We start from the raw sequence: 72089 nt of genomic DNA on the forward strand, positions 1-72089 counted from the left end.
TTCTTGTATACACAAGATTCATCTGGATTCTTGATGAAACCAAACTTGCTGATGGCTTCATCAAATCGCAGATTCCAACTCCTGCTAGCTTGCTTTAGTCCATAAATGGACTTCTTAAGCTTGCATACCTTTCCAGCGTTTCTTGGATCAACAAACCTTCTGGCTGTGTCATGTACACAGTTTCTTCCAAAATCCCATTTAGGAAGGCAGTTTTGACATCCATTTGCCATATTTCATAATCGTAATATGCAGCAATCGCTAGGATAATCCGGACAGACTTTAGCATTGTATTTGGTGAAAAGGTTTCATCATAGTCAATCCCATGGATTTGTCTATAACCTTTCGCCATCAGTCTAGCCTTGTAAATCGATACATTTCCATCTTTGTCTGTCTTCAGTTTGAATATCCATTTGCAACCAATGGGTGTGTAACCCTCGGGAAAATTCACCAAGTCCCAGACTTGATTTTCAGACATGGAGTCCATCTCGGATCTCATGGCCTCTTGTCGTTTAGCAGAGTCAGGGCTCGTCATAGCTTGTTTGTACGTCGTTGGCTCATCACCATCCATAACTAGGATGTCCTTATCGTCGGTTAAGACAATACCAAGGTATCTGTCTGGTTGAGATCTTTGTCGTTGCGACCTACGAAGGGTAATGGGTTGAGCATTAACATTGTCTGTTTGATTCTGACCAATCTTCTCAGTTGCTTCCAAAGCACTTAGATTGTCAGTTTTATCGGGTTGACATTGTTTCTCGTCCTCTCGAACTTCATTGAGTTTGATTTTCCTCCCACTTGTCATTTTGGAAAGGCGTTCCTTCTCCAAAAAGACACCATCACGAGCAACAAACACTTTATTCTCGGATTTATTGTAGAAGTAATACCCTTTGGTTTCTTTTGGGTATCCCACAAAGAAACACTTATCCGATTTGGGGTGAAGTTTGTCGGAAATTAATCGTTTGACATATGCTTCGCATCCCCAAATCTTAAGAAAAGACAACCTAGGAGGTTTCTTAGTCCATAATTCATATGGAGTCTTTTCAACAGCTTTTGACGTACGTAGCTCGATTCAGTGTTAGTGTCGCGGTTTGTAGCGCATGTCCCCAGAAAGAGATAGGAAGTTCACTAAGACCCATCATTGACCGAACCATGTCTAACAAGGTTCGATTCCTCCGTTCGGATACTCTGTTCCATTGAGGAGTTCCAGGAGGTGTCAACTCTGAAAGAATACCATTATCTTTCAAGTGATCGTTGAATTCATGGCTCAAATATTCGCCACCTCGATCCGATCGAAGTGCTTTAATTTTCTTGCCAAGTTGATTCTCAACTTCTTTCTGAAATTCTTTGAATTTCTCAAAGGATTCAGATTTATTTGACATTAGGTAGACATAGCCATATCTACTAAAATCGTCGGTGAAAGTGATGAAATATCGGTAACCTTGTCTTGCGGGTGTACTCATTAGTCCACATACATCTATATGTATTAGACCTAATAAGTCACTAGCCCTTTCTCCCAATTTGGAGAACGACTGTTTTACATCTTGCCTAATAGACATCCTTCACAATTTTCAAACGGCTCCAAGTCGAATGAGTCAAGAACACCTTCTTGTAGAAGTTTCTTGATGCGTTTGATGTTAATATGGCCAAGACGACAATGCCACAAGTAGGTTTGATTCGACTCGATGGTCTTAGCCCTTTTGGCGGTATCATCAATGTTATAAACTTGTTTGTCAAGAGAAAGCACATAAAGACCATTTTCTGAATATGCTTTACCATATAAAACATTATCGAAATAAAATGAACAACTATTGTTCTTAATTCAAAATTCAAAACCCTTGGCGTCCAACGCCGAAATTGAAATAATGTTTTTGGTAACTCTAGGAACATGATAGCAATTTTCAAGTTCTAAAATAAGCCCAGAGGGGCAAAGACAAACTGAGAGTTCCAACAGAGACGGCAGACATCCTTGCTCCATTTTCAACCCGAATCTCGACCTTTCCCTTCTCTAGCCTCCTATTTATCCTTAGTCCCTGAGCATTGGAACAAAGGTGTGAGCCACATCCGGTATCTAATACCCATGATGTTTTGCTAGCAAAGTTTAAGTCTATAACAAAGATACCCGATGAAGAAGCAACGGTGTCGTTCTTCTTATCTTCCTTGAATTTGAGGCAGTCCCGCTTCCAATGTCCCTCTTTTTACAGTAGAAACATTCGGAGTTGGATTTGGAAGTGGCTACCTTTTTGTCCTTGCTGCCCTTGGCAGTGTTTGACTTAGGCGGAAAATTTTTCTTTTTCCCTTTAAAGCTCTTCTTCTTGCCCGGCCGCTTGAATAGCTTACCCTTTTTCACCATGAGCATATCATGCTTTCCCTCATCCTTGAGGGTTTGCTCAGCTTGCTTCAACATGCCATGAAGCTCGGTGAGAGTTTTCTCCATGCTATGCATATCATAGTTCATCTTGAACTGATCATAGCCTTTGTGAAGCGAGTGGAGAATGATGTCAATTGCCATCTCGGTTGAATACCTAGCATCAAGCCTTTCCATGTTCTCAAATAATCCAATCATTTTAAGAACATGTGGGCTGACTGACTCTCCTTTCTTGAGCTTGCTCTCAAGGATTTGCCTATGGGTTTCGAACTTTTCAGTTCGGGCCTACTCTTGAAACATGTTTAGAATCTCAGAAATGATCTCAAAAGTCGTCTCCTTTTCAAAGAAGGTCTTTTGAAGGTCCGGAGACATAGTGGCAAACATGATGCATTTGACATCCCGATTAGCACTTTGCCATCGGTTAAGGGTAGTCTGGGTGACCTCCTCATTCGAAGCGTCGGGCATTTCCTCATCAAGAACGTATTCCTTTTGCTCTTGCATGAGAACAATGCGCAAATTTCTTTACCAATCAAGAAAATTTGGCCCGCTCAATTTCTCCTTGTCGAGAATTGAGCGTAAAGAGAATTGGTTGTTGTTTGAGTTACTTGCAGACATTGTTCTAAAATTGAAAGAAATTGAAATGAAAAACCATTCATATAATCAATAAGTTTGAAATTTAAAAGCGTTCATGCATATTTTCAATCTTATTGAGCATTTTATCCACGCATAGTAATTTGTCCCTTTTAGGCGAGAATAAAATGATTCTAAGATCCTAAAGATCAAGAAATGATTAAGCATGCTTTGGCTTGTCTTAATATTTAATATCTTAAGGTAAGCAATCCAATTGCTAATAGCTCTAAGCTACTCTCAGTTTGATAAAATGTCGCATCTAATGCACTCTTGACATTTTATCTCTTTTGCCACGACATCTAAGGACTCCTTACTGATATCGTTGAGCTTAACCAAGACAACTTGTATACCTAGTATACCTTACGTTCCTAGGGAAGTAGTGATGCCTCGCTTTGGCGTAGCCCATCACATACGCGCATTAGTTCGGTAAGTGTTGTTCTTGGAACGACAAATTTTTAGCTCAATATTTTAAGGGACCTAGGGTTTCTATGTTGGTTGATTTAAGTGAACTTAACTAATCGTCGCAACATATGAAATCCTAGACATGCATCTAACATTCATATACATATATAACAATAATATATATATATAAGGCATAAATTTGATGCATTTGGCAACTAGCATGACCCCTTGAAATCTTCAAATCTTCAAGGGTCTTCATCTTGGCTCGTCTTCATCGAAATGCCGTCTTGAGACATCTTTGCCAAAATAAAAATAACTAGCTTTTACGACTAAGATTAATCTAAAGTACAAAAATACTTAACGGTTCGCAGACCGTATTTAGATTTACAAAAATACGTAACGGAACGCAGTCCGTATTTTCTATCCTAGTCGGGTCCCACTAGTTGCCATTTTCTCAAAACCTGTTTTGAAAGAAATCTTTCATTCACCCATTCACTATTTGTGAATGGCCCATGCACATTACGAGATACATAATTAAACACGCAAAACTAGTAACTAACTTAGGTGGTTAATCCGATTAACGCGACTAATTAAAACTAGTCAAAGTTGTTTAATCCATTATTTCTAAGGTGAAAATTTGCTCATGTAATTAACTAAGCTTCCACTAAATTCCGCATCCATACTTAATTAATCCGATTAATTAAGTCGGCTTAACCCATAATTTGTCAAAATTTTGCAAAAGCCGAAAAATCGAGGTTTAACCTTGTTAAAATAATTACATAAATATTTTAAAACGGCAAAATTTTCGCAAAATGCATAGCTCGAAAATTAAGCAAAATATCCCACACACCGTCTAGGGGCTTGCGCACCATGGCTGCTAGGCAGCCCATGGCCTGTGTGTGTGGTGCTGGCTGCTAACAAGCATGCCTAGGGCAGCCTGCTCTGCTAGCTAGCACCAGTAGCACGCTACGCATGCTAGCTGCTTGCTGGCGCAGGCAGCAGTGGGCTGGCTGGCTGGGGCTAGCTGCCTCGCTGCCCAGCAGCAGCACAAGCACGCCAGCAGCCTAAGGCATCACGCAATAGCCTCCTCGCCACACAACAATGCACAACAGCACGCTTCGAGGCTTACCCCTGTGCGCACCATAGGCAGCCCGGCTAGCCTTAGCTTGGTGATGCTTGGGGTTTTTGCCTTGATTTGCGTGCATTTTTCTCGGGATTTTAATCCCGATTTATGTGCGACGTAAAATTAATCTAAATTTATTTTAGAATAATTTAGGGAAAAAATAAAATAAGTCCAACTTAATTAAATTCAATTTTAATGGTGCACAAGCTTAAATCATCCAAAATTTCTTTTGAAAAAATTTAGGTCTTCCTTTATGCTTAAAATTGAAAAGAGTTATGTCCATAATTAATTTAACCAATAAGCAAATTAATAATGGATTTGACAAATGGGAGTTGGATAAATAAATTAATCATCTAATGATAAAATTTTCCAACTTTCATACTTGTGTAGAATAACAAGATTACTTCTATGAAGATTAATCAATTTTTACTCACAAGCATTTGAACTTCAAGGATTTTAATCAACCAAAAATGAAAAAATCCAAACTTAGTTCAATCATGGAATTTAGGGTTAAAGTTCCAATCATTTAAACATTTAAAGATTAGATCTTTAACATACTTAGGAACTTAAAATTACACAGTCACATTAAAATTCACACATTAATGCAATTTATTTGCATAATTGTGAAAAAACAAGTTTGTGTGAAAAAGAGCATATCAACTCAAGCACTAATTATAACTCCATAATTATGCTTAAGGATATTTTTAAAAGGGCAGTAGATTAGGGATGCAATAATGCATTTAATCTATCCTTGAAATGCTTGCATTAATCAAGGCTTAAAAGGTTTAAAACTTTCGTTGAAAACGAAAAAACCCCAAAAAAATGGGTTTCTGGTTTGAATTTGGCTTCTGGACAGTTCTTAAAGAGAGTTGAATCTGATTCATAATGTCGATTCCACCCAAAAAACACTATTTTTGAGCAAAAATCTGGGTTCGACAGCCAAAACGAGAAAAAATACGATTTTTAAAATTAATTAAAACGAGCTTCTAATCCAATTAGAAAAGCAAAACCAGAAAATAAATCTTCTTTAAAACACCTTAATTAATAATAATTGCAAAAATTAAAAGGAGCATGGCTCCGATACCGCTGTAGGGTTTCGTAGTGACCCTCACTACGCGGAATGAAACCCCCCAAGACCCGCCCCCATAATTAATGCAACTAATACAAGCAAAACATAATTAAGAGTAAGGATAAGAAATATACCCTCGACGCGTGCTTCGCTCTTACAACGAGCTCTTACTTCAACCTCGATAATGCGAGGCCTCTAACGGGATCGTACCCTCGAACCCGACCCGATCGTCCTAAGCCTCGAAGGTTAGTCAAGGCCCGGACAAAATATAAACTTGGAGTTTTACGAATTTCAAGGTATACTCAACAATGGAGTTTCCTTTACTTTTCTACTCAAGTGTATTCTTTCCCAAATACCCAAGCCTTGGTATTTATAGGGAAATGAACCCTTGATTTTCATTCCCAACCATTGTGGGAGAATGAATAAAATTGATAATTAATTTAATTCTAAATTAAATGAATAATCAAATCTATCACAATGCAACAAGTGTCAAGGGGAGAGAGAGAGTCAAGTGAGGACCAATAGTAAGTGGGGGGGACCATTGCCTTGCTCCCCAAGGCTTTGCCCAAGGGTTGGTCCCCACCTCCTCAAAAAACCGGCACCAAGGGGTTGTTGGGCTGGCAGCCAGCTAGCAGTGCCAGCATAGGCTTGGTGTGAGACAACCCTCATTAATATATGGCTGAGTATACAAACTTTGCGCACATTCCTGACTTATCAGCAACTAATAATCTTCCTTCATTGCTACTCATCTCTCGCTATTCTCCATTTTCTCACTCCTAAAATAAACTCTATTATCAAACAATCAAGCTACCTCAAAAATGGCGATACTTTTCTATCTTCACAAACCTTTTTAGTTCGCGTTCCCGGTGTCTCTGACAACATTTGGCGGAAAACCATCACTTCCGCTGATGCCGGTAGAGGAAAATGGTGGTCTCCAGTGTTTCATCGAGGTTGATGACAAAGGAAACGCCAACATTTTATCATAAAATGTTATCAAAATTTTCTCTACTATCATACTATATGATACTTCCTCCATTTCTTAGTGTTAGTCCCATTTAGAATCTTTTGACTATTTAAAATTAGAGAGAATCTTCTAAATTTCTCTTTATATATAAGAACAAATATAATCATATGAGATCTAGTTTTATTCGTCTCGATCAGTACATTATTAATATCTAATTCTTATAATTTTAGCTGTTGTGAGATTAAAGATATTTACATTCAAATATATGCATCGATATATACTCCTTTCGTGTTTAGATAAATGAAACGTTGTGACTTTCTGCACTATTCATCTGATTCATTTTGACTAATGTTTGCTATTAATACATAAGAATAAATATAGTATTGTGGGTACTTGTTGAAATCGTCTCAATGAATAATTTATTAATATTTAATTGCTATAATTTTTACTTTTTGATAATTAAAGATATTATTAATCAAAGTGTTGCACTGACATACGTGCACAAAGGAAATTAAATGTTTTATTTATTTAAACACAGAGAGAGTAATATTCGTGGTTGTGAAATTTGCAATTTAAAAATGTCCTTATTTCTTACCAGTGCTCAAGTTGTACAATCTAAATCTCAATCACTTTCTCTTATAGCGAGGGAAATTCGGGCTTCTATTGGATAATCTTGTGGTAGATCTATGTAGTACTTGATAACTCACGTTACTAGTTTCGTCCCTTTCTTTCTTCTTAGATTTTTTTTTTTATTTTTTGTATTTTATTCTTTTTATTTTTGTAATGTTATTGTTAAATTTGGATTGATTTATTATGAAAACTTTGTTTTTGGTAATTGTTTGAATGATATGATTAATTGTATGGATGGTATCTTTAAGTGTTTAAGCTAGATGATATGATTAATTGTCTGGATGACATGGTTAATTATCTGATGATATGATTAATTGTTTGGATGTATTTTTCATTGTTTGGATGATATTAATTATATTAAAAAAATAATTGTTTTGGTTGGATATGTAATATCATTTATTGTCTATATGATATGATTAATTGTCCAAATGATATCTTTAAGTGGCTAGGTTGAATGATATGATTAGTTGGCTGGATGACATGATTAATTGTCTATATGATATGATTTATCGTCTGAATGATATTTAAGTGTTTGGATGATATGATTGATAATTGTTTAGATACTATGATTAATTGGCTAGATAACATGGTTAATTGTTTAGATAATATAATTTATTATTTTGTAAGGTTGGTTTTTCCTTATTTTGAGCTTGTCTCACGAAGCCATTGGTAAGGCAAGTCTCACCCAATAATTTCCCTTAGCTTATAACAATTAGGATAATATCTTTCAAAACAAGAGTTGTGTTAATACTTCTACTGAGATGAGATCAAGAATTTAAATATTTGCAATAGGATATTCGCAATTTGCATTTTCAATTTATTTAGGACATAAATGAATTGTACTTAGATAATGTCACTCATCTTATTTGTGATTTTTCTATAATTTTGTTATTGATTACTAATTAGTTTGATATCATATAACTAATAAATAAAGCAGAATCTCGCAGCCAGAACACGAGACATCGACACTTGGAATTTCAATTTATTGTCAAATGTTGCGTCACGTCGGCGACAAATAGGTATTATTGTGACACATATGCATGATGCTAAGTAAGGGAATTTTAAATAGATTTCTTAAGATAAAAATGATGTAAAAAGTTTTATTATTGATATACTTTTAATATTTCTTATATACAAAATTAATCATACCTTTTAATAAATATCTTATAACTCGGTTCTACTTCCATCATAAAATTCTTAATAAAAAATTCTTTAAATAAGAACCTTTTATAATATATTTAATTTATTTAAAAAATAATAAAGAAACAGTAAAAATAATTTTAGTTTGGTAAAAGTAGTTTCAGTTCAGTATAATTTAAGTTCAATAAAAAATAATTTCAATTTTATAATAATATAGATATCTATTTACAAATAAAACTACAAAAATTACACTATTAACTAATAAATAAAGTCGAATCCCGTAGCCAGACCATGAGACATCAATTCTTGGCATTCGCATTTCAATTTTTGCCAAGTATCGAGCCATATAAGCGACAATTATGCATAAATATGCCACATTAGATGTCATGTAAGCGATATCGGATAGATTTGTTTAGGGAAAAAAGTTATTTTAGAGTTTAAATTTCGATAAACTTTCATCTTTCACATACATTTAACACGATATAATTTTCAATGCATATATTATAAAATTGTAATTTTTGCATCATAAAATTCGTTTTAAAAAATGCTTTAAAACAAGATCCATTTATGGTATATGTTAACTAATTATAAATATATATATATATATATATATATATATATATATATAAATTATTTTCTAAATTTCCAGATTAATATACAATATTATTAACTATATACATTCCTATAATCGTAATGATTTTTAAATCTTGAAAATAATACAATACTAATACTATTATATAGTGTCATAGAAAATTTCAATTAACAGGTGATCATTAATTATTATTGAATTAAATATCAGATTTCTTGAGTTGTAAAATGAAACAACATAAATTGTATACTTCCTCTGTTCCTCATATGTTGCAACATGGGGATGGGACAAGGATTTAAGAAGAGCGGAGAGATAGAGAGGAATTAAGATAGAGACCCATGTGATGAGAAGAGAAAAATAGTGAAAATATGTGCAAATATGAAAATGTTGCAATATTTGTAAAACTTCCTAAAATGGTAATTGTTGTAAGATTTGTGAAACCGATGAATTATTTACCAATAAAACTACCAAAAGATATAATACGATATAAATCAATGTATTGTTTTTTTAAATATCCTACATTATTAAAAGAAATTATACGCCATTTATAGAGTATTCCGTATGTGATACAGTTTAACATACAATCCAAAAAGTTTATTCTAAAATTTTATTATCAACTACACAGGGCATCGCCCGGGCACAAAACTTATTTATCTATATATATTAAAACTCAATGGGAAAACATGAGTCCGCCACGTGTCACTAATACTAGGAAGATGATGTGGCGTCATGTCATACTTTTAAAGATTACTTGTGAGTTGTGACCGGATATTTGACTATTTGAGTATTTGAGCCCTATTATTTCTGTTTAATTGATATTGATTATTATTTCTAATTTTCTGTTTAATTGATATTGATTATTGAATTTATTATCGTGATGCATTTTTTTTTTTCATTTTTCTATGTGTAATCTATTTGTATCCATAATTTGACCTTATGTACTGAATATTTAATTATTATATTTTTATTCCTTTGTTAATTACGAATCCAAACTTCTGAAGTTTCGAACCCACACTTCGGAAATCCTGGAGACACCACTATGCGATTGTCTTTCTAAAATTCTGCTATTCATATTCTTAATAATGTGAGAATAATTTAATTGAGTCAAAACCTTAAATGTTTGGATCAAACTATGAATATAGACCTTTTCTCTGCCCTTGCTTAGCAAAGGCCCTAATTTTGTGTTATTTGCAGTGAACTTATGTTGGCGTAATCGCCATTTTATGTAGATTGTTTGCACTCCTCGATTTGTTAATCTTACTAGTCAAAGTGATTATTGCCTGTGATTCGTTACCCGAAATCCTACATTGCAATTTAACTTGATTGTGGTTGAATGAGGTCATAAGGGTTTCAAAATACTGATTAGGGTTGTTTGATGATGGTTGTATTGGAGAGCATTTAGCAAATTTGGAGCAAGTGAATCGTCTAGTTATGATAAAATGGAGAACTTAGAGCATCAGTTAATTGTCATTTCGAGTCTTTATATTTCCTTGTCGCACATATCATTATGTAGTGGCAGATCCAATGTGGGTTCAAGGGGGTTCATTGAACGCAATGATTTTTTTTGAAAAAAATTGAAAAGTGTTGGAGGTAGTTTTTTAGGGGTGGGGATTTAGGTTGGTTTCACGGTGTGAGGATGGAAGGAGGGAAGTTTCAGCCTTTGGGGAGGGTTAGAACTGCGGGTAGGGGAAATTTCGGGGGCTTATCTTGGGAGGGGAGCCATTTCCAATGGTGGCTGGGTAGGGGGGCATTTTGGGTTGGTGTTTGGGCCAAGGGGCTGCCAGAGGTGGTGGGGTTTGGCAGTGTGCTGCTAGAGTGGTTGGGGATTTTTTTTTTCAATTTTCTCTTAATTTAATTTTTTAAATTTTTTTTTATTCTTTCGACCAATCATGTATTGCCACGTATCCTAGGTAACTTGTTATATCAGGTTGATGACCGGTTGGGACCAATGAAAGCAAACACCCCTTAAAGTTGGGATTATTCAATAATAATTCAAAGTTGGGATTATTAAAAGCAAATAGGTTAAAGTTGGGATTATTAAAACAAATTTTTCCTAGGTATTAATATAAAGTTTATATAATAAAAATTTTAAAATAATTTTATTAGTATTTAATTATATAAAAATTAAGTCAAATTAGTGCATTGACATGTGTGCAAAGTCGGATGTATCAGATTTTTTGGACCGAGGGGGTAATAAGTAATAACTAATCTTTTCTCAAACTTAAATGTGAATGAAGGAAATTTTGACTTTTACCACAAAAAAAAAAAAAATGAAATCATGAAATTATTTTTTACCACCAAAACTTCTCAAAGTTTTATTTTACCACCAAAAAAAATTCTAAAAATTGCTTTTTACCACTTGCCATCAAAAAAATATTAAATCTAACGAAATTTTTAAAATTCTTTGATTTTCGTGCCCAAAAACTTGTTTTCTAGAGGTGTTGGGGGTCATTTTGGGCTTTCGGAACCGTTTTGAGGTCAAAATTAGCAAAAAATTATTGTAAATGCCTCGTTTTGCCTACTAAAAAATACCTCGATTTGCGTGAAACACGCAAAATAAGGCATTTACGATAATTTTTTTTTGTCAATTCTAACCTCAAATCTTTGGCAAAGGACCAAAATGACCCCTTAAACGTCTAGAGAACATGTTTTTGGCACGAAAATCGAAAAATTGTATTTTGAACCATTAGATTTAACGATTTTCTCGATGGCAGGTGGTGAAAAATAATTTTTAGAAATTTTTTTTGTGGTAAAATAAAACTTTGAGAAGTTTTGGTGGTAAAAAACAATTTTTTGATTTTTTTTTTTTTTTGTAAAAATTAAAAAATCCGAGAATGGATTTTTTTTTATTTTATTTTTTGAAAAAAGTCCAAAAGGACACAAAATTTCATTAATTAAAGTCATACGACATCTACAATTGATAAATAACGATAATGAAAACAAATTTAACAAAATTAAACAAGAATTAATCGGAGAAGTGCTAAGAATCCAAATACATAGATATAACAATTCGGCATGTTCTCAATTGTTGTCTCATACAACTTTTTGATGGATCCGTCGACGCTTTAATATTTTGTGAGGAAGAAATTTCTTGTGATAATTTTGTAACCCGAATTTGAGCAATAATCAATCGTACCCCATAAAACTGGAGACTTATCAAATGCAAATAACACCTTGCCTTTCGAAGGAGATAAACCTTTTCTTTCGAGTGAGACATTATTATTAACTAAGAATTAAAAAAACTTAAAAGAAACAACGATTGGGGCTTTCCTATGGTGAAATCCGATGAAGCCCCTTCAAAAATTACAATGGAGGCTAAAATTTAGGAGAGATAAAGGAGGCTATCCGAGAATGGATTATGAGAATTTTTTTTTTTTTTTTTTTTTTTGAAACATGATACGAGTATTATTTAGTTGTACTAAGTTGACATTATATGTGTAATGTACTAATGTGTACCATTAAATATCCTCCATTATTTGCATTTTTCACTTTTACGCTGCACCCCCAACCCCACCGTTGAAGCGTACTCTGAATTCTCCATTGAAGCGGTTTTTGAGCTTTCTCTCCTCCACTGAAAACAACTTCTGAGGTATGAAAATTTTCTTCTCTTAAATCATCGAATCTTAATTTACAATTTAGGGTTTTATTTCACAAAATCGTTGATTTAAATTGTCAGCATACTCAATTTAGGGTTCTTTTGAGGTGGATTATTAAATTGTTGGTTATAATTACTGAAGTTATGAATAATAATAGCTACCGATTTTGTTTGTAGAATTTTTCTATGCGCAATTTGCGATGCTATTGGGAAGAATTTTATGCGATTTTTTGGAGCCTAATTTGATAATTGAACCAAATTCGATTGTTAATGTGTCGCAGGTTTTTGATTATATGCCTTTAATGTTTGGACGGAATTATGAAAATGGACCTTTATTCCCGAACCCAGGGTGGTCGTCCCTCGTGCTCTGGCTAAGGGACGGGGCCTATTTCTCGCCTCTGTAGATTTATTGGGTGCTGAGTAAAGATTCCAAATTCTTGTTTTTCATATGTTGCAGGTTGTTTGGAAGAAATGCCTCTATCGAAGCAGTATCGGTGTATGCATTCAGCAAGCTGTGCTTGTACGAAAGGACATATAACAGAAGATGTGATCCTCCTTGTTTTCCAGCAGTTAAATTGGAACCCTAAATTGATTGCAGCGTTCTCTTGTGCTTGTAAATGGTTTGATGATTTTGCAAAGAGAGTGTTGTGGAAGGAGTTTTGTAAGACAAGAGCGCCTAAGATGATGATCGATCTGCATTCTAGTGGTAGTCATAGTGTTGATGGGAGCTGGAGGGCGCTTGGGAAATTGCTTATCTATTGTTCAGGTTGTAGCAAAGGTGGCTTGTTCAATGACATTCATATACCTGGTCATTTTGTATACAGAACCCGGTTCTCTCGAACATCAGGAAAGAGTTTTCTTTTGCCACAGTGCAGATCGGATGTGTTATATGTCTCTGATCCCTGTGAACATCTTGACCAAGGGGAAGATGGGGATATTGGATTTTTTCGGGGTATGTTTAAGTCCTTTTCTATGTCCAAAGTTCGCAAGTTGCTTATCAAGAGAAAAGCACAACTACACCCAACAGAAGCATGCCCTTATTGTAAAGCAAAATTGTGGAGTATGCAAGAAGCGAAAATGATACCGCAGAGTGCCAGTTGCAGGTTGGGAGCTTACGAAGATGCAATCGAGTATTATGTTTGTCTTAATGGTCACATGCTAGGGGTCTGCACTCTTTTACCTTTGTCTGAATCTGAGGACGCATCTGAATTGGAGTGATTGTCAAATGATATACAGGTACTCTTCAAATTTTTGATCCGTGTTTGCCTATTAGATATAATAACCCCTGTCTGAAATATGATAACGCCCATGACTTTCTGTTAATATTAAGGAGTGTTATTATTGAATAGGGTTTAACCCAACATATGCTAATATGGTGGGAAAGAGGAAATTGGTTGAATTAGTATTCAATTATTGACCAAAGAGGGTTATAGAAACATAGAATATGGGTTGATCATAGAAAGGAGGACAATTAGTTGGGATAGGCAGAGTGTGTTGAATTCAATAACAGTATTTTTCCCATGCTAGGACCTTCTGTTGAATTTAAGATTTTTATAAGCTTGTGGATGAGTCATCTGAAATTACTAACTCATATGGTTTTGTTTTTTCAATTGAACTTTAATTAAACTTATTTATTGTGAAATGAACTTAAATTGTTTGGTCTTATTCACATAAAAAAAAAAATTCAAGGTGAAGAGCAAGCTTAGTTTTAAAAGGCGCAAGGCGTACCGAGGCGCAAACGGTATCTGGAGCCTAGGCGCGCGCCTCTTGTATATGAGGCGCAGATTTGTTTTAATTATTATTTTTATTCTTTCTGAAATAAAATTGCATAGTTATATACTTTTTGTACAATATTAATTAAAATATTTTCTTTCCAAAAAAAAAAACCAATAATATCCTATGAAAAATATATAAAATAAAAATTTTAAATAAAAATTAGAAAATGGGTACAGGGTTCACATGACTTACAGTAATGTGGAAAGTAAAAAAAATAAAAAGGAAAAAACAGGTTTAAAAAAAGGTAAACGGAGAATTTAAAAAAAAAAAACAAAAACAGACATGGAAACTCAACTGGCGACGAACGCTGGCAAATCAGGTGCCGGAAACCACCAGAAGATGCTCGCCGGAAGTTTCTGTCATGCCGGCAATCAACAATTTACCAATTGCTTCAACACCAGCAAATTAGGGGTTTTAAAAAATTAGGGTTCTATAGAATTAGGGCTTTTCAATTGGGTGTTAAATCGAAGTAAATTCATGCAATTTATTGAGGGCTTTTGCTCGAAATGGCTTCCTAAAGACTGGGTAAGGTTTTATTTTGTTAATAAATATGATTTATCGTTATTATTTGACTCAGATCTACTATTTTCTCGCTTTTGAACATGAGGTGGCCGAGGCGGTGCGCCTTGCGCCTTGATGGAGGCGACGTGCTTTCTGGCGCCTAAGTTTTTCTAATAAAATAACATAAAAATGTTAAAAAAAAATTGTTGACGAAATCGAACTCGGCGACCTATAGATATAACAAGAAGCGTTTCTACCGTTGGGTTGCTGAATGCATTATAAGTTTTAAGTGCGTTGATTTATTATTTATCTACTTCCTATATTAGAAAAACTTACCGAATCTTTTCGGATCCAGACTGAAACTATATTGGATTCGCCACTGATTCTTAGAACACATGTTGGGAAGCTCTTTTAACTTGATTTCCTTTGTTTGTTTCACTAAATTAGACCGTTAGAAACTATGCAATGCACATGTCATTATTACAAGTAAGGCTATGTTTAGTTCACCTTATTCAAGCACTGTATTACGAGTACTTATTTTAGATTAAAAAAAAAAAGTTAAGATCTACTTTATCGTTTAATGTGCGATTTTTCGTCGCTTTAATTTTGTAATGTAAAAAAATAATGAAAATTACATATTTTAAAAGTACACATTAATGCAAATTTAATAAGACCCCATTTGATATATTTTTCTTATGGATTAGTGTACATATAAGGTTAAAATTTAGTCAAATTGGGCAATTAGATCGGATTAGAAAAAATAAGTGAAGATTATATCAGAAAAAAGAAAAAATAAGATGAACTATACATTGCCTAAATTATTAGGGCGGATTTATTGTATGGACAACCATTCTAATTCTTGTTGTAGTAATTTTGATTAAAAATTGAATTTTTACAATAATTTAATAATAAAAGTAGTACTAATAATGGTTTTACAAGAATAAAAACAATGTCCCAAATATTAAAATGAAGTATATTGAAAACTTGTAAAAATAAAAAGTTGAAATTATGAATGATTAAATAACAAAAAATAAAAAAGAACCCATACAATCTTGCAAATAAGATTTTAGTAATTTTAGTTGAGTTTTTATGTTAAATAAATGAATATCATAATATTAATAGACTTTGTGAAAGACTACTCTTTTCGTCCTAGATCTATGTTTACACCTATGTTACATGGACTTGGGAACGGGTGTTGGAGTCCGTGTCCGGCAAGTTCCAACATTTTAGGACACTGGGACTCTATCCGATATTTGGACACGGGTACGGGGACACAAAATAAATTATATATTACAAAAGCTTTAAATTTTTCATTACGTTCACCCCTATTTTTACTTGATAACGTTCTTTCCAGTAAATTCTCCTAATAAATGGCAATCTTCTTGTTTCCATCTTCTCTATATCAATGGTGGTTTTCGAACAAGATGTGTTTTTCTTTCATGTTTCTCCTCTTTTTTCCTCTCTACTCTTAATGGTAGTGTCTAAGTGCACATTGAAGGGTCGGACACGTGTCCCGTGTCGGTGTCCATGTCGTGTCGACACGGACACTTCGTGATTTTAGCCGTGTTCGATTAACATAGGTTTACACTTATCATGGCACATAGTTTTACTTGATAACATGTTGTCTATTGTTATTCTATTGGAAAAGTAGATATGAAAGGATAATAAGGTATTATTTTAGCAAAAAAGTAGATTCGATAGATTATAGTGAGATTTTTTTTTTTGAAGTAAATGTGAGGAGAGTGAGTCCTAACTTTTTAGTGTTGGAAAGAGAGATATGTCAAAATAATTAAGGAAGTGTAAAATCTAAATTGAGACAAATGAAAAGGAAAAGTGTAAAATTTAATGTGGACGAAGGGAGTAGTGATTTTTTGTTTCCCGAGATTTGGTGGAAATTGGTTCGTTAAGGATAAGAGGAATGCCCCATTCATGTCTACTTGAGTAATATGTAGATTAGGGAGTATTAGTCCATCAAGGCATCAACTTTCCTTCCAATCATTTTATCATTGTTTGAAAGATGGGTTCTATGTATTAAAAGCACTAAGGTTAAGGATGTTAACTAGTCGAGCCGAGCTTGTAGGAACCAATCTTAATAAGGAATACATGTGATCTCGAGCTTAATCAAGCTTTCAATTTGCTCCTTTTAGCTTAGCTCATGCTAGTTTAAATTCACACTCAACTTGATCTAGATCAAAATTAAACTAGCTTTTGATAAGCAAGCCTATTTACATACAAGCAAGGTGGAGTTTAAGGAGCATATATCTACACATACGTGCTCTTAATATAAATTTTTTAAAATTTTAATTGTTAGTTGTATTAATAAGTTTGCTTAGTAGTACTATATCTCCTAAAGTAAAATAATAAGATACAATTTTGGATTTTGGGAATGTATAGAAAAGTAAAAGTAGAATTTTATTGATTTTTAAACCCTAATTTTAGGACGTGTTATGAATAATATGTGTTCTAAATATGGTAGTGGTATTTGCTACATCCTCTGTTCTTTTAACATTATAACATGAAGGCAATGTACTATATTTTAGGAAACCGCATGATGATGAGAGAGCAAATAAGGATTTTTTAAAGAACATGAGAAGTAAATATTTTGGTCATAAACTACGTACTTCCTCTATTTCATATTATTTGCAGCTTTGGAATATTTTAAATCTCACAAATAATACCCCAAAGTTGCAAATAATATGAAACCGAGGTAGTATTAAAATACCATTTTGGAATTTTTATCTTTTATTTTTTTTTTGTTTTTGAAACTACTCTAAAAACGCCAAAAATTTGGTTAGCGCTATCTATTAACGGTTTCCGTTTAAAATTATCGTTTGTAGGCCCCTCTATTTTAATTTATGTTTAATTTCTTCATGTTTGTATTTTATAATTGTATATCCTTGCTCACGATAATTCAAAGAAGATTTTAAATAAAATGACTTCAAATTTCAATGACTTACAATTACAATCTTAGGTTCATTAATCCTAGGCATTCGGATTAGTATATTTAGAAATTTGTTTATCAAATTTGGAGGATTAGGGTTTTAATTTTGGGAATTAGGGTTCTTGAGCATGGTTCGAAAATGCGGTTTCGGTCGCGATCGCGGAAACGGTCACGGTGATTCGGTAACGGAATTGATGCGTTGATCGCGGACCGCATCGCGGTTGTCGCACAAGAATTTTATTTTAAATTTAAGTTTTGATGTTTTTTTCTCATAATTTTAAAAAATCTTACTTATGCTTATTTCGTAATTGTATAGTTGTATGCTCTTTAATACTTCAACTAGTACTTAATTGAAAAAGGGGGGGTTATTAAAAAAAAAAGGTTAATTGAAAAGTTGGAAATAAGGGGTGGGGAATGGGGAGTGGTCACGTGAGATATGCAAAAAAAAAAGAAGAAGAGGGGAATAGAAAAGAAGGTGGGGTCATCTGGTTAGGTAGAAATTTCTAAGTATAAATTAAAGTGGTAACTTTCGGCTGTCATAAAGTCATACCAAACTACCCCATTAATTGCTTTTTTTTTTTCCCTTACAAAAACCTTTTTATTCAAACTGTGGATACCGAGAAACTAATCGATTTTCATGGAGAAGCATAAACCCTCGCCGAACATGTGGTCAAAACGCTTAAATTTTGGATTTTTTTCTTCAAATTTTGCCGGTAATGCTTGATGCGGCCGAGTTTCTTTGAAAAACGGCCGTATCCGTCGTAATCGCGGGGTTGTGAAAAGCGGCGTGCGGAATCGGTAAATATCATAACGACAACTTGGAAATCCGTTACGTCTCGCCGATTCGCGGCGTTACGACCGAGTTTTCGAACTATGTTCTTGAGTAGATATATACCTTTAGGGTTGAATCAATTTATAGGAATTTAAAACCAATTTAGGATTTAATGTTGTAATTGAGGTTTTATTATTATGGGAATTATGAGATCGAACTATGGTATGAAGCTTTAATCGAATTTGGTTTTATTAATTTGTGGAATAAGGCTCCGTTTGTTTTAATAGAAAACAAATTTTTGGGAAAATGATTTTCCATTGAAAATAATTCTAAGCAAAACAACAATTGTAAAAATAGTTTTCCTTTGTTTTCTTATGAGAAAATTCATATAGGAAGGGGAAAATAGGAGTGGAAGGGAGAGCATGGATGAGAGGAGAGGTAAGGGATGTAAGGAGTTAGGAGTAGGGAGGAAAATGTGGCATTCCTTTCTTTTAGAAGGAATTCATTTTCTTCTCTTGGAGAACTACTTTGGGAAAATTGTTTTCCATTATTTTTTAACCCAACAATGGAAAATGAGAAACGGAGCCTTAGGGTTCATTAATTTGGGTGATTTGGTTTTGTAAAAATAGAAACTAGGGCTTATAAAGTTGGGTAAATAGGGTTAATTAATTTGGGAATGAAAGTTTAACTATTAACATAGGGTATTAAGGGCATAATATAATTTTGCTTTTAGTAATTAGACGTAAAACCAAAAGTGGGGCCTATAAATGGATATTTTAGATACCCAAACTATTTGGATTTTTAAGGTAGTTTTTTTTTTTTTTTTTAATTTAAAAAAAAAAAAAACTTTTAAAAGGTAGTTATTTCTAAAAGTAGTTTTTATTTGGCAAGTCTTATATATCCTACCCTAAAAATCAAATTTCAGTAAGCTCGAACTGAAACAAGTTTAAATGAGTTTTAAAATGAATACAATAACCTTATAAACTAAAATAAATCAAGCGCAAAGTTTTCATAGCTTAATTGTTTATTACTACCTCCATTTAAGGGTGTTCGTGGTGCGGTTTGGATCCTAAACCGCACCAAACCACAAAATTGCGGTTTATATTTTTTTCAAACCGCACTTCCAACCAAACTGCATTGCAAAATGCGGTTTGGTGCGGTGCGATTTGTGATGTAACCGTAGTTTTTGAAAATTTTAATAATTTTTTTTGTAAAACAAGACCTTTATTTTATTTTAATATTATTAATTTATAATTTAAATATTAAACTCTTATTTTAACCTTTAATTAGCTAATAGTCAAAGATTAGCTCATATATTTAACTTCTTTCATATTTTTTTTAATAAAAATATACTATAAAATCCGTAAAATACATTAAAGTGCGGTTTGCGGTGCGGTTTGGTCTAAATTTTTATAGGAACTGCACCAAACTGCAAACCACGATTTGGTTATATTCAAAAACCGCACCGCAATTTTTAAATCGCAAACCGCACCAAACACCCTACCTCCATTTCATATTATGTGCAACATTTACGAAAATTGAATGCTACTCATTATGTGCAACAATTTTTTTTCTCTATTTAACACTCACAAACAAATTTTGCCTAGAATTCCATGTCCAAGTCTTTGTTGCATATAATATGATATGGAGGTAGTATAATTTATGTTCAAACTTGGTTGTGCACTCATCAAGCTTTGACCGAGCTTTATCGACGTTGTTCATGATCACTATCCTATGAATGAACACTAGCGAATTGTTTGCTGAGCCTATATGTTGTCCGAGCTTGAATTGTTTATCAAAATGTATTGTCGAATTTGTTTGTTTACTAAATAACAAGCTTTAATCAATCCATGTTGTATAAAATCATAAATTGACACCTGACCATAAGGTTCACCTTAGGCACCCAACTTTCTTTTTTAGATGCACAAGGATCCTTGTCACCTTAGTGCCCCTTTAGTTTTTTGTATATTGAATATATTGCTTGGAAACAAATGTGTATATACACACGAGCATAAAAAAAAAGCCATATGAAAAACTAAGGGACATAAATATGGGCCATATGACAAGTTGATTGTAAGACATTTTGTTTAGGAAAAGAAGCTCTTTAAAATTTACTTCTTCTGCTCTTTTTTAGCTCTTTTGACACATTTCTTTTTCCATTTTTGTTAAAAAAAAAACAAATAAAAAAAAAGGGTTTTTCTAAGCTATACCCCTAAGGTAGTCGAGTTTCTAAGTTGTACCCATGCTTTTTCAAGTTTCTAAGTCGTGTCCTTCAACTGTTTGTCAATACTAAAATGTACCCTTATTAGTTGTTTAAAAGTTAATTGAGATTGTGATTTCGTGGCTTCAGTTTTTGTTATTAAGGTTGCGGTAACGAAGATTTCTTTCTCCTATCATTTCCTTACCTTTTATCATCTTTTTATTAAATTTATAGTTAACTTTAGGTGACGTGGAAGTCCCAAAGAGGGTACCATTCATTAATGATAGTGAGTTAAGGGGCACAACTTAGAAATTTGAAAAAGCATGGGTACAGCTTAGAAACTCGACTACCTTAGGGGCATAGCTTAGAAAAACCCAAAAAAAAAAGAAAATCAATCGTTAATACCTTTAAAGTAATAGCCATTTTATTAGATCAAATCTCATTTTGACTAATCTAAATTGTTGATTGGGATGATTTTTTTGTTCAAAAAAAATAAAATAAGTGGGAATAAAATAAATTAAAATTAAAATAATATAGCATGTTCTTTCAATTTCTCCTTCGATACTTTGATTTGCAAAATACTCAATTTGTTAGGATCATATCATGCAAAATGAATAGCATGAAGTCAAGCTCAATCAAAAACTAGTACACAACAATACTCTCTAAATTTTCATGTTCCAGTTTTATTCGTTTTTGACTATATACGTCAATAATTAATCTTGATCAAAACAAACAAAGAATTAAAAAGTTTGCTGACATCTAAAACATAATTAAACAGCCAATTAATGTGGAAGAAGTGAAATCAAGAACTTAATAACATCGACATCATGAAATATTATAAGAATAATACTTTAATAATTCAAACTAATCATGAATTATCAGTGTTAGAGAGTCATAGTAGTAGGAGAAAATAACAAAAAAGTTACTGAAAAAATCCAAAAGGCAATTCAAGTACACCCAAATATTAGCCCTAATTGTTTTTATAAACAATTTGAACAAGAAGGATTCCGGAGGAGAGAGGAACGAAGCAAAGTACTGAAGGAGAAATCCAAAGAACATGTTTTGTTTGTTTTAATTGATTTTTTTTTTTTCATTCGTCAATTTATTTAAAGCTAAAATGCCTATTGTTTAGATTAGTCAAAATAAATGAATGGCTTAGATTTGATCTAATAACTAAAAAAATTTGATATTTTGGAAAATACATATTGAGATGAGTTTGACAAGAACCCACATAAATATCCCCCCCCCCCTATATTTTGACCGTTGGTGCTTTCTACAATCATACATATCACGTGGGTACTTATTAGAGTCGTCTTAATATATAGTCTGCACATATTTACTTTTTATAGTTATCGTTTTTGATGATTAAAACTATCATTGGTTAAAGTTTCATATTAAAAAAAAAAAAAAAAAAAGGTATCACAAAAAGCTAGTTAAAGTAAAATTTGTGAATAGTGACAAAAGTCCAAATGTGTCAACTAAAACTAAACGGGAGAAGTATAGTTTTTTTGTTTCTAATGTTCAGTACTTTGGAGTGGTTGGATTATTTCCCAAATATTTCTTTTGTTATATTTACGTTCAAAACACCATTTTAGCATGCACTCTAAGAGAAATATTAGACTAGGTGAACGGACAAACTAATTGAAATAATTTATAATCGATAAGAAAAGTGTTAAGTTGTTATAGTTTAAAGTTTTATAGCTTGATAGGTTTGTTTACCTTTTCTAATCACTTCCTCAACTAACATGCCAATATGGTTAGGAAGTATATTCCAATCCTAACTTTGGTAGTATGTTGGACCATATTCCATATTCGATGATAGATTATGTAATAAATTATTTTTCCAATTTAAAGATAATGTAACATCTTAGAAGACCTTATGTGATTCAAGGTGTAAAGTATCATCGTTAGCATACAAATTGAGTTTAGAAGACCTTATGTACATGAATTTTGTACAAAATTAGTGATTAAAGGGATTTAAGATGTCACACATGAATTCATGATTTAAAAGAGATTTCACATAGGTACCTTGCTTAATCAGTGAAACCACTTTGTGGCATGGTGCAACATATATTGAAAATCCCAACTTTGTATAAATGAGGATTATTTTTTGTAAATGACGCAAAGTACCGATTTTTAGAGGCCATTTTTACTACAATTTATATGGTTATCTCTTGGTAGATTGATCACTTGTTGGTAAGAGAGGAAGAAATTGATGGGAGAATAGTTTGGGCATGTGATTTTAGAGAGTATAAACTGGATATTGAGGTGTCTTTTTTCCATTTTTAGTTAGATATAGTATTAAGGCAAACTGTTTTACAAGGAACACAAAATACAAATTATATATAAATGTCAGGTTTATTAATTTGGAAATAAAATTGTCTACTAATCTGGAAAAAAAACTTAAATCATGGTGTTAAATTTGACAAAGACATCCTCAAGCGTGTTCTCCATTTGTGTTGCATACATGTGTGATTTTTTTCGATTGAAAATTATGAAACCAGATTTGGAATGGGTTTGAGAATCTGTCGAGGAAAATTCTAAGCTTGACGATGCAGTGACTTGGTTATGAGTGTGCCTATTTTTGATTGGGACATTTAATTTGGACAAGGGTGCTTTCCTTTGCTATGCATGTATATATGAGAGTTGATAGTCCCTTGTTTTGTTAATACTGAAGTATCTATAGCCAAGTGGATTGTCAAGTTATCTCATAAACTTATTTGACTTAATTATCTACTATTTGAATTATCTAAACTTATCATTAGTTGTGATTTGTACTTTCTAACCCATGTTTCTACCCTTTTTTGCTTGTGAGATAATCTAATTAGCTTTTATGTAAACTTGGTATGGTAGTAGTCGTTAGGGTCTTGGTATGGTAAGCTATGGAGTCACATAAACTATCTTACTCTTTTATTATTAATAGCTTTGATGAATGAAAATCTAGCATATCCCATTTAAATTGATATTAGTAGTCCCAACTATAGTCATTCTTCTTTTACAGTTCTGCATTTATTTTAGCATTAGAAACGGTCCCACTGTATGTATGGGGTCTGATAAGAATGGTCTTCTATTGCAGGTAAGCTTGTTATCTGACAATCATGTGGATTTTATTAATCCTCACTCCATTATATTTTCTCTGTAAAACTCATCCACCAGGCAGGAGGTGGCCACCAGATCACCAATATACCACATCATCTTCTCTTCTCATTGAACACAACAATTACCGCATTATCCCCTTCTACTGTCGCCACCAAATATCAACCCCCACCATGTTCAAGTGCACCCACCATTATATCATCAATGAAGACCTTTCTTTTTCAAGCTCTTTAGTGGTGGGTTGGGCTTTGGGAGTTTTGTTAGGGTGATGATAGGCAATGGTTTCAGTGTTTAGGTGTTAAATAAGAAGAGAGTGGTGCCCAAAATGGTGGGTTGTGCTGGGACAATGATTTTATTAATGGGTGTTAATTGTTAAGAGAGAGGTGTTTGTGCTGTGGAAGAGGGACAACGATAATGGGTGTTGATTGCCAAAGAGGTGAGAGGAGATGAGGAAACATAGTGGGAAAAAAAGGAAAGAAAAGTTAATTTTCTTGGTAATTGAAAGTTTGGGCTTTTTATAGAATGTTGTTTGTAGTTAGGACAAACATCAATATATATTTTCCCATTTTGAAAACGTTCAGAAACTCTTAGGATACATCTTTGTTATATGACTAACTAGTTCTTCACATCATGAATTCTTTTATTTTCCGAATGACCAATTTTATCTTATAATCTCTCTCAATAAACCTATAGCCTGAGACCTTGTTCTATTTGTATTTTGTTGGCAGAAGAAATTGAATTATTGTTTCTATTTTTTCCAGAATATTGAATTTACCTCTATTTAGGGACTATGATGTCTGTAGGAGATGAGCAATGATATTCGTCCAGCCAAAATAATACATTATTACAAAGTCTCAATCGATCAGTTGCTACAGTTAAATTTTGATCTCCTGTTGATTTGCTATTCTCCAACCATTTTTTATTGTTAGCAATTGTTTCGGAAGTCCCTGCTGACTGAAAATGTTACATCTCATAGTCTTGTGATTTGAGTTTTGCCCTTTGTTTTATTTAAAGCTAGACTTGCTGTTAAATGCAAAATGACTTATTTGGAATTTGCTTTAATTGTATTGGAAGCCAAGTATTCAGCTCTGTTTCCTCAAAAAAAAAAAAAAAAAAAAAGTATTCAGCTTTGTTTTCAGTATTTATGCTGACTGATGGGCCTGTGTGGCCTTGCCTATTTTTTGAACTAGATGAACTATGGCGGTGAATATTTGCGTTGCTCGACTCTCAAATTTGTTGGAGACTTGGAAGAAGCTTGGTTCCATTTTAATGCTGGGTCTAAAATTAGCCAACTGAAGAATATTTCTAAACATCTGGGATCTGTGTATCACTCAAAACTCTGGGGACAAGCTGACAGTCGTGGAAGGAACGTAGTTCCAGGTATCTTCACTGGTTGATTTTACTGACATAAAAAAAAAAGTTCTTCGGGAGAATAGTGTATTAAATTTGTTTGTACATTGTATAATTCATAATTTATCTCAGATGCATCTGCATCATTTCTTGTTCAGTTATTTCATATTCATAGCTGCATGAATATCATTCTAAATAATTATTTTCATGTTCAGTTCGTTGCACTTTTAGCTTATGTTTGTGTTGATCCATTTTTGAAGTAATGCAAACAAAATAACGAACAATCACAGTGCAAGTAACATTATAAGTGTTAACTGCGTAGCACAAAAAGTGATTAACATGAGATTAATGGTGATACTCCATAGTCTTCGGACTATAGAGAGATGCTCTATGACGGAGGAATGCTCCCTAAGTACTTTATACAAACAGGTTATACAACACTCTTAAATTAGCTAATTTAGGGCTTGTTTGGCATCGTTTTTGGTTTTTAGTTTTCTGTTTTTTTTGAAAACAAAAAACCAAAAACAGGAAACAAGAAAAAGGTGTTTTCACTTTTTTGTTGTCAGTTTTTAAAATTATCATAATTTTAATAAGTTTGATTAAATTTTTGATTTATTATACAATATACTTCCTCCGTTCTTTTAATATTGCATCACTTGCCTTTTAGGAAAGTCTCACAAATATTGCATCACTTTCATTTTAGGACAAAAAATATCTATGTTCACATTGCAAATATCCAATATACCCTTACTTTTTCACACTTACTTTTCATTTTATTTTTACATTACATGGACAATTTTGTATTTTTACGTTTCTCTCTCTTACTTTTTCCCACTACCAAATTTTGCCCCCAAAACTCCTATGATGCAATAAAAAAAGAACGAAGGAAGTATATCATATGATTTTGAAAAACAAAAAACCAAAAACAGAAAACCACAGCGATGCCAAACGAATCCTTAACCACTTGGTTATTCTCTCCGTTTTCCACTAATTGATTGCCACACTGCTTTTTTCATTCGTTTTTTTATTAGTTACCATACTTTCTAATTCGTTAAGAGCATCTTTTATGGAAGTTACATCTTAGCTATACTCGCCAGACCACAGAGCTCATTAGTGAGATTTAATTCCGCGACTTTATAATTTTGAGATGCCCTTTTTTTCGTAGGCCAAGTCTTGTATACCAATTAATGGTCCAATACTAACAGTATTAAATTTCTTCATAATGGCACAACAAATATACCAATTTTTTTCTCCCCTCTCCCTTTCTCAACCTCATGCGATTACTCTCATTCTATCTCCACACCTTTTTCTTTGTTATGCACACCTTTATCACGATCTTTTTCCTTTCTTTGTTGGCTAAAGTAACTAGAGGCTAAGCCAAACTAAGATGAACAAAGGACATATTTAGAGGTTAATGAGGTCGTATTCAATCTATTGCCAATATGCTAATTTCAATAAAATAATCATTGTTAAAATCATCAATATTCAGTCATATTGATTCAGATCAGGTTAAAATTGGTTCAAGTGATTTTGGGTAGAGCAAATTCATATGAATAAGGTTTAATTCTCTATTTTTGTTTTTAACTTTTTTTGTAATATTTTTGCAAATATATTTTGATCTATGCAACATTTATTCGATTTATACTTGTACATGTTAACATGACATAGCCTAAAAATATGGATCCATATGTAGATACAAAATCTAATTCGGAGTTCCCATCGTAAGCAGAGCATATTTATTTTTATTTTACGGGCTTATTTGGCATGACTATAAATTTCGGTTTTAGGATTATATAAATATGATTTAGGTTGGCTTATTAATACATATTATTCATACAATCATACTTGTATAAACATGTTGATTTGGACAATTTACAACAAAAAAAGTTGAAAACTACATTTAGTGATTTCCATAGTTTTGTTAAACTAATGAAAAACACAACATACAGTTGTAGTTTCACTTTTTAATATCCAAATTTAATTTAAGTATGAATAATTTCAAGTTCATTAGAAAGAAAAAAAGACATAAAAAAAGATGTACAATCTTGTAGGATTTGAAATTAATTTGTTTGACTAATTCATGTAAAATACTTTGCATGGATTCCAATTGCTAAATAGTGTGAAACTTGATAAACTAGCACACTTTAAAACAAAGGAAATCTCCATTCAATTACAAGAACAATCACTTCGCTCTAAATGAAACATACATAGTTGCATACAATTCCATTAAAATTCGAAAAAATTATTACAAACACAACTACTAAACTTAAATAAAAACACAAGCCTGCTTCACAAACAAAGTATTTATTGATCATACGATCTTTAGAAATTAGAAGCCTGGGGGCTTGTAGGCAATGAAACTGATGCATTGAACTTGACGGAAACTGTCAAACCCGATGATCCTAATGAAGGCATTAGGGTAAGCCTTCTTGGCCTCATCGAGCTCGTTCACCACTTGTACTGGGTCAGTGCAACCAAACATGGGCAGTTTCCACATGGTCCAGTAGCGTCCATCATAGTACCCTGGGGACCTGTGGTTCTCACGGTACACAAATCCGTGCTACACAAAATAACAAAGATATGTTAGCTAGATGTTATTATGATCTAAGACTAAAATTCAAACTACAATGTAATTTTAAAAGACTTATATATAATGGAGCTTACTTCTGTCTCGAACTCTAAGCAAGGAACCCAACCATTGTTAAGAAGGTATTGGATTTCGGCAAGCAATGACTCAGGGGAAAGTGGTGGGAGGTAAGACAAGGTCTCGAACTTCTTCTTGCCAATTGGTGGCCATACTTGCATGCATTGCACTCTGCCACCATTGCTAGCAAGGGAAGTAATGTCGACGTTGTTCTTTCTGCTAACAGGGAAAGCTGAAGTAGACTTCAACCCATTGAATGGAGCCACCATGTTGGCCTGAACACTGCCAGCCGAGGCGACAGCTGAGGCAGCATTGGACATCAAGCTAGAAGCCATTTTTCCCCTTTCCTTTTTTTTTTTTTTTTTCTAACCTTTTTTTTTTTTTTATAGAGTGATGCTTATGTTCAACTACACAAGTACTATTTATACTAGTGAAAATGTTTGTGTTAGATTCCTTAAAAAATTTATGTTCACTAGTTGAAAATTTTAAGATAATATGTGATATGAATTGTTTGAAAATTCTTGGCCATTTGAATCATGAGTGGGTAAGGTTCTTGTGCAATAGGCATCAAAATAGCCACAAATGAGTTAGCTTTAAGATTATGTTTTTCAACATTTTCCTCCTTGCATATTTAATAGACCGTCCAATTTCCACCTTAAATTCGTTTTATGACTTACGTTTGTTCTGTTTTCGATTATGTACCTATATTCCTTTGCCAAGCGGAAATTATTGGAATGAAAACAACAAATGTCACCTTATCATTTTTTTCCCATGATTAATATATTAGCGTTATGACGGTCATTTTATGGTTAAGAAAAACATATTCATTTATAATACTATGTAGTTGATAGTTGTCTCTCTCAATCATCTAATTTATGTACAATATTATATGTACATAGTCACATGTCTTGAATTAAATATAAATTATTGGTAGATTAAGATGATAACATTAACAACTTTTTCCAAGTACATAGTCTCTTCGTCTCATTTACAATTTGCTTAGTTTTCATTACAATATAATAAATTACTAATGACAATATCACTAATACGTAATCAAGAATTTGTGATAATATAAAATTTCACATATAAAAACTAAAAATCAAGATAAATGTAACAAAATCTCACAAAGTATCAAGTTCTATTTACATCAGATTTTCTTTGGTATGGAATCCTTGATGGCAAGGGAAGAGCACATAAGCCTTAATCCTAAAATTCCCCAAGTTAGGACCTGCAAATTCATCGAGACCAAAATGTGAAGTATAAAATCACTAGACTAGGCCATGCTTAATATTTCCTCCGTTTTTTTAAATGATATTATTTTTTAATGCAATACTTAAAACTTAACCATTTAAATTCTTTGACAAAATTAACTAAAATAAAAAGTTATTTTGGAAATATATTAAAACGAATCTAACAAGATTCCTTATTTACCTTGGTTTTTCCTTCGGCTATAAATCACAATAGAATCAAAGTAGAGTGTGAATATGCAAAAGTCAAAAACATGTCAACTCATTCATACACACGAATAGTTATGTATGTTCATGCAAATACATGCGGAACCAACAAGAACACTGGATATATAGTTAAATTAGACTACCATTATTCAGTCAGTTGACATTTGTAGCACTAGCAGCTAAAAACTGAAGAAAATAAGGCAAGCAACTATTTACATTGCATTATGATCATGAATCTAAGAGACAGAGCTACGTTCTTGCTGAATTACTCGTATGCAGAATCCATTCGAAGTCCGGTAATATCAAAGATCCAGTTCATCCTCAGTTTCATAATCATCTTCTTCATTGAAGTCCAAACCCGTAATGGTCATCTTTCCAGTGTTAACTGAGACAAAAACAAAATAAATAAATAATCATAAGGATTTCACCAATAAATACAACATAGGTCATTTCACGTCACACTGTCAACATTTGCTCTGTTGGCTATTCACTGTAAAAGTATGGAGGGATTTGGTCTAAAGAAGACATTGTTGCCTCTTTGCTAAGAAAAATAAGTCATTGAATAGCATTAACATTGCTGAATGATAAAATTATAATGCATTACAAAAGGTAAACATGGCAATGATAAAGGAGGGGTGAAAGCAGAGGGAGGGAGATTCAACAAGTCAGATTCATTCAAGAGTGTTGTTAAGAGACATCAAAAGATTAGGTTTTGAAAGGATGAGATTGAGTCCTCTTTACAGGAGCTCATGCTACAATATCAAGGACCATTTCTTCTAAAAGGGTATTTCAACCAAGTTAAATCACTAGATCAAATATTAGGAGGCAATAAGATCATCCCTGCGCTAAGCAACTTTCTTGATTGGAAGATCCAATTGGCCTTATCCCGATCAAAATATACTTGGTGCAACAATAGAATCTCAAATCCTATCTATGAGCAGCTGGATAGAGCCTACACGAATGATGATTGTAGACGTGCATATCTTGATGCTATTTTTTGGAACCTACCAATCTTAGTTTCGGATCATGGTCCCATCATACTAGAACTCTCCCTGCAAAAGACAAAAAACGCTTATAAGATAAAAGCGTGGTGCATCAATATCCCCGAGGTTAAAGAATCAGTCCATGAGGCATGGTCTGAACCTGTTACAGGGTCACCTTTGTTCCATATGCAGTGAAGGTTTAAGTACACTCTCTCGAATGAGGGACTGGTGCCTTGATTATAAAGCTAAGATGGATCTTAAATGGGGCGAAATCCAAGAGGAGCTACAAACTGCCCAATCAGCTGATAATTTAGAATGGCAATACAAGTCAGCCCAGGAGTATAGACAAGAGTTAGAGGGGAGATCGAGAAGAAATGGTGGTATTGGAGGCAAAGGTTGAAATCAAGGTGGGATGCATTTGGGGACCAAAGGACGTCTTTTTCTTCAAAAGTGTAAAGTCAAGGGCATGCAGAATGGAAATTAGAGCCTTAAAAGATGGTAAAGCCAATTGGACGCATGGAAAGGAAGAGATAAGTAAGCTTTTCTTTGAATCTTTCGCATCTTTGTTCAAAGGGAGTATGGCTGAGTAACCAAACAATTTGGAGGACTGGTTTGATGATCTTCCTCACTGTCGGATACCCAATGTAATTTCTTGCTACATCCATTAAGAGAGAAAGAGATCAAAGCGGCAGCCTTTGCTCCACATCCTATTAAGTCGCCAGTATTGGGACTCCATCAAGTCAGATGTAATCAGGGCAGTGACACAGTTCTTCTCGTAAGGCTTCATGGTTTCTGAGACGGATTGAACATTCATTTCCCTGGTTCCTAAGGTAGACCAACCTTCAACAGAAGGGGACTTAACATTCATTTCCCTGGTTCCTAAGGTAGACCAACCTTCAAGAGTAGGGGACTTTCGGCCAATTACTCTGTGTAACTCGGTGTTTAAGATCATTTCGAAGTGCATGGTGAATCGGCAAAAAAGTGTCCTTAATCTTATTGGTGATTTCTAGTATGCATTTGTTCCGGGATGACTAATGGCAGATAATTGTTTTATAGCCCATGAGATTCTCAATTCGATCAAGAAGAGAAAGAAAGGTGGGAGATTATTTGAAGGTATCCTAAAGATCGATCTTAGCAAGGCTTATGATAGGGTAAAATGGGATTTCTTGATCAAAGTCCTTACTAAGATGAAGTTCCGGATATATGGAGAAAGTGGATTAACCAATGTATCTCACCTGTTCATACACGGTTTTAGTGAATGGAAAGCCAAGTGAGTTCTTCAAGCCTCAAGTGGGATTACAACAAGTGGATTCCTTTTCCCCTTACCTCTTTATAACTATAATGGAAGGAAAAAGAAGTTGACAAGGTATCAAGGTGGCAAAAACGAACTCCTTCAGTAAGCCATTTATTTTTTGCAGACAATGCCTTATTTTGCTTTAAGGCCACCCCCAATCTTGCAGACAGCTGAAACAAACCCTAGATGAGTTCTACTCTATCTCTGGAGAAGTAATAAATCTACAAAAATCCTCGATCCTTTTTAGCCCTAATACCCCATCACAAATTTTAAGGCTGATGAGGCAACCACTCCCAAGTCAAAAGCACAATGGAGTTGGTTCCTACTTAGGTGGCCTGATGGATGTGGATGGACGATCCTCCACCAAATTCCAGCAGGTGATAGACAAGGTTAAACAAAAAAATATCCTCATGGAAGTTCTCAAAGCTATCCCAATCAGGAAAGCTAATCCTCATAAACAGTATTCTAGTTGATATGGCACAACATATCTTCTTTATATAGGGGGCAAAATTTTGTTCATAAGTCACTAACTTCAGCCAAACTCAATTTTGGTGGGCCTCTTCCACATCACAGAAGCCCATTTATTGGAGGAAGAAAGAGGTCCTATTCTGTCATAAGTTGGTAGGGGACCTGGTTATGAGGAACCTAGAAGCAACAACTATAGCCTACTGGCAAAACAAGGGTGGAGATTCTACAATAATCCTAGCCTTCTAGCAAGTAGAATCCTCAAGGGAAAATACGATGCGGATCCGATCACAATGGGGTATAGAGGCCGAGTACCCGCAAGGAGTTCATGGGCAGCAAGAAGTATATTGAGGGCAGTTAATGCACTCAAAATGGGCATAGGATGTAGGATTGGAAATGGTAGACATAGACATATTCATGTTGAACAAGATATGTGGATTGGAAAGAGAAGAGTTACTCTAAAGGAGCAATCCCAACAGCCAAAACCACAGAGTCTGAGTTATTTACAGATAATAGAAGTTGGAATGCGAATTTAATCTGGAATTACTTCCAGCAAGAAGACGCAAGGGAGGTCTTGGCAACCCATATTCCGTCTTCTGAGAGTGAGAATAGATACTCATGGGCCCTAACCAAGAATGGGACCTACACTTTTAAATCTGGATGCTGGGCTCTCTTAAACCAAGAAAACAGAGGAGCAGCCACTCAGTTTTGGAGGAGGCTCTGGAAGAGTATGCTATTCCCAAATTGGAAGATGTTTTGCCGCAGAATCACAAACAATATCAATGTTATAAAAAGGTTCAAGGCGCACCAAGGTGATTCAGAGTTCCTTGCGCTAAGGTGCGCCTCATTGAAGTGAGGCGCTTATAATAAACAATAAAAAATCTGGAAAGAAAAAAAATGTGCACCTCAGGAGTGCACCTTAAGGCTTAAGCTGCCGCCTTGGTGACTATAGTGTGAAAAATTTAGAAGATTGAAAAAAAAAAAAAAAAAAATCAAATTTAAGTCCAATTACATAGTGTGACCATAGTAACATGAGGGGTTAATTTAAATTATATATATAGATATACATACACACACACACACACACACATATATATATATATATATATATATATATATATATATATATATATATATATATATATATATATATATATGTATTACATATATACATGTATGTATATATATACATACATATATATATATATATATTTCACAAACAAATTTTGCCTAGGAATCCGTGTAAGGCCTTTGTTGCACATAATATGAAATGGAGGTAGTAGAACATTACGTGGTTTCGGTGGAATTTTTAATGCCAGAAATCATTTATGTCACTAACCGCACCCACCCCCAAAAGGTGGTGTTATTCATTGATCCACCTAAAGGTCATGTTGTTGACCACACCTAAGCTAAAGTTTGCGCTGTTGTAGCCAATTTTGCCTCGCATCATAATTTATGATATTTACCATTCACTAAGCAAACAACTAGAGATACACCAAACCTAAATGTTTGATGATACGCCCAAAATTTTAGAATGTACAACTTACCGACAGCATCCATGCCTGCCAATTTCGGCATAAATTGCCTTATGTGATCTTCTGCTGCCTTATCAGCTTTGAGTGCCTCACACTCGAAGGAGACTATGATCTTGCTTTTTGTTTGCTTCTGTTCAACTTCATTAGTGATATCTTTCCCCCAGCTGTCTACAAAGCAAGTATAAAAAAGAAATACTTGTTAGTAGTTACCTATAGACTAAGAGCATGCAAACTAAGCTGTAGAGGAAAAGAAAGCATTATTTCTCCAGTTTGATTCAATGAAATTTGTGTCATACATCTGATGGAGCTTTATCATCATCACATGAAAAATCAAGCTCAGAAATGCATATTGAAGCAATGAGGGCAGCATATACCACAAAGTCAATAAAAATAGAGTACCTTCTTAACCATCATTAAAGAGCACTACATCTTTGATAAATAGAATAAAAACTAAACAATAGGCAAAAGTTACACACCTTAAAAAGGATTTTAACCAAAATAAATAAATTAAAGTCCACTCATGTTCCTACCAAAATGAAAAAACACGTCACTAAGGTAGTTTTGGAACGTTTACCCATGTACATATTCAGCATTCTTAAACCTTGCAGCATCATGTCCTTTGCATTCCACAACCACAGTCGCTTCTTTTTTAGTCTGTCATGTAGTATGTCATCAAACAATAATGAGAGTGAAATACAACTGCAAGGTGAGAAACAGAGAAAGTGATATGAAATAGAGAGAATATTTTGGAAATTATTACGGCGAAATCAACAATATTGAGCTTGATCAAACGATAGTCATCACCTCTACTGCACTCTCTTTCACATGCAAGTTCTGACCAAATCAGAGACACGATCAACGTCAAGAGGTACAAAGACAGCTCAAATTTATAAAAATGTACAAGATAACAGAAAATAGGGTAAAAGATAGAATAAAACATGACAAGGCACCACAAACAACATCCACAATTTATAAGAATCTTACTGCACATAATTAGTTGGTTAAAACCTTTAATTATTCCATAATACAGCATTGACATATTCACAAATAAGTAAAAGAAGCAGGATATACAGATCAAATGTTCTTGTTGATCTCTCACTAAACAGCTCCTAGTACTTCATTGTGAGAGAATTTACATGTGCACATGGGTGTTGTGTACTAAACATGCTGGTATGCAAAAGCATAAAATTGTAACAAAGCATTACCGATACCCCATCAGCTTCAAATAGCAAGCAGGATTTTGTGATTAGAATGGTACAAGAGTGTCATAAAAAATCAGGCAAAATGAAGCTTAAAGTACAAAAATATTGTGATTTGGAGGAAGCAAGAAGGAACCAGCTCTTAACATCTAACCATGCTTCTAGGGGAAGATCCATAAAGGAAATAGCCTTGATTACATTGCTAACCAGGAAATGTGTGCCAAGCATGGGCTGAGTCAGAATGAACAAGTTATGTAATGAGGGGATGGAAAATGTCATACATAGCTAACAGCTACTAGCCATGCAAATAGTATGTGACTACTAGTGACAAGTATAAGTTGTCATAACGAGATAATGGGAACCAAAACAAATGCAATTCGCCAATATGACAAAAATCCAATATCCCATTACACTTTTTCTTGCAAAGTTGCAATGATTCTATTCCCTCCATCCAAAATGTATGTCACTTTGATAATATAGTTTGAAGTAGCTAGATGACAACCAAAGCCCAGCAAAGGTAGTAATATTGTAAATTTGTAATAATCAAATTGTGGGAAGTAGCATCTAATAATAAAGTTCACCCCATAAGGTGTGAATCACCCTCTCTCTAAAAATATGAAAAGGGACCAAAAAATAAGGTGAACCTTATGAACCAGAATGTATAAACTATCATACTTCCTGTACATAACTATCGCGACAAACTCGATACATACTATAGTTTTCTCAGAAAGTGAGGTGCAATAATCTAGGGAAATGCCATCACTCTACATTTTCCTCTCATCCATAAACAATCAAGCAGGGAAACTAAAAAACCCTTACAGTATAAATTTTTCAAATCAAAATAAAAGATTTACACAAAACTGAACAATGAACACTATTAGAATTAGTTTACTGACACAAATTCATGTCCCATGTCCGACTCGTAGGGGCGGGACTTCGGTTTGGCGGTTCGGTTTGACCGAGGTGCGAGTCGGTTTCGGTTTGGAGCGGTTCGGGTTGAAACGGTTTGATTTAGCTGACGGGTCGGTTCAATTCGGTTTGGGTTAGTCACGGGTCGGTTCGGTTTCGGTTTATTTCTTTACGGTTTAAATTCGGTTTGGGTCATAAGCGGGTCGGTTTATAAACAATTCGGTTCATGCCGGTTCAGTTTGAAACGGGTCGGTTTAGGGGGCGGGTTTACCCGGGTTGATGTCGATTCGGTTTACAAACGGTTTGGATCATGTCGGTTCGGTTTGAAACGGGTCGGTTTAGGGGCAGGTTTACCCGGGTCAATGTTGGTTCGGTTTATAAACGGTACGGATCATGCTGGTTCGGTTTGAAATGGGCCGGTTTAAGGGAGGGTTTACACAGTCCAATGTCGGTTCGGTTAATGAACAGTTCGGATCATGCCGGTTCGGTTTATAAGCGGTTTGGGTCATGAATTCATGATTGTTTTAAAGATCGCGTCATGACCATGATTTAATGAGTTGATACTTAGAATACGATAAATCGATAATTAAGGAAGTACAAGTACTCAATTAGATCGATCAACAAGTGTTTTAAACTTTTAAGTTTTAATAATCAGATATGTTTATCGATTATACGTACATACCAATGATTCAATGAGGCAATGATAGTATGATAATGATACCAACCGTACATTTGTACGATATGATATACATAATAATTAAATAATTAATACATAATTACATATACATTAACAATATCGTATTGAATCAATTTCCATTTCCAAACATTGCATTTGTTATAGATTATAAGTTACACGAGATTAAATGGATTCGTTATTTAGTTTGTTACTTTATTTAGATTACTAACTCAAACAACTTGATAAGTTAAATGGACGAAATCACGAAATCACTAAAGTGGTGATGAAATCATTATTCAATATTAATGTACAAATAGTCAAATATACAACGGTTAGATTGAATACCCATGAGAAACAATGGTTAGACTTAGATTTCATTACTTTATTAGTTATTAGTATTATTACTTATTATTTTATTAAGTTATTAGTTTATTACATATACAGTCACAGACTCACAGATATGTATACGTATAGAGATGTCAGATATTGATATACATTAAGTCATTTTCTATGTCGTATTGAATCAATTTCAATTTTGAAACATTTGCATTTCTTACAATTTATAACTTACAAGTTCTGAAGCACACGCAATGCGTGCACGATTTTCAAGGTGTTACAATTTATAACTTACAAACCCATTATGAGCTATTACTCTTATCAGCCGTTTTACTTGCACAATTACACTTCTCTCTCTAAAATTTCACCTCCCCTCCTTCCAATTCTACTTCCCGCCAAACCAAATCCTTTGAATTTCCTTTTAAACCACTTTACCGCCAATAACTAGCCCCCAAATCCGTAATCCGTGTGCCCAACTCCAAATCTAACTAAAACCGTCGATTATACCCCCAAATCAACGCTCCACATCCTTTCCCTCAAAACCTCGATTCTCAAAACCACCTCCCTATAAATAACCGCTCTCTTTCTCCCTCCCAAATCACTCACATTCTCACTCCACCCTTCATCTTATCATCTATCATTTTCTGCAACCCCAAACTTTCTCTCTCTAAAACCTTCACTTTCTCTCTTAACATCAACAATGGCACGAACCAAGCAAACCACAAGAAAATCCACCGGTGGAAAGGCCCCAAGGAAGCAACTCGCCACCAAGGCAGCTCGTAAGTCAGCCCCAACCACCGGTGGAGTGAAGAAGCCTCACCGTTTCAGACCTGGAACCGTTGCGCTTTGTGAGATCACGGAGTGAAGAGCACTGAGCTTCTCATCAGGAAGCTTCCATTCCAGAGGCTTGTCAGAGAAATTGCTCAGGATTTCAAGACTGATCTTCGTTTCCAGAGCTCTGTTGTTGCCGCTCTTCAGGAGGCTGCTGAGGCGTACTTGGTTGGTCTGTTTGAGGATACTAACCTTTGTGCGATTCACGCTAAGAGGGTTACTATTATGCTTAAGGGTATTCAGCTTGCCCGAAGGATTCGTGGTGAGAGGGATTAATTGGGGGTTTTGATTGAATTTGAATTTCTAGGGTTAGTGTTTTGTGATAATGGTAATAGTAGTTTGATGATGTTTCAGTTGATAAATCTGAAATCTAATCTGGGTAGTAGTGATAGTAGTTTCATTATGTATTGGTATATGTATTGTGAATTTTAATCAATGAAAATGGTGACTTTTTTTAATTGCTTGTTGATATTACTCTAATTTTAATGCTATTTATCCGCTGGATTTGTGGTAGTGTTATGAAATAATTGTGGCTAAAGAATGGTTTAATTTGTATATTATGGAATAATGTTTTAATTGTTTGTTTTCTTCCTGTATTTGGGATTGATTGAAATTGGGCTTATTTGAGGTTTGGTTAAAACTTGGTCATGATAATATTGGATTTTATTGTGAATTGGTCTAATTTCTTCTTAGGCAAATGGGTCTTTCGAATTTTCAAATTATTAAGTTGTTAACAATCGAATGATATTGTAACTTGGTCAAATTTTAAATTGAATGGTGTGGTATAAATGTGAATTGTGATTGACTGATTGGAAATTGTAACTCCATAGTATTGATAGTCTAGGAGATTTGTAATTGTACTTTTGAGAATTTGATTCAACCCGAAACATGAGCATTGAAGAGAGATTAAAGTACAATGATTCTGAGGAAGAGGAAGATGATAATGTGCTAGACGCCTAGACTACATATGTTCAGTTACCATATCAAATTCTACACTAAGCTCAGATGTAACCAGACGATTACAAGAGCTATTTGATATAAACCGTTGTATAAACCTAAGTTGTTTAATTAGATCTACATTTAGTAATGTTTATTGCATTTATTTTAAAATTTATATTTATTGTTACCTTTGTTAAATTAAAGTATATATATAAATATATAATAATACTAGTATGTTACATTTGATATTAATTAAAATAAATAAGTAATCTAAAACGATATTAATAATGTCGTTGGACTAGATCTAGGTGATATAAACCTTTGTATAAACCTAAGCCGTTTGATTAGATCTACATTTATTAACATTAATTGTATTTACTATTTAACCATTCAGGTTGTAAATAATTCAATTTGAATTAAGCAATTTGTAATCGGATCAGTTTAAACAGGTTGCGATTCGAAAACAGTTCGATTTTAACGGTTTAACGGGTTATGGCAGTTCAGTTTAGACGGTTAGCGGATTATAACGGTTCGGTTTATACAGTTTTTCCTGCGGTTTAAACGGTTTCGGTTCATAAACGGGTCGGTTTAAACGGTTAGCGGGTTACAAATGGTTCGGTTTAAACGGTTTTTTTACGGTTTAAACGGTTTCGGTTTATAAACGGTTCGGGTCATTAACGGGTTTATAAACCATTCGGTTCGGTTTCGTTTCGGTTCGGATTTGAGCAGTTTGGTTTGTTATCGGTTTACGGTCCGTAACGGGTTGACATTGAGCGGTTCGATTCGGTTTCGGTTTGATATTGAACGGTTCAGTTCGGTTTTCGATTTAAATTTATCGGTTTATAAATGGATCGGTCCGTGATGGTTCGGTTCGGTAACGGGCGGTTTCACGGTTCGGTTTGAAAAGTCCCACCCCTACCGACTCGGCTATTTTGTAAAAACAATCAGTGTCACCCATCCCGAGTGTCAAAAACCCGACACGAATACCTAAGGTTAAATGAAGAGTCGAGTAAAAATTCACAACTAGTACATTACCCAGCATTATCAAAGCAAGTAAATGCATTTAAATAATAAGAGCAATTTAGAGAGAAAGAAAGGGAAAGAGATAAACCAATGCCGTGGAGGCCATAGCAAGTAGAATGAGGAAGACGGATGAAGTGACCAGAGACGGACCCACATGCCAAAAGTGCTATAGATGCTATTCCTTCCATTTCCTTCATTCTACTTTTCTTTGAATCTCCTTCTTCGTCTTCTGCAACAAAAGAATTAAGCAAATAAATTATCTTCCAATAAATTGTAAGATTGAATTGGGTGAAAAGGGGTTGCAAGAAAGTAAAATTCGAAGTTTACCCATTATCAAATTCTGTGAGATGAGCAGAATCCACGAATTTGAATGTCTTGAAGAGCCCTCTCGAGTGCAGGGGAATCGCTCTCGCTGGGAGACTCGGAGGAGTGCAGAGAAAATGAAGTTTGCGATTCTATTCGGTATTGTAAATTGGTTTAGGCTGTGCAAATTCGGGTTCGGAATTTCGGATACATTGTAAGTAGGGGTGGGACTTTTCAAACCGAACCGTGAAACCGCCCGTTACCGAACCGAACCATCACGGAACGATCCGTTTATAAACCGATAAATATAAACCGAAAATCGAACTGAACCGTTCAATATCAAACCGAAATCGAATTGAACCGCTGAATGTCAACCCGTTACGGACCGTAAACCGATAACAAACCAAACTGCGCAAATCCGAACCGAAACGAACCGAACCGAATGGTTTATAAACCCGTTAATGACCCGAACCGTTTATAAACCGAAACCGTTTAAACCGAAAAAAAAACCGTTTAAACCGAACCATTTGTAACCCGCTAACCGTTTAAACCGACCCGTTTATGAACCGAAACCGTTTAAACCGCACGTATAAACCGAACCGTTATAATCCGCTAACCGTCTAAACTGAACTGCCATAACCCGTTAAACCGTTAAAATCGAACTGTTTTCGAATCGCAACCTGTTTAAACTGATCCGATTACAAACTGCTTAATTCAAATTGAATTATTTACAACCTAAATGGCTAAATAGTAAATACAATTAATGTTAATAAATGTAGATCTAATCAAACGGCATAGGTTTATACAAAGGTTTATATCACCTAGATCTAGGCCAACGACATTATTAATATTGTTTCAGATTACTTATTTATTTTAATTACAAGATATATCATTTGTATCATTTTCATTCCAGTAATAATGCTAGTCCACCCAAATTATCTTCATTGTTCCTTCATAAAGATATTCATGATCATCCAATAACACTCAAAGCCTCAAAGGTAACATAAGATTGGAGATGTATGAGATTGTGTTACACAAGTGGCATAAGCATTAGAATATTACTGTACTAGTCAATAAGGCGTACAATCATTCACATTATCACTTTATAAAACTTTCTTATACAAGTATTTTGTAAAGGGGAGGACTAAAATGTTTATAAAACACATTTTTTTAGCTTTTCTTAAATTAAACCAGATATTAAGTAAAAGAATTTTGATAAATACGGAGGCATCCCAAATCTGTAGCCACAATTATTTCATAACATTACCACAAATCCAACAGATAAATAGCATTAAAATTAGAGTAATATCAACAAGCAATTAAAAAAAGTCACCATTTTCATTAATTAAAATTCACAATACATATACCAATACATAATGAAACTACTATCACTACTACCCAGATTAGATTTCAGATTTATCAACTGAAACATCATCAAGTTTAGGGTTGCAAAAAATGATACATGATAAGATGAAGGGAGGAGTGAGAATGTGAGTGATTTGGGAGCAGAATCTTGAAGCAGCAGCACAGCACCCAAGAGCAGAGGAAATAGCAGCAACAAGCAGGAACCAGCACACGCAATAACAGACCAGCAACTTATCAGAAGCAAGGAATAATATAAGCAGAAGGGACTCAGCAGGAACTTATTTTTGTTTTTCAAAATTGCTCTCAGATTTACGTTTATCGTATCATCACTGAGCAATGACTGTTTTAACTTAAAACTTGAAAAATGCTGCCAGCAAGTACATATACATTGAAGTCTCAACATAAATGACAAGGGCAACGATGATTCAAGAAAAATTAAAACAGCAAGCATAAGAAACAGCAGCAACAAAACTTATCATAAATTCATAACACAAAAGGCAGCAACACAGCACCTCAAGCTGGCAGGAGGCAGGAACCAGCTCATGCAGGCAACAATATAGGTAATAACAACTCAGAGACAACAACCAAAAGGCAAAAGCACTACCAGCAGGCAGCAGCTCATAACAAGTTCAAGCAACTTCAAAATTATAGCTTTTGGTTTTAAAATTGCTCTCAGATTTACATCACTGAGCAATGGTTGTTTTAACAAAAACTTGAGAAATGCTGCCAGCAAGTACCAAAATACATTTAACTATTTAAGTCTCAACATAAATGACAAGGGCAACGATTTTAAAAGTCTTGAAAAATGCTGCCAGCAAGTCTGAAAATAAATGACAAGGGCAACGATTTTTTAAGATAAAATAAACCACAATGAGACACAAATACCAGTTATGCAGATGAAGCACTTTCGGCTTCAATCTCTTTACCAATAAGGAGGACGTCTTCCTCGACATCCGCTTGATAACCACGACACCAATTTTGGGTGGTAACCAATGCCTCAACATTCTTTGGCAAAAGTTTACCCCTATATTTGTTCAAAATACGACCACCCAAACTAAAAGAAGATTCAGAGGCCACCGATGTAATAGGAATGGCCAAAACATCCCTTGCCATATTAGCTAAAATAGGAAGAGAAGAAGCTTGAGATTCCCAGTACTTGAGAACGTCAAAATGTTCCCCTTGAATTAATCGCGAACGAGGTCCATTCAAATATGCCTCAAGATCAGCCAGAGGGCATCTAGTTGAATCATTACATTCGTCATCAACCTCATGCAACTGAAACAGATTTTTTTATTAAAAGTTAAATTATGACATTACAAATAAAAATAGAAGACTACCATTAATATTGAGTATATTGTATAACATAAATACCGTGAAAATATTTTGAGATCTCAACGTGCGATTAGAATTTTCAGATTGAGCTGTGTTTGAAGAGGCAGGATTTCTGCAGCTTGTATTAGATGCAGTAGAATAAAATTTATAAAGGTCATAAAAAGCTTCCTTAATCATCATAATCTTTTCGTCGCATGCCTCATCATTATACAACGAGTTCAACATATGTCTCACTCGAAACAACTTATAACGAGGATCAAGAGCAATAGCAACTGAAAGTATCAAACTATAATCCTCCCAATAACTCTCAAACTTCTCAAGCATAACTGCTGCCATGGGTGCAAGTTTAGGGTCTTTAAAGGCTTGAGTAATAGCGTACTCAATTTTTAAAACACTAACAAAATACAAATTAGAAGTGGGATATTCGGTACCAGAAAATAACACAGTTATATCATTAAATGGCTGAAGGAAATCACAAATTTTTTGAATGGTATCCCATTCTTCAGCATCAAGTCTATAAGAAAAACCCAAAAACCTACTAGTATATAGAATCAAGGCATCCTTAGCTTCTAAGGCTTTTCGGAGCATTGTATAAGTGGCATTCCAACGAGTCACAACATCGAGACATAACTTACCATTAAAAGCAGAGTCTAACTCAGACAAAGCATTCTCAAATTGAGTTAATCTAGAATCAGAAGCATCAATATATTTAACAACCTCACGCAATTTTTCAACACTTTCATGAACTTCTTTTAAACCTCTTTGAACAATAAGATTTAAAACATGAGCTGAACATCGAACATGAAAGAATTTCCCATTACAAGGAAGAGGAGAGCATTGCATTAATTCTTTTTTCAAATATTCATCCATAACATCCATAGAACGAGCATTATCAACGGTCATTGAAAAAGCCTTACCTTGAAGGTTCCACTCTTTAATCAGTTTAAACACAAACTTTCCAACCTCAACACCAGTATGGGGAGGGCCACAATATCTAAAATTTAAAATTTTAGACCTAAGAGACCAACTGTTATCAACATAATGAGCAGTCAAAGTGAGATAGCCTCGGTTAGTACATGCAGTCCACAAGTCACATGTAAAGCTAACTCTACCAGAAACATTAGCCAAAGACTCATGCAACAAGGATTTATATTTATCATGCTCAGCAATAACATACTTTAACCTAGTTTTTCTACAAACATGCTGCACCTTAGGATTCAAATATGCATGAAGTTCCCTAAGATATTCATGCTCTACAATATTTAAAGGATATGCATGGCAGATTATAGCTTTAGCAAACTTTTGTAAATAAGTTTTTTGATCAAATTGTGATTCGTTACCGGACTGGAGACCATGCTTTTCCAAACATGCATTAATATGAGCTCTACAAGTTGAAGTACCCGCTTTACCAGGTGCTTTATATTCTTTGCCACACAAATTACAACGAGCATAATCTACCTTTTCATTACCTATCGTCTTTACAAAAAAAGTGTAATGCTTCCATATACCTGCGGTTCTTTGACGTTTATTAACAGAAGGATTGATAATGCCGGTATTACTAGCATCATCATCCGGGACAGAGGCAGCTTGAGAGCTAACAATATCAAAATTTGATTGCCTCTCATAGTCAAATTCATCATACTCGCGAGACATGACTGAAACAAAAAAAAAAACAACATTTATAAGTACCAAATTAAGTGACAGATTCTACTAATAGTGAGCAATTAAGCATGCATTGTCTCATGTGACTGACATATGTGTACATTTTAAGTACTAACTTTAAGCCAATCATAGAAGTATACATTTTAAGCATGCATGATTTCCCTGGTAAGTCATTTTTTTCAGTAAGGCATAAGGACCCACAATTGAATTTCAATGGATAAATTCATTCTTGAGTACAAAATATGCCAATTATTACAAGTATGCAATTGACAGTATGGTCAACCATCATTTTTTATGGAGTATGGACCAAAGCATGAACCACAACTGCACAAGTATTCCAATAAATAAACAATGCATGTATTCCAACAATAATAATCACATAATCTGAACAACCCATCATCATTACTTTTAAATCGAGCATAATAAACAACAAAACAGCACAAATCTACCATTTTCCCGTAAAAAAACAAAAATACAATCAACAACAGGTTTTAGGCATATTTCGACTATATTCAAGCAAGAACAACAACAATAATCAAATACAAAAACAGAAAAACTGTATTAAAAAAAAAAAACGAAAAGGAAAAAGTAATTACCTTTGACGGCTTGAAGGAGATTTGAAGATGGAGAACTGCCTGAACTGGAGATCAAAAGAAAAAATCAAGAATGTAGATTATCAGAACTTGAAATAAAAAAAAACCGAAACGAAAACGAAAAAAAATCGAAAAAATTAACAAAAAAATTACCTTGAGGTTTGACGGCTTGAAGGAGAGGAAGATTTGGAAAAAAAAAAAAAACGAGAATGAAAAAGTCAGAAATCAGAACTTTAGATCCAAAACAAAAAATGAAACGAAAACAAAAACCCTAAATAAAAAAAGTAAAAAACCGAAACGAAAACGAAAAAAATCAAAACGAAAACAACAAAAATTAACAAAAAATTACCTTGAGGTTTGACGGCTTGAAGAAGAGGAAGATTTGAAAAAAAAAAACGAGAATGGAAAAGTCAGAAATCAGAACTTAGATCCAAAACAAAAATGAAACGAAAACAAAAACCCTAAATAAACAAACCGAAACAAAAACGAAAAAAATCAAAACGAAAACAACAAAAATTAACAAAAAATTACCTTGAGTTATGAACTTTTGACGGCTTGAAGCCTTCAAATTGAAGGAGAGGAAGATTTGAAAAAACAAAAAAACGAGAATGTAAAGCGGGAAATCAGAACTGTAGATCCAAAACACAAATGAAACGAAAACAAAAACCCTAATTAGGATTTTTAAAAGTTGAGAAGTTGAGATTCTTGAGAATTTCAGAACGAAAGAGTGAGAAACTGAGAAGTTAGAGAGAGAAACTATGATAGATTGATAATAGAAGAGTGACTGAGTGAGTAAAAGTGTAAAACGGCTGAATGGCTGATAGAGTGGGTTTTTTTTTTCTAGGTTTAGGTTTTACTTGTTCAGTTGATCTAACCGTCCATATTCAATCTCAACATCTAACCGTTCATTTTTTTTTTGTAGATTCCAGAATATTCATCTAGATCTAACAGTCTAGATTTTTCTTTGTGCTTTTCTAGGTCTTTTTGACCGTTTTTTTTAATTATTTATTATTATTATTATTATTATTGTTAGTATAATTATTTGTTAATATTATTATTATTACTAGTTTACTACTACTATTATTATAATTATTATAATTATTACTATTATTATTATTATTTATTATTATTATTATTATTATTATTATTATTATTATTATTACTATTATTATTATTAGTTTATTACTTATAAGTTATAAATTGTAAGAAACGCAAATGTTTCAAAATTGAAATTGATTCAATACGACATAGTTAATGACTTAATGAGTTAATGCACATCAATATCTGACATCTCTATATGTATATTATATATATCTGTGAGTCTGTGACTGTATATCAGTATATATAATAAACTAATAATAACTTAATAAGTAATAATACTAATAACTAATAAAGTAATGAAAATCTAACCATTGTTTTTCATGGGCATTCAATCTAACCGTTGTATATTTGACTATTCGTACATTAGTATTGCATAATGATTTCATCACCACTTTAATTAGTGATTTCGTGATTTCGTCCATTTAACTTATTAAGTTGTTTGAGTTAGTAATCTAAATAAAGTAACAAACTAAATAACGAATCCATTTAATCTCATGTAAGTTATAATTTATAAGAAATGCAATGTTTGAAAATGGAAATTGATTCAATACGATATTGTTAATGTATATGTAATTATAGATTAATTATTATGTATATCATATCGTACGAATGTACGGTTGGTATCATTATCATACTATCATAAGTATCATTGCCTCATTGAATTATTGGTATGTACTATAATCGATAAACATATTTACATATCTGATTATTAAAACTTAAAAGTTTAAAACACTTGTTGATCAATCTAATTGAATACTTGTACATTCTTAATTATCGATTTATCGTATTATAAGTATCAACTCATTAAATCATGGTCATGATTTCGTGATTTCGTCCATTTAACTTATTAAGTTGTTTGAGTTAGTAATCTAAATAAAGTAACAAACTAAATAACGAATCCATTTAATCTCGTGTAAGTTATAATTTATAAGAAATGCAATGTTTGGAAATGGAAATTGATTCAATACGATATTGTTAATGTATATGTAATTATAGATTAATTATTATGTATATCATATCGTACGAATGTACGGTTGGTATCATTATCATACTATCATAAGTATCATTGCCTCATTGAATTATTGGTATGTACTACAATCGATAAACATATTTACATATCTGATTATTAAAACTTAAAAGTTTAAAACACTTGTTGATCAATCTAATTGAATACTTGTACATTCTTAATTATCGATTTATCGTATTATAAGTATCAACTCATTAAATCATGGTCATGACGCGATCTTTAAAACAATCATGAATTCATGACCCAAACCGCTTATAAACCGAACCGACATGATCCAAACCGTTCATAAACCGAACCAATTGAACTGTGTAAACCCTCCACTAAACCGGCCCATTTCAAACTGAACCGACATGATTCGCACCGTTTATAAACCGAACCGATATTGACCCGGGTAAACCCGCCCCTAAACCGACCCATTTCAAACCAAACCGGCTTGATCCAAACCGTTTGTAAACCAAACTGACATTGACCCGGGTAAACCCACCCCCTAAACCGACCCGTATCAAACCAAACCGACATAATCCGAATCGTTTATAAACCGACCCGCTTATGACCCAAACCGAATTTAAACCGCAAAGAAATAAACCGAAACCAAACCGAGCCGTGACTAACCCAAACCGAACCAAACCGACCCGCCAGCTAAACTAAACCGTTTCAATCCGAACCGCTCCAAACCAAAACCGACTCAAACCGAGGTCAAACCGAACCGCCAGACCGAAGTCCCACCCCTAATTGTAAGGGGGTGTTTGGTACGGGATTTTTGTAGGCTTAGAAACGGAATCAGATACCGTTTTCGTTAGAATCTGTTTGGTTGAGGAGTAAAGTAACAAATCACGTTTCTTAGTGGTAACCCATTCCACTACTTTGTTTCCGGTAAAAAAACTGGAGAAAAAAATCACATTTCTCTCCTCTAATCCAAAAAACACACACAACTCATCCTCTTCTCTCTCATTTTCTCCGACTTCTCATGCGACATTCTCCCAAAGAAATGTCGAAACCCTAGATTTCGCTCCTTGGTCGAAGCTCCAGATTTCGTTCTCAAATTATTGAAGCTCTAGATTTCGCTCAAGTTAGGTATGTTATCTCAAAACCCTAGATTTTGAATTGTTGTTGAATTTATAAATCTTTCTATTTGATTGATTGTATATTTTGATTTTTCTATCTCGAAATACATGATTGATTGCAATATTATTTGAGTTTTTATTAATATTTTCATTTGAATGTTTGATCTATTTATTGATTGCTATTTTCGATTTATGGTGTTAATTTCTAGAGTTTTTTTCCCTAATTTTTCTGATTTATTTGAGTTTTAAAATTTTCAATTGAATTTTTTGCTTTTTGCTTCATGATATTGAGGTGTTACAGACCGTGGAACCACACGATTTGAGTCGTTGAAGTATTGATACCATGATTTAAAATACATGTCATAAATCTCATAATCATTGTAGAAGACAAAATTTTGCAATGCCAGAATACCATAGTCGTACTGAAGCTTGATAAAAGTAAACAACCATATATTTGAAGTAAAGCAAAATGATGTTCATTACAGTAAATCAATGTGATAAGAATGACAACAAATTTGTAATCAGATTATCAATTAATTAGTTAAAACCGTGTCCCCTTATACTTTATCCTGTTAAGAGTGTTAACAGAAGCAAGAAATTATATTAGTACTGCATAATCTGAAAATTTTTAAGCTGCATGATTTTGTTGTAGCATTAGAATCTTATCTATTTCTATTGAATGTATTTTTAAGGTTCTTGAAATGGCTCGTATTGGGAAAAAAAGAAGAGCAAAACAAGTTCAATTGGTTATTACAATGATTATTGTAGTTTTTATGTTGTTTTGGATTTGGTATTTGATGAGCGTTGTTACAATTAGAGGGGCTCAAATCAATAAAAGGAAAAGGAATAGGAAATTGTTACGCTCGTTATTTTTGAGTCACTTAATAAGACAGAGTGATGTAAGCTGTAAAAGTGAGCTTCGTGTCAATAGACGTACTTTTAATATTATTTGTGAGATGCTTAGAGATATAGGAGGTTTAAGTGGAACAAGAAATATGACTCTTCAAGAGATAGTTGCAATGATTTTGTACACATTGGCTCATCATCAAAAGAATAGGTCAATTGGAAATCTCTTTTTAAGAAGTGGGGAAACAATGAGTCGACAATTTAACCTATGTCTAAGGGCTATTTTGAAGTTGCATGAACACTTATTGAACAAGCCTATAGCGATATCTGATGAATGTGAAGATGAAAGGTGGTAACCTTTCAAGGTATAATTCCATTCATTTTCTTTTTTCTGTTAGATTTTCATGTAATGTATGTAAATGAGTCATATCTTTGTCTTTTATAATGTAGATTTGTCTAGGAGCGCTAGATGGTACCTATATTAACGTAAGAGTGACTTCACAAGAAAGGGGAAAATATCGAACAAGGAAAGGCACAATTGCTATGAATGTTTTAGGTGCTTGTGCACCTAATATGGAATTTATTTATGTGCTTCCGGGGTGGGAAGGATCAACCCATGATGTACGTGTCCTTCTTAATGCTCTCTCTAGGCCAAATGGTCTTAGGGTACCTCGAGGTAAATGGAATAGGTCTTTTGTTTTTTGTTTATTGCGACGGATTTCTCGCTCCATATAGGGGGCAACGATATCACCTAAAAGAGTGGACAGATAAACAACCTGAAAGTGCCGAGGAATATTTTAATATGAAACATGCTAGGGCAAGAAATGTGGTAGAGAGGTGTTTTGGTTTACTTAAAGGGAGATGGAGCATACTTAGGAGTCCCTCGTTTTTTCCTATACGCACCCAAGGTCGTATCGTGATGGCTTGTTGTTTCCTACATAACTTAATTAGAAGAGTCATGCCTACTGATGATATAGAGGAAGAAGAGTTGAGTGAAGATTCCGATGATGATTCTGATGATGAACCTGAATATATTACAAGTGTTGCAACTTCAGATCAGTGGACCAATTTTAGAAACACATTAGCACAAGATATGTTTAATGGGTGGAGGGCAAGAGGTAGAAGAGTTTAGCAGTCAAGATCCTCGGTGTAGTGGGTTCAAATTACAAGATGTTGCTGCTGCATCACCTCATGTTAGAATACTCTTTAGTGCTAAGACCAAATTGCTAGAATCTTGTAACTTGATTTACTTACTTTTTTAGTGATATGTTTAATTTACTTACTTTTTTAGTGATATGTTTAATTTACTTACTTTTTTCTAGTGCAATTAAGACATTGCTTCTTTAGTGATTATGTTTAATTTACTTACTTTTTTCTAGTACATGTAAATTTCTCTTTGAAGTTGAATATGATGGGAGAAGAGGGAAGCAATCCAGGAAGAGGTAAGAATAAGCATTTTTGGAACTTTGAGGAAGATACAGTGCTCATAAAATATTTACATGAGTTATCTCTCGATCCTAAATGGAAAAGTGAAAGTGGCTTCAAGAGTGGTTACATGAATAAGTTGGAAGAAATGATAAAATCTGTGCTACCTAATTGTGGCTTGAAAGCTGATCCACACATTGAGTCAAGGATTAAGCATTGGATAGAGAAATATAGTGCAATGGCAGAGATGTTATCTACTTCTGGATTTGGATGGGATTCGGACAAAAAAATGTTGCAAGTAGAGAAAACTGTATTTGATGAATGGGCTAAGGTAAGTAAGCTTTTTAATGTTCTTCATTTTTTATGATTTGAGTAGTTATTAAATTCATTTCAATAATGCTATTGTTGACGTTGTAATGTTGTTGCTTGAATGTTAGTACAGATTGCTATAATTTTGTTTCCTACTTGCTGCTATATTCTATGGGCTTGCTGCTCAAATTGTTGTTGCCTGTTATATTGTTGTTGTTGTTGTGTTGTATTGATACTATTGTTATTCTGTAGTTTCCTTGTAGCTGCAGTTCTGTTTGCCCCAAAACATATATTCCATTTTTTTTAGCCCTTAGTTCCTTCATCAAAGTTATAGATCTTGAAAAGTTATTCAATTTAGGCTCAAGAATTTCTTGATTTGGAATTTTGTGCTAGGAATTATGCCTTCTGGAAGTTTTTGTGTTCTGCTGCCTTGGTTATTGTTGCATTATCTTTCTTTTTTGTTTCCCTATTCTCTTTGTAGCCTTATTGATGGATTACTGTAGAATTTCCCTTCACTTGCTAATATTAGTATTTGAAACATATATTTGTATGAGTTATTAAAGTATTGTATTTGGTATTGTATGAGAATATCACTTTCTTGAATTGGTATTGTATTTTGCATGCCTATCAAACTGAATTCAAACTATATTTATCAGTTTGCAGACTATTTTACAGGACTATATTTATCAGCATAATAAGAAAATGAAGTTGATTAAGGATTTATGTACATTGCAGGCTCACAAGAAAGCAAAGGGGTTGTATGGAGTACCCTTTCCTCATTATGAGACACTTGCTGAAATCTATGCAAAAGATAAAGCAACCGGAGAAGCAAAAGATAATAACATGAATGTTGAGATTGCAAATCAGTCTATGACAATAGAGAGTGAAGAAGACGGTTATATGGATTCTCCCACTCATTCTACCCATTCCACTCAATCAACAACTCAATCCCATAAGCGGCCAATGAAGAAAGAGGATGATAATACTCCTTCCAAGAAAGCAAAGATGAAACAAATGAAGGGAAAAGGAAAGACACATCAAAAGGTAGATGATGCTAATGAGTTAGTAGCTTCTCTTCATAATACATCTAAAACTTTTGGGAAAATTTTTGAGGACATAAATGCAAATCTTGGAACTATGGCAAATTCATGGTCCAAAGCCGAAGAAAGGGAGAAAAAAATGGATGATGAAGTGAATAAGGTGTTAGAAGAAGTTATGAAATTGGATGGTGTTTCTCCTTCGGAATCTTTAGAGGTGGCAACAATTCTCATGGCTGAAAAACATAAGCTTAGAATCTTTTTTCAAGCTCCAACTAACTTGAAGAAACAGTATGTTTTAGATCTCCTTAAGGAAAAGTAGGTGGGAGTAATGCTAATCATCTACAATGTATGGCCTTTGAAACTTTAATTAAGGCTTATGGGTGCTAGAACACCATATTTTGCTCTTGAATTTCAGAATTTTGTAGTATACATTTGTTTGGTTTCCTACAAAAAGTACTTGTTATGCTATGATGTAATCAGTTTAATATTATAGCTAACTTATTTTTATGGTATTTTTAATAATGGTATGTAACTTGATCAAGTAAAATTTCTCATATATTAAATAGCAAAAACTTCCTATTATAAGTAGTTGCATTTTCAATGATTCCTTTCCATTAGGTAGACCAAACAAGAACAAAGGGAGTAAAGTTTAATTGATTCCTTTCCACAGTTAAACCAAACAAATGTAAAGGTAATAGCTAAATGATTCCTTTCCCCCCCTCTTATTTGTTTCCTTTCCACTTCGTTTGCATTATCCGAACCAAACGCCACCTAAGAACTCACGTCCACATCAGTCAACAGTACTTCATCCGTTCCATAATACTTGTGGTATTGAGATGGATACGTAATTTAAGAAAACTACAAATGAGTCAATTTAAAATATTTGTTTATTATATAAATATTCTCTTTTGTAATTTTTATATTGTAAGAAATCAACAAGTAGGGGTGGGGTGGAGGTAGTGAGGAGAGAGAAACGTGGAAAAATATTATTTTATTAATGGTCTCATTCCATATTTAGTAACATGTCAAGTATTATGGGACAGATGAAAATGAAAAACTGTAAGACGGAGGGAGTATTCTTTTTGGACATAGCCACAAGGATTTTTTTTTTTTACAGAAGTCCTATCCAAAAGGTATCTAGTAGGTTGAGGTATCAAACCTTATACGAAGTTTAGGGAAGGCCTACTTCTCCTCATAAGTCCTATGTGGGAGCGCCATATATCACCTTTTCCCCACCTTTAAGGAGCATGTGTCCGAAAAGCACAATAGGACTCCAAAATGGGTCATGGCTCTAATACCATCAAGGTGCGTATGGAACTCCCACATTGCAAGTTGAAGAAAACTAAGTCTTCCATTTTTTATGCCAGTTGATACCTCAACATAGTAGAGGCTTTTAAAGTAGGACTTCACTAATGCAAATCTTTGCAGACTAGGCGCAAGTAGGCTAATGTTGACCTAGGGTGTGACAAGGCCTTTATATATAATTTAATAATTTTATGCCCAAACCCACAAAATATTGGGTTTATCGGGTCAAAGCAGATTATGTTTTAGGCTTGCCCAAACCTATACTTTTTTGTGGCAGGTCATTGATGATGAATGATTAGTAGAATACATTAATGTTAGGTTAACATAAAAATTAACGTGCGGTAAAAAACTATGCTTTAGGGGAACTGTTGTATGTGTAGTTTTTTAAAATAAAGGGTACACCTTTGAAAACCTAATAATATAGGGTTACAACTTGGAAAACCCAATAGCACTAGGACATTGTAAGTGACCAAGTCGGGCTGAGCTTTGGCAAAATAAAAGGGTGGTCTATTTCAGGTCTGACTCAACTTTGGGCCGAAAACATTGCCAAAACCTACTATTTCGGGCCAAAATGAACGGACTTATTGGGCCACAGCCAAATTTTGAACTAAAAATGTGATTTTGGGTTGCCTACAACCCAACTATTTTAAAAAAAATTGATCGGCCTGGAACTTGAGTTTAAAAAATATGCCCAAACCCGACGTTTTTTCGAGCGGAGCCAACTTTGATTAGATCTGATTTGGGGATTTTTACCCTCGCCACGTGGACAAATAAGAGCGTGACACGTGTCACCTTAGAAGGAGTCCAAGTGAACCTCTCAATACTTGACATGTGGCATGCAGTATTCATCAGGGAATGACAGCCTTCAGGGCCCAATTCCCGAGAAAGCCGCAAAGCAACGTAGCCCACCAAATCTAGGTCAGACTAACCCAGGAAATGGCACATTTACCAATGACCTTATAAATAGGGAGATTTATCCTATTTTGGGGGCATGTTCATTTATTACAACATAATTAATTCTCTCACATCAGAGAAAACACCTGATCTCGGGTCAGAGTATATTTTTTTTTTTGGTAAATCGGGTCAGAGTATATTTACTTTACTTTCCACACTTTTTACCTTACTTCAACCAGTTCTAACTTGATCGTCGGAGGCAGAACTCCTACCAACAGGAGCTTTCGTTGTTTTGCAGGTATAGTCGGTAAGGGATCCAGTCTTGGTAACGTAACTCTCCCGTAGGACAAAAAAAAACCCGTTACATTTGGCACCATCTATGGGGAGAGTACCTCCAAGATGGTTTCTCAAGAGACTGTACTGCCTCCTATAGAAAAGCAGCCTAAGGTTAAGGTCTTTTCTGACCATGATACGGATGACGATCTAGAGGTCGAAACATATACAACCGTAGATAAATCCTTCATTACCAGGTGCGTCCATTCCTAAGACAGCATGGAGTGGGGTGATAGTCAAGCGGGTCTGAGTAAGTCATCCGGCTAGCCCCAGACGGCAGGACAGACTGCTCACATCACTTGAGACGAGTTCATGAAATTCATGAAAAGTTTCAAGGGAGAGATGAAGCACCTGATCTCTAAGCAGACGACTGGTCCCAACAAGGTTTAGTCGACCAAGAATCCCTCTCGTTCTGAGAAGGCTAAGTTGGTTAAAGACAAGGAGCCCACTCCGCACCCAAAAACAAAGAAGGGGTCCCGCCTTTGATTGATTGGACCAAGTTTCGCTTCCCCGAGCCAGGGAAGAGGAAGGCCATCCGGCATACACAGCCGGATGACAGCAAAAAGACTTACTCTGATGCTCGGTTCTTCATTGAGCAGAAGAAAAACCAGCAACTGTCTAACTCGGCTTCAACATCGACTTTGTCAGACAGCTTCAAAAATACATCGATGAGGTATTCTCAATCTGCACAGGATAGCCTGTCAGGCGGCCCGTCCATCTATAAAGGTCCGTAAATGATAGGCTCGGTCCCGTATGTGCCCCAGCAGCCATACAGGCCGTTTGCCCAGCCTTACCAGCAGCCTGCCACTTCGGGGGTCAGGCGACATATAACGTCCAACCACTGGACTGGTAGGTCCGTCTACTAAAACTTGGAGAACAACCTTCTGCGTTCTCCAAGGAGATAACCGAGGCGGCACAGCCGACCAAGGTTAAGAATGTAGTGGATACTTATAATGGTACCACCAACTTAGAAGACCTGTTAGCATACACCCACCTCATGTACTTGTTGGGGTTGGATGATGTCGCATGGTGCAGGTGTTTCCCAGCCACGCTGAAGGGCATTGCCCAGGAGTGGTTCGACAATTTCCTAGCTGGGTGCATCAACAATTTTAGAACGCTTACGTTCTTGTTTGCCTCAAACTTCTCCATGAACATACCCGCCAAAAAGACAACCATTGACTTGGGTGCGATACAATAGGGAGACAGGGAGGGGCTCCGTTTATACGTCAGGCGGTTCAATCTATTGAGAATCCAGATCCAAGGACTGTCTGACGATGTTGCTTACACAGACTTCTTCAAGGGTCTAAAAGACGGGTCGAGTTTCAAGTTCGACCTCGTCCGAAAGAGAATCTCAACTCTTCAAGAGGCGGAAGCCTAAATACAGGCCACCGAGCTCTACTCCACCAGCAAGCAGTCAAACTCAAATAAGTTTGACAAATAAAAAGGGAGTCGGCAAGAACAATCGGCTCAAAAAGCTGAAGAGAGCAAGAAGAGAAAAGAAATTTTGGGCAATTGACGATTCTTATCAGCCGTCCCAGAAGAAAAAGAAAGAGTTTAAACCGTACGTCCCCAGGTACGAGTTTAACAAGGACTGCTACTCCATCCTCATAAAGATAAAAGACCGGGTGACTATTGAGGAGCCTGCAACAATGAAGGGTTCCACCAAAAATCGGAACAAAGACAAGTACTGCCATTTCCATGAGGATATTGACCATGATACCAACAATTGCTGTTTTAGGTAAAAATACCCTGGCCACGTGGACCAATCAGAAGGTGACACGTGTAACCCTAGGAGAGGTTCTAAATGAACCAATCCCTAGTTGACACGTGGCACTAGAAGTCAGCAAGGGAACAACGACAACCTTCAAAGCCTAATTCCCGAGATAGGGCATTACTCATAGGTTTCCGTAACCTAGGATAGTGGCACGAATCCCAAGACCCTATAAAAGGGAGATGTATCCCACCAAGGGGGGGATCAACACATTCATTATTCACAAAAAACCAGAGCAGTCAATGATTGCAGATAATTAGTTCTCACCAGCGAGAATATACCTGATCTCGAAATTCGAGAGGATCCCACCTTTCTTTCCGCACTTTTTACATCTTTCGAACACGTTCTAACTTGATCGTCGGAGGCTGAACTCCACCCAACCGGAGTCTCCGTTGTTTTGCAGGTACAGACACCCTGAATCTAGTCTTGATGTTGTAACTCGACCAAGGGACACAGAAAACCCTGAAATATTTGGCGCCGTCTGTGGGGAGAGTACTTCTGAGATGGCTTCACATGAGTCTGCACCGCCTACTAATGAGAAACGGCCTACGAACGAAGTTCAGGTTTATTCAAACCAAGACAGTGATGAAGACTTTGATATCAAAACCTATGTAGCTGCTGACGGTTCACTCAGAACCAGGCGCACCCGTCCCATGGAAACAAGGGAACGGGGCAAAGAGCAAGTTGGTCCAAGTGAGCCAACCAGACAGCTGTCTGGACAACCCTAGGCGGCAGGAGGCGCAACCCCGGTTACTAGAGACGAACTCATGGAATTCATGACAAGTTTCAAAGGGGAAATCAAGGACTTGATCAACAAGAATACAATTGGCTCCAGCAGGGGTCAGTTGGCCAAGAAACCTTCTCCCTCAGAGAAGAAAAAGTCTGTCAAGGACCGTGTGCCTACTTTTCATCCTAAATCAAAGGAGGGGAACCGACCCTTGATTGATCTGTCCAAGATCCGATTCCCTAAAAGAGAAAGAGGAAGGTCTTTCGGCATGTTCATCCGGATGGATCAAAGAAGACTTATTCGGATGCCCGGATGTTAATCCAGCAGAAGAAAAGTCAACAACTTTCTGAGTCGGCTTCAACGTCGACTTACCCAGACAGCATCCAAAGTACCTCAATGAGGTATACGCAACAAACCGAGAGAGTCAGTCCGGCGGCTTGTCCGTCCACACTAGCCCTCAGATAATCTATTCGGCTCTGTATGTGCCTCAGTAGCCATACATGCCGTATGGACAACCATACATGCAGCCGGCCCTCTTCGGGGGTCAAACGACCCAACAGGTCTAACCTTTGGACTGGCAGCTCCATCTGCTCAAACTTAGGGAACAACCTTCTGCATTCTCTAAGGAGATAACCGAGGCGGCACAGCCGGCCAAGGTTAAGAATGTCATAGTGGGTACTAATGATGGTACTACCAACCCTGAAGATCACCTGATGGCTTACACCAACCTCATGTACTTACAGGGGTTGGATGATGCCACCTGGTGCCAATGCTTTTCGGCTACATTAATGGGCATCGCCCAACAATGGTTTGTCAACCTGCCAGTCGGTTGCGTCAATAGCTTCAAACGCTTGCGTGCTTGTTTGCTTCTAATTTCTTTATGAACATCCTTGCTAAGAAAACAAGTCTTGACTTGGGTTCAATACAACAGGGGGGTAGAGAAGGGCTAAGGTCCTATGTCAAGCGGTTCAATTTGAAGAGAATTCAGATTCAAGGGCTGTCTGACGAAGTGGCTTATACAGACTTCTTTAAAGGTCTAAAGGACGGGTCGACCTTTAAGTTCGACCTCGTCAGGACGAGGGTTGCTACTCTCCAAGAGGATTTGATGGAGGCGGAAGCCTATATACAGGCAACAGAACTTTGCGCCATTAGTAAGCAGTCGGACCCCAAGAAGTCTGACAAAAAAGAGAATCGGCCTTCTCAGCTGGCTAGAAAAGAAGAGAACAAAAAGAGAAAAGAAATCTAGATGGCAGATGATTCTGCACAGCCGTCCTAGAAGAAGAAGAAAGAGTTTAAACCATACGTTCCCAAGTACGAGTTTAACAAGCACTGCTACCCCATCCTCATGGAGATTAAAGACCGGGTGACAATTGAAAAACTGGCTGCAATGAAAGGTTTCACCAAAAACCGGAACAAAAACAAGTATTGTCATTTCCGTGAGGACATTGGCCATGACACCAACGACTGCTATAGCCTCAAGCGGCTGTTGGACCGTCTGGCTGATAAAGGGGTGCTGAAGTCCTACATTCTGAAGTCCAAGGTAACCCTGAGGAGGAACAATGGACAGTCGTCCAAAAAGGCAGCCCAACCTGCTCATAGTTCGGACACTGATAAAGAGCCTATCTATACCATAGCAGGCGGCTTTGCTGGAGGAGGCCCAACCATCCGGGGTACCAAAGACTATATCAGGCGGTTGGATGTCAGCTCAGTTGATGAGGGCCAGGCGTCAAATACCCCTTTCCTAAGGTTGTTATCACTGAGAAGGATAGGGGCAAGGTCAGGCGACCACATGATGATCCCATAGTCATTGAATCCAAAGTGGCCAACCAGAAGGTAGGTCGGATCCTTATTGACACAAGTAACTTGTTTGACCTTATCAGCCAAGAGTGCTTGGCAAAGCTCAAGTACAAGCCCAGCAGTATGCACAAAGTATCTCACCCCTTAGTTGGTTTTGGGGGTGGAGTAGTGCATCCGGTAGGGAGGATTGACCTACCCATCCGGCTAGGGGAGAAGGGGAAAGGACGCCACATGGTAGTCCGGTTCTTGGTTGTAAAAGATTTGACCGCCTATAATGTGATATTGGGCTGTCCAACATTGAATGAATCCAAGTCTTTTATTATTCCATCGCTTATGCTCCTAATATTTGAGAAGGATGACGGGTCTGTAGGCTCGCTGAATGGGGATCAGAAGACGGCAAGAGAGTGTTATCTCTTAGACGTCAATCCTACTGTGGCCGCATCCGGCCAAGATGAAGAGCCCATAGACCTTGATGAACTCAAGGAAGCCGCGCCTACTCCAATAGCCGTGGCAAAAAGAGAAAGGCTGACCAGTTGGTGCCCGTAAAAAAAGAGAAGCAATAGCAATCACTGATCGGGGAATGTTCAGATGAACTCCGTCCCCAGCCAACTGGTGAACACATGAGATTGTTCTAGACGCCACAATCTACTGACCGGGGACGGTTGCATTTGTAAAGTCGGGTGCAGACTTGCACAATCTACTAAAAGAATTCAAAGACATATTTGCCTTTGAAGTTGAAGAGATGCCAAGCGTCAGCCCGGATCTAGCTGTTCATAAACTTGCCGTGGATCCCAAAAAGAAGCCGGTTAGGCAAAAGATTAGGAACCACGGTGAGGAAAGAAGTCAGGCGACAGCCGCTAAAGTAAAGAAGTTGTTGGATGCTAGGTTCATTCGACAATGTTACTTCCCGGATTGGGTTACAAATGTTGTACTTCTAACAAAGCCGAATGGTTCCTGGCGCATGTGTGTTGACTACACAGATCTGAACAAGGCATGTCCGAAGGATAGTTACCCACTTCCAAAGATCGACAGTCTAGTTGACTCTACAGCCGGTCATGCCTTGATGAGCTTTATAGACGCCTACTCAGGCTTTCATCAGATACACTTGTGGAAGAAAGATCAAGAAAAGACGGCATTCGTCACTGATCAAGGGTTATTCTGTTATACTATGATCCCGTTTGGGATGCAAAAATGCGCCTGCTACCTTCTAAAGAATGATTAATACAGTCTTCATTAATCAAATTGGGAGGAACGTAGAGGTACATTGATGACATGATAGTCAAATCCAAGCTACAGACGAATCATCTTACTGACCTCCGAGAAACCTTCACCACCCTCAGGCGGCACAAGGTCATGCTTAATCCCAAGAAGTGTGTCTTTGGTGTTGAGTCTGGGAAGTTTTTCGGATTTTTAATTGACCAAAGGGGGATAGAGGCCAACCTAGAGAAGATACAGGCAGTTATTGACATGAAGTCACCCCGCACTGTGAAGGAAGTTCAAAAATTAACCGGTTGTCTGGCGGCATTGGGGAGATTCCTCAGCCGGTCAGGTAATAAGTGCCTCTATTTCTTCCAAGCAATAAAAAAAAGACTAGATTTGAATGGGGGGAGGATGCAGAGGCGGCCTTTTAGTAGTTAAAAGAACATTTGCACTCGTTGCCAAGGCTTATTAGCCCTCTGCCACAGGAGGTGCTTTACATGTACTTAGCCGTCTCAGATTATGTCCTCAGTGTCGTTCTCCTTGTTGAGAGAGACGACACCCAGCTCTCGGTTTAGTTCATCATCCATGTTCTTCGAAATGCTGAACTACGTTACTCAACCGTTGAAAAGTTTGGCCTGGCTCTTTTCATGGCAGTTAAGAAGTTGAAACCTTACTTCTTGGCACATACGGTTGTGATCTACACATATTAACCCCTCAAACGGCCAATGACAACTATGGATTCTGACAAGCGCACTTTAAGGGGCGCTTTAGAGCATATATTAGGATGATTTTGGATGTATTTGGGGCCGTTTTGGCTGATTATTACCTTGTTATGCTTATGTCCCTTATATTACGTGCTTCACGGGTTTTTGGTTTGTTTTTGATGTGTTTTCAGGTAATATCAACCGAGTTAAGTCGGATCCCGAGCCCTTGATGCGTAACTGAGCTAGCCTTGACTGTAGTCCGAGGAGTTAAGGAAGTTCAAGTGCCGTGCATTGATTACATAACACGGGCAGCACGACCGTGTTACCATAGGCACACCCGTGCTGGCCTATGAACAAGCAGCCCCAGGCAAGGCAGCACGGTCGTGTCAGTATCCACGCACCAGCACGGCCGTGCCCGTGTCAGCTTCAGTATGAGCCCCGTGCTAGAGCATATTCAGCACGGCCGTGTCATTTTTAGCACGGCCGTGCCAGGCAGCTGCACTGCCGTGCCAAATATAGCACGACCGTGCCAAATTGAAGAAGAAATCCGATTTAGCTACTGACAAGCTAGCAGGGCCGTGCCACATATAGCACGGCCGTGCTGATCCAGGGTTGACTGCGCGCTTGATTTTTCCGAATTAGAAGACGTATATAAGGCCTGACTTTAAGGGGCGTTTTTAGACATATTTAGAGACAGTTTTTGAGAGCTTTTGTAGAGAGTTATTGGAGAAAGTTCTTGGTATTAGAGATTCATTAGTTTTCTTAAAGATTATTCTAGCGATTTTAGTTTCTCGGATTGATTTGAAGCAAGATTTGTGAAGATTCTTTGTATTATTCATTGACGACGGATATCAAAGTTCTAAACTTTTCCATTGATTCGCATCAATACAATTGGTATTATTCATTCTTGTTTATTAATCTAGCTTTATCAGAATTTATGTTTAGATCTATGATGTTTATGGAATCTATTATTGATGTGATTATGAATATGTGTGAGTAGTTTCCTAGCTAGGGTTTCGGGATGAAACCCGGCCTAGGTAATCTACGTAATTAAGGATTGATTTTGATAAACGGATTGTGATTAAATTGATTATATGCGATTGCATGTTAATTCATTATAATAGGAGTAGCTAACCTAGAATCTTGAATTTGATTGCATGATATTCTTGATTTGAACAAGAGATTGTGAATTAAGTATTTCATTGTTGAATGTGGTTTGATTATGTATCGAGTAATGTTAAGCGCATGAGAAATCTAAGCTTAGTATTGCCCGTTGTCTTCCTACCACATGATATTGATCAGACATATAGCCTTTGCATATCCCGTTTGTCTCTGTGATTCCTTGTTGCTTAGTTACCAATGGTTAGGCGGATTCTCGTTCTCCCTAGTGTCTTAGTTTATTGATTTATTCCATCTTATTAGTAGTATTTTAGAACACCATCTTCCATTGATTTCGAACTAGCTTAGGTTTTAGGATTGATTAGCAGTTACTCCCGTTTTTGTGGACCGAACCTTTATTTGCCATTATACTGGTTATAGGGTGTTCGTATAAGTATTGTTTGATTAAGAGTTAGATTGTAGCGACCGATTTAACGCTTGTCAAAATGGCGCCGTTGCCGGGGAACGGTGTTTGTTAATTGCTTTTTGATTTCTTGAGTCTAGTTCTTAAAACAAAAATACAAATAGATTTTTCTTTTTGGCTACACTTGTAGCCCTCTTATTTGATTGGTTTGGTTAGTGTGTATGCGCAAGTCTAAACAGGGAGAGTTAATACCCTTCGATCCTGAAATCAAAAGGACTTTGAAAAGCAATCAAAAATCCCGATCGAAATCATCAAACTCTTAAGGAAAGGAAACCGGCCCAAGAACACAACCAGTTCCAATGACAGAAAATCAGCCACCACCACGACCTCTTAAGGAGTTGGGAACTCCCGGGGCATATAGAGCTTCAAGTGGGATTGTTCCACCCACCACTCAAGCTAATGACTTCGAGATCCGGCCGGCCATGATCACCCTTATCGAACGAAGGCAGTTTAGCGGTGCCAAGAATGAGAGCCCTTTGGCTCATCTGAAGGAGTTTGAGAAGTACTGCAACACTATTAAAGTCAATGGGGTGACTCAGGAGTTCGTGAGATTAAAGCTTTTCCCATTTTCACTCATCGGGAGAGCTCTCGAATGGTTAGAGAAGGAGGTAATACCAAATACTCTACACACTTGGGATGATGTCACGACAGCATTTTTGGGAAGATTCTATTCTCAATAGAAGACGACCGATGCTAGAGCCTTGATTCAAGGGTTTCGGCAAAGGAGTGGGGAGTCGATCTATGAAGCATGGGAAAGGTACAAGGAGTACCAGAGAGAGTGTCTGCATCACGGAATTCCAACATACCAGGTGCTACAGATATTCTATGGAGGATTAAGTCCTCAAGGGAAAACCAGTTTGGATGCGGGAGCAGGTGGCCCAATAATGAACAAAACTGAAGAGCAGGTCATAGATATTATCAAAGATGTGGTACGACACCACATGGATTGGCAAGACGGCGAGCGAGATATTGTGAACAAGAGTGGAGGACCGGTCTATTCAGTGGACCACCTCAATGCCATTAGCAACCTGACATCACAAATTACGAACCTCGGGAAGGAGATGTCAGCGATTAAAGCCAAGCTCGATTCCGTACCATTGCAAGATCTTCCCTCCCAATCTAAGGGGAGAGGTATGAATCCTAATCCTTCCATTTCTAATATGCCTGTAGGATGTATTTTTTGTGAAAACTGTGGGTCTTATGATCATTATACTAATGCCTGTAATTTTGATCCCTCATATGATCCAAATAATAATGATGGTAATAGATATAATAATGAACAGGTCAATGCTATGTCTTATGATAACGGACCTAGGAACGACAATAATAGATATCTGGCACCTAATCAAAGAGGGAACAATTATTATCAGGGAGGTAATGATTTTGATTATCAAAACCAGTGGGGAAATAGGGGCCAAAGGGACCAAAATCCCCAAGGACCCTATAATCAACATGGTGGTTTTGGAAATCAAAACCAATACCAACAGGGTAATCAAATGAATCATAATTCCCAAGGGAAATTTAATCAAGGGGGAAACGACATTAATAACAAGGGAAACTGGAATAATAATAAGGGGTACTCTAATCAAAATCCCCAACAATCTAATGTGCGTGGTTCCCGAGCTACAAATGATAATTATTATGCTCAAGGACCACCACAGAGACCTAGCTTGGAGGAAATGATGGAGTCCCAGGCTAAAATGTTCAACACTTTTATGTCCACCACTAATAAAAAGTTTAATGAAGTGATGACTCACAATAAAATGTTGGAAACCCAAATTTCCCAGTTGGCCGGAGCAATAAAAGATGGAGTTGGTATTTCTAAACTCCCACCCCAGGGGATTGACCCTAAACACACAGTAAATGCCGTATCAACTAGAAGTGGAAAGCCTCTGATAGGGAACGAAAAAGTAAAAACTAATGAGAGTCAACCTGAGACTCCACCTATCGGTGAAAAAGTAATCAAAGGTGAGGAAAAGAGGACCAGGGAAAAAGATAAAATTAATGAGGTCCCAGAGGAACAGGTGGGAGCACAGACCAATGAACCTGACCTATTACATAGACTCCCCTACCCCCAAAAACATGTGTGACATAAGCTAGATGCTCAATTCGGGAAGTTTTTGGAGACTTTGAGAGAAGTCCACCTTTCTATACCATGCCTAACTATGCTAGGTTTTTAAAAGATATATTGAGTGGTAGAAGAAACTGTGAAGGGGTAGAAACTGTTAACCTCACTGAACACTGTAGTGCTATAATAATGAACAAAATGCCTTCTAAGTTAGGAGATCCGGGTAGCTTTTCAATCCCTTGTGCTATAAACAAAATGAATATTGACAATGCTTTGTGTGATCTTGGAGCTAGTGTTAGTCTCATGCCATATTTTGTTTATCAACGATTAAATATAGGAGAACTTCTTCCCACTAACATATCCCTTCAATTAGCCGATCGATCGATCAAATTTCCAAAGGGTAAGGTGGAAGATGTTCCCCTAGGGGGGGGAAGTTTGTCATACTTGTTGACTTTGTGGTCCTAGATATGGATGAGGATGTTCATATACCTATAATTCTAGGACGTCCTTTCCTAGCTACTTCGGGTGCCCTTATTGATGTAAAGGGTGCCAATATTTCATTGAAAGTAGGAAATGAGGTTTTAGATTTTGATTTAAATAAAACTATGAAATATCCTTGTTCTAATTCTGATAATTGCATGATGGTTGACACTGTTGATTCCATTGTCTCTGATATGCGTAAAGAATTATTCTATACTATTCATGATTTTGAGTTGAATGAGAATAAGGAAAACAGGGACATGGAGGAGAAATTTCTAGATGCATTAGATGTGGCCACTATAAAGGAGGCTAATGAAGCACCAAAGGTAAAGCTTAAACCTCTTCCAACACATCAAGGAAGGGTTTCCCCTGTGTTTGTAGTACCCAAGAAAGGGGCGGTGACTATTGACAAGAATAAGAATGGTGAGCTTATCTCCACTGCAATGGCAAGTATTGATTATGGGTAACCTGTAATCCATGTGTTGCGTCAAGCTAATGATGTTAAAGAAGCGCTTCCGGGAGGCAACCCGAGACCCAGTCAATGAGGTACTTTTCTCTTTCCCTTTTTGCGTTCTAGGTAGTCTCTCGATGCTTGACATATAGGACAATGTCTATAATAGCTTGGGGGGGGGGGGTGAATGGTTTCCTTGTTGATTTTCCCCGGTTTTTCTTCATATTCCTATAATAAAAAATAAAAATAATAAAACGAGTTTTTTTTGTTTTGTTTTGGTTTGTTTTTATCTAACCTGTGCAGATATGAAGACTCATGGAGGTAGCATTAGGAGATTCGCCGCATCTTATGTTGTATAGTGTGTTTTCAAGAAGCATCCGGTGAAATCTTTCCCTTTTTCCTTTAGTTTTTTTGTTTTTTGTTTTTGTGTGCTTAGGATAGTTTAGTTTAGAAAGAAGTTGAATGGTTCGAGGATGTTTGATCGGTTCTAAAGAACCTGGGATCATTGATGTTGATATCAATTGATCACTTGTTTGTCGATTGGGATTATTATGTGATTTTCATGCCTCTTTATGAGCCATTTAGCTTGTTTAGATTACTTAGTTGTGTATATATGTGTGCAATATAGGAAAAGATTCTGTTATGAGGATGTGTAGTCTAGTTTATATGATTTGCCTCATAGGCTTTTCCTATATTTTTGGATCGTGATAAACTTGCCTATTTGCAAAAACTTTTGGAATAATGCCCATATTTGGATTTGAAACATGAATGAATGTGTGTGGAATGTCTATTTCTATTTAAGCCAGTAATGAATACACAGTTTGAGTCTATTGTTGATCAATGTAGACGAGTCTAGGCGAAGGTAGTTTGTTAGAACGTTTGTTATCATGTGAAACTCTAAGCCATTGAATTGTGGGAAGATGGAGTCGCTTCCCTTTGTGGATTTGATCCCCTTGATTGGTAGTTGCTTTGTTTTCAAATCCCATGAGGTTTTATTGTTCTAGCCTTCATCATTATTCTTGAGTGGCATATTTGGATCCTTCATTACGCATGTTTCGATCTTTGTGTTGACTTGTAGCTCCCGAGACCGACTTGACACTTTTAAAGGAGGAAGAGGGCACCTTTTTCATTTTTCTTATTCTTGTTCCTTTTGTTTTGTTACAAATTAATTTTCTTTTTACATCATCTTACTTGCTAACCGTGTTGAGCCTTTAATTCCATTCTTGGTTACCCATGTTACAAACCCGATGGCCGATGTTTTACCAACCCTTAGTTGTGAAGCGTTTACCTCGCAAGGTTTGTTTGAGCTTATTGTGTATAAATAAAGAATAATGATCGATAGTTGGTTTGAGAAAGTTTGAAAGTGAGCTTAATTGTAAAGATGTAATATGAAAGTTTGTTTTTGAAAAAAAAAAGAAGAAAAAAAAAAGAAAAGGAAATCAAAATAAAAAAAAGAGAAAAGTCGTCCGAATTGTGAAAAAGGCGAGGACATATGAATAAAAGCTTTGATGTTTGAAAAAGGTGATTTGAGTGTGTATAACATAGAGAGTTTGGGATGTGTAAGAGTGTGATCAATGTTTATTGTGGAATGTGAATTGCATCTCTTGAGCTTTGTTTTTGAGAATCGTGATTCTTGCGCTTCATTTAGGATTTAACTCCACATTTTAAATTGTTTTCACCTACCTTACCCATTTCCAATACATTACAACCTTTTAAGACCCTTAGACTTTAGAGGTGTTCGGTTTTCAAACGGTGGAGGGAGATACCTTTCAACCCTATGGAAAGATTATGCGTGATTGAGATGTCGGGATACCTATTATTTCCTCAAAATATTACTTTTTCCGGTTCCTTCGAGGAATCGTGAGGAGCCAATTAGGGTGGTGATTTGAAGCAAAAGGGGAGGACGTGGCCGGTTTGGTTGGGTTTAGAGGGAAGCATGACTTCCTTGTTCTCTATGCTTGGTTTAGGTCTTGTTTGCATTTTGATCAACGATACCTTGGATTGTGTGTCTCGTTGCTTGTTTGAGTGAGTTTTCATTCCGTGCATGGTTGTTCTAAGTAGGATCCATTGACTTCATTCCATGCTTAATTTGATTTATATGCAATGGCATAGTTTATTTGATCTTGTGTGGGTTTCCCTTGGTTTTTGCTCGAGGACTAGCAAAAGGGTAGCTTGGGGGGTTTTGACAAGCGCACTTTCGGGCGCGCTTTAGAGCATATATTAGGATGATTTTGGATGTATTTGGGGCCGTTTTGGCCGATTATTACCTTGTTATGCTTATGTCCCCTATATTACGTGCTTCACGGGTTTTCGGTTTGTTTTTGATGTGTTTTCAGGTAAAATCAACCGAGTTTAGTCGAATCCCGAGCCCTTGATGCGTAACTGAGCTAGCCTTGACCGAAGTCTGAGGAGTTAAGGAAGTTCAAGTGTCGTGCATTGATTACATAGCACAGGCAGCACGACCGTTTTACCATAGGCACACCCGTGCTGGCCTATGAGCAAGCAGCCCCAGGCAAGGCAGCACGGCCGTGTCAGTATCCACGCACCAGCACGGCTGTGCAGGCCATTAGCACGGTCGTGCCAGATGTTGCCCGTGCCCGTGTCAGCTTCAGTATGAGCCCCGTGCTAGAGCATATTCAGCACGGCCGTGTCATTTTTAGCACGGCCGTGCCAGGCAGCTGCACTACCGTGCCAAATATAGCACGACCGTGCCAAATTGAAGAAGAAATCCGATTTAGCTACTGACAAGCTAGCACGGCCGTGCCACATATAGCACGGCCGTGCTGATCCAGGGTTGACTGCGCGCTTGATTTTTCCGAATTAGAAGACGTATATAAGGCCCGACTTTAAGGGGCGTTTTTAGACATATTTAGAGACAGTTTTTGAGAGCTTTTGTAGAGAGTTATTGGAGAAAGTTCTTGGTATTAGAGATTCATTAGTTTTCTTAAAGATTATTCTAGCGATTTTAGTTTCTCGGATTGATTTGAAGCAAGATTTGTGAAGATTCTTTGTATTATTCATTGACGACGGATATCAAAGTTCTAAACTTTTCCATTGATTCGCATCAATACAATTGGTATTATTCATTCTTGTTTATTAATCTAGCTTTATCAGAATTTATGTTTAGATCTATGATGTTTATGGAATCTATTATTGATGTGATTATGAATATGTGTGAGTAGTTTCCTAGCTAGGGTTTCGGGATGAAACCCGGCCTAGGTAATCTACGTAATTAAGGATTGATTTTGATAAACGGATTGTGATTAAATTGATTATATGCGATTGCATGTTAATTCATTATAATAGGAGTAGCTAACCTAGAATCTTGAATTTGATTGCATGATATTCTTGATTTGAACAAGAGATTGTGAATTAAGTATTTCATTGTTGAATGTGGTTTGATTATGTATCGAGTAATGTTAAGTGCATGAGAAATCTAAGCTTAGTATTGCCCGTTGTCTTCCTACCACATGATATTGATCAGACATATAGTCTTTGCATATCCCGTTTGTCTCTGTGATTCCTTGTTGCTTAGTTACCAATGGTTAGGCGGATTCTCGTTCTCCCTAGTGTCTTAGTTTATTGATTTATTCCATCTTATTAGTAGTATTTTAGAACACCATCTTCCATTGATTTCGAACTAGCTTAGGTTTTAGGATTGATTAGCAGTTACTCCCGTTTTTGTGGACCGAACCTTTATTTTCCATTATACTGGTTATAGGGTGTTCGTATAAGTATTGTTTGATTAAGAGTTAGCGACGGATTTAATGCTTGTCAAAATGGCGCCGTTGCCGGGGAACGGTGTTTGTTAATTGCTTTTTGATTTCTTGAGTCTAGTTCAAGGTTTATAATTTGAAGCTCAAGGTCAGACGCCTTATTATTGGCCGTCTCCACAGCAGTCGTGAGCTCCTTAGCCAGCTCCTCTTGTTTCATCGCTTGGGCTTTAGTCCTAATTTCAGTCATAGTATATTGGTATTGAGCAACATCAAGGGTATCAGCCGCCCGTTTATTGGCATCTCTTACCTCCTCTTGCTTCTATTTTAAAGGGACTTTGAGCCCTTCCACTCTCAGCATCACCTACAAAACTCAGCCGGCAAAATGCTAATTTACCTCAGTTAACCGAGCCGGCAAAAAGGTAATTTATTTCAGATACCTCAGCCGGTAAAGAGTTAATTTAGCTCAGTTAACACAGTCGACAAAAAGTTAAGTTACCTTAGTAAGCAAGGCGTTGATGCGATCCATGTTGACCTGATGTACCCCCGGGATCGAGTCCTTCTCAGACCAGGTGAGACATCTCACCATCCGCTTGGAATATTGCTGGAGGTCAAGCCACCTTGGAGAGGCATCTGCACCAATAAAGTTATGTGGTGAGATAGCAACATAGGCGGCACCTATATTGTGCCGGCTGCTAAAGGAATCCCCCGATTGAGTAACTTGAGATTTGACTCGCATAGGCCCAAGCGGCCATGGGGGATCAAAGTTGTAAGTCACACCTTGAGGTTTTGACTGAGGGGTCACCCCACCCCAGCCGCTGCAGAACCAGATGCATCATAGAGTGGCATGCCACCCTTCGGCGTCTTAGTGACGCCCGGCTCTTTGCCAGCCGGCTCAGTACTTAGACCAAGATCCATCAGGCTTTTGCTTGCAGAAGTTGGTCTGTCCTGAACAGGCGGCCTTGATGATGGCGTCTGGGCGGACGGGGATTTCCTTGCCTTGGAAAGAGCTTTGGAAGGTTCATCAGCCTTCCGTTTGAGCATCTTGGAGATGGAACGTGGAACATTCTTACTTCCATCCTGAAAATCAAACACAAGGGTCACAGTCGGTTAAAAATCGTCTGATGACAAATAAAAGTTTACAAGTTAACGCATACAATTGGAGCTTACCCCATCATCCTTGGACGCTAGTTGGGCCTTTTTCTTTTCAAGTTGATCCTTCCGGATTTGGGCTGCTGGCCTGGTAGGCGTCTTTGTAGAGTCAACCATTTCTAAACCTTTTTCTACAAAAGGAAAACCGGTTGGTTAAATATAAAACAAATCACAGATTCATAGAGACGGCACTAAAGTGCCGGTTAAGTGGTCAACGTACGTCTAATAATAATGGTACTAAGACCACAGGCGGAGAGGAAAGCCTCATCCTTGAGCCAATTATTTCAGTGCCATCATCCAGAGGCATGGTGGTCCTCTTGAAAAACTTTGGCTCTATTATTTATGCCCAATCCTCCTCAGGGACACGCGGAAGGGCACACTTTTTCCCCAAGAGAGTCGGTTCCTTATTGTACTGGCGGAGCAGACGGTTTAGACGTTTGGAAAGGGAGGAAACCAAGTAGAGCTTGCTTTTCCAATTATCCACTTAGACGGTTTGTCTAGTGTCATCATATACTCCGGATGCGTGGTTAAAGTGTACCATGCCTTCCAGCCGCCTAGGGCACGACTTAAGTAATGCATATGTGTAAACGCCACCCAGCTGGGCGTTATGTCCTGCACCTCGCAGGCGGCGATATAGCTAATGATGTTCACCCAGGAACTAAGATGGCTTTGATTGCGTCATGAAGGGGGAACCGGAGGCTGGCTTTGAATGTCGCCTCATAATAGCCAAAATAATTATCAACATGTTCAATATTGTCATCCCAGACGACTATCGCCTCAGGAGGCGGTACAATTATTTTCCACCTATCCCCCACTAGGCATTTCTCTACAAAGGTGGGGAAGTTAGTTGTAAGGGTGGCTATATCCCTGGCGGACATGTGCGCTTTAGTTGGGTTGGATATAGACGGCCACTTGTACGCCTCATCCTCCTCACTGACGACATCCGCCTGCTGAGAGGTCAACACCTCTAAGTCGGATCGTTGGAAGGCCTTAATGCCGTCTCCTTGGTCAAACTCCTCTAAAATGTCATCACTCGGAGTGCTGGGTGCACCCGGAGGAGAGTCAAATTCCCTGTCAGCCGGCGCCTCAACTGAGTCGTTTGATCTATAATCTAGGTCAAATATCGTCCGCTTTGTCCGAGCCACATTGTCCTGCACATGCACAGAGATGGTCGAATTCGAGGAAGAGCAAGGGTGGTCCAAACACCCCCAAGCGGCACCCCCAGTCCTAGACTCTGTCGTACCAGGAGACCGGCTGACTTCTGTTCTAGAGTATGCCATGTGTGTTGTGGGTGAATCCATTATTCAATGCAATATATACAGACAGTAAAAAGCTCGAAAGAGTTGCAATTGAGAGCGACGGTACCTCAAAGATGTTTCTGAAAGTGACGTCAAGCGTTGACCGGTTGTATCAAGCAGGCGGAAAATAGGTAGCTGCTTGTGAGATACACAGACGGTTGACCGAATGTACCCACTTGGAGAAGAAGAGAATTGTTTGGTAAAGTACCCAAACGATTCTTAGAAGTTCTGTTTAATAGGCGCACAGATGGATGACCGGCTGTACCTAGCTGAAAAAGGGGAGGCAGTGCTGGAAACTACCCAGGCGGTTCAGGTGCTTCTTGTTTGTGAACTACACAGACGGTATACCGGCTGTGTCAAACGGAAAAAGCAGACGGATTGAACTCAAACGGTGATAAGTAAATCCTTTCGTAGGCAAAGATTCTTTGTCTGAAAATCTTCGTGAATGTACGAAAATGGGGGGTGAAAATGCTATTTATAGAAGGGTTAAAATCAGGGGTATCCATGTAATTTCCTCTGAAGATGAACGGTTAAAATCGTTCACCAATGCCTATGTGACAAGTGTCACCACTACTGGAAAAATTCCGTCGGAAACACCCTAAATTCCGTCGGAAAACACTATTCCGACGGAATTTCCGTCGTAACTGGTTGTCGAAACACCCTTTGTAGGTAAAATCGCCAATTCCGTCGGAAAATATATTCCGGCCACCGGAAATTTTTCCGACGGAATACAAATCCGCCGGAATATTCCGTCGGAATGTCCTGCAAAAAAAACAAAAAAAAATACGGCACAGCGTGTCACCACCTCAGACCACCAACCACCACTACATCAGACCCACCCTAACCCACGCATAACCACCCACCCTAACCCAGACCCACCCTAACCCAAGCACACCCTAACCACCCCAGCCGTAACCCAAACCCACCCTAACCACACCACCCTAACCCAGACCCACCCTAACCACCCCACCCCTTTACCCAGACCCACCCTAACCACCCCACCCCTTTACCCAGACCCATCCTAACCAACCACCTAACCCACGCATCCCAACCCCTTACCCACAGCACCACCAGCCCCAACCCAGACCAGACCCCCTACCCCCCCAACCCAGACTCGAC

At 36.4% G+C, this 72089-nt stretch overlaps 3 protein-coding genes and 1 pseudogene across 4 annotated transcripts; 2 read left to right on the top strand and 2 right to left on the bottom strand.

Annotated features, from left to right (window-relative positions):
* Nucleotides 1-12336: 12336 nt before the first annotated feature.
* On the top strand, nt 12337-25370 carry LOC110735074 (EID1-like F-box protein 2). The gene is made up of 3 exons (XM_021915208.1): nt 12337-12498; nt 12962-13740; nt 24981-25370. The coding sequence occupies exon 2, from the start codon at nt 12976-12978 to the stop codon at nt 13720-13722; it is 747 nt and encodes a 248-aa protein (XP_021770900.1). The 5' UTR covers nt 12337-12498; nt 12962-12975; the 3' UTR covers nt 13723-13740; nt 24981-25370.
* Nucleotides 25371-27193: 1823 nt separating this feature from the next.
* On the bottom strand, nt 27194-28181 carry LOC110735075 (ribulose bisphosphate carboxylase small chain 3, chloroplastic-like). Its single transcript, XM_021915209.1, has 2 exons — nt 27805-28181; nt 27194-27700 (listed from the first exon to the last, which is right to left on the bottom strand). Exons 1-2 carry the CDS (start codon nt 28117-28119, stop codon nt 27470-27472), a joined length of 546 nt encoding a protein of 181 aa, XP_021770901.1. The 5' UTR covers nt 28120-28181; the 3' UTR covers nt 27194-27469.
* A 1088-nt stretch (nt 28182-29269) lies between these two features.
* On the bottom strand, nt 29270-39927 carry LOC110735076. 2 transcript variants are annotated; one of them, XM_021915212.1, is made up of 6 exons: nt 39756-39927; nt 39517-39654; nt 34276-34349; nt 34090-34169; nt 33528-33679; nt 29270-29623 (listed from the first exon to the last, which is right to left on the bottom strand). In XM_021915212.1, the coding sequence occupies exons 1-6, from the start codon at nt 39757-39759 to the stop codon at nt 29541-29543; spliced, it is 531 nt and encodes a 176-aa protein (XP_021770904.1). In that variant the 5' UTR covers nt 39760-39927; the 3' UTR covers nt 29270-29540. The 2 variants fall into 2 exon arrangements, with proteins under 2 accessions (XP_021770904.1, XP_021770903.1); XM_021915211.1 differs by having other exon boundaries at nt 39517-39657; nt 39756-39926.
* On the top strand, nt 36578-38577 carry LOC110735077 (annotated as a pseudogene).
* Nucleotides 39928-72089: the final 32162 nt, after the last annotated feature.

This window comes from Chenopodium quinoa, unplaced genomic scaffold (genome assembly GCF_001683475.1).
Source record: "Chenopodium quinoa cultivar QQ74 unplaced genomic scaffold, ASM168347v1, whole genome shotgun sequence".
Lineage (NCBI taxonomy): Eukaryota > Viridiplantae > Streptophyta > Magnoliopsida > Caryophyllales > Amaranthaceae > Chenopodium > Chenopodium quinoa.

Excerpts from the sequence above, each read along its gene's own strand:
- LOC110735076 (XM_021915211.1), bottom strand. Across the intron at positions 34,170-34,275 it reads TCAATATTGTTGATTTCGCC|ACTAAAAAAGAAGCGACTGT; the intron begins GTAATAATTTCC and ends ACTACATGACAG. Across the intron at positions 29,624-33,527 it reads GGCAGGCATGGATGCTGTCG|TTAACACTGGAAAGATGACC; the intron begins GTAAGTTGTACA and ends TTTTTGTCTCAG.
- LOC110735075 (XM_021915209.1), bottom strand. The coding sequence starts at position 28,119 with ATGGCTTCTAGCTTGATGTCCAATGCTGCCTCAGCTGTCGCCTCGGCT. Across the intron at positions 27,701-27,804 it reads GCTTAGAGTTCGAGACAGAA|CACGGATTTGTGTACCGTGA; the intron begins GTAAGCTCCATT and ends TATTTTGTGTAG.
- LOC110735074 (XM_021915208.1), top strand. The coding sequence starts at position 12,976 with ATGCCTCTATCGAAGCAGTATCGGTGTATGCATTCAGCAAGCTGTGCT.